Source organism: Mustelus asterias, chromosome 9 (genome assembly GCF_964213995.1).
Source record: "Mustelus asterias chromosome 9, sMusAst1.hap1.1, whole genome shotgun sequence".
NCBI lineage: Eukaryota > Metazoa > Chordata > Chondrichthyes > Carcharhiniformes > Triakidae > Mustelus > Mustelus asterias.
Window position 1 is genome coordinate 74027329 of NC_135809.1, and position 72089 is coordinate 74099417.

The 72089-nt window shown below is 48.4% G+C and overlaps 1 protein-coding gene across 2 annotated transcripts; it reads left to right on the top strand.

Moving 5' to 3' along the window:
• Nucleotides 1–16501: 16501 nt before the first annotated feature.
• c1qtnf4 (C1q and TNF related 4) lies at nt 16502–57732 on the top strand. Of its 2 annotated transcripts, none has more exons than XM_078220369.1 (2): nt 16502–16664; nt 56385–57732. In XM_078220369.1, exon 2 carries the CDS (start codon nt 56388–56390, stop codon nt 57561–57563), a length of 1176 nt encoding a protein of 391 aa, XP_078076495.1. In that variant the 5' UTR covers nt 16502–16664; nt 56385–56387; the 3' UTR covers nt 57564–57732. The 2 variants fall into 2 exon arrangements, with proteins under 2 accessions (XP_078076495.1, XP_078076496.1); XM_078220370.1 differs by lacking the exon at nt 16502–16664 and adding an exon at nt 36205–36279 and having other exon boundaries at nt 56385–57726.
• The last annotated feature ends 14357 nt before the right edge of the window (nt 57733–72089 follow it).

The window sequence follows — 72089 nt, forward strand, 5'->3', positions numbered from 1 at the left end:
ATGTGAAATCTGAACACAAACTGCCTCAACATCTTCCAGTTTTCATGCAGCTGGAACAGGGAATGGGGGGAGTTGGTGGGGGGGCGGGTGGGGGGGGGGGGGCGGCGGGGGTGGGGGGGGGCGGCGGGGGGGGCGGCGGGGGGGGGCGGCGGGGGGGGGCAGCGGGGGGGGGGGGGCGGGGGGGGGGGCGGCGGGGGGGGGGGGCGGGGGGGGCGGGGGGGGCGGCGGCAGTGGTGGGGGTTTAGGCCATTTCAGATTTGTGGCAACTTTCTCAAATGACAAACAGCGTTTCTATTCCCTCCTCACTGAATTCAGATGAATACTCCTTGCCAAATCTGAAACAAAAGTTTCCTCAATATTCCCCTCGTCTATCACCTCAAATTCAAATTTGAATCTCTGAGCTTTTCTATTTCCAATTCTAGAACATAGAACATAGAACAGTACAGCAACAGTGGGGGTGTGGGGATGGCCTTGGCGAGATGTTCGTCTTCATCACCACTTCATGCCTTCAAACAACCACGCAACCTTAAACAGACCATTGTCCGCAGCAAACTACCCAGCCTTCAGGAGAACAGTGACCACAACACCACACAACCCTGCCACAGCAACCTCTGCAAGACGTGCCGGATCATCGACACGGATGCCATCATCTCACGTGAGAACACCATCTACCAGGTACACGGTACCTACTCTTGCAACTCGGCCAACGTTGTCTACCTGATACGCTGCAAGAAAGGATGTCCCGAGGCATGGTACATTGGGGAAACCATGCAGACGCTACGACAACGGATGAATGAACACCGCTCAACAATCACCAGGCAAGACTGTTCTCTTCCTGTGGGGGAGCACTTCAGCAGTCACGGACATTCAGCCTTGGATCTTCAAGTAAGTGTTCTCCAAGGCGGCCTTCACGACACACGACAGCGCAGAGTCGCTGAGCAGAAACTGATAGCCAAGTTCCGCACACATGAGGACGGCCTAAACCGGGATGTTGGATTTATGTCACATTATCAGTAACCCCCACAGCTTGCCTCCTGGACTTGCAGAATTTCACTAGCTGTTCTGTCTGGAGACAATACACATCTCTTTAACCTGTGTTGAATGCTCCCTCCACCCACATTGTCTGTACATTTAAGACCTGGCTGGCTGTAGAGATTTGCATTCTAATCAGTATTCTGTAATTTGATTTCTGTGTCTGTGCCCTGTTTGAGAACAAATATCCACTCCATCTGACGAAGGAGCTGTGCTCCGAAAGCTTATGGTATTTGCTACCAAATAAACCTGTTGGACTTTAACCTGGTGTTGTGAGACTTCTTACTGTTCTATGAGATAGCCAGTTACTTATCCAATCGGCCAAATTTCCCTCTATCCCACACCTTCTTACTTTTTTCATGAGCTGACCATGGGGGACCTTATCAAACGCCTTACTAAAATCCATGTATATGACATCAACTGCTCTACCTTAACCTACACACTTAGTTACCTCCTCAAATTCTCTGCCACTTTCTATCTTCTCCCTTTCAAATTCACGCTTTCCAATTTCTCTTTTGAATTCAAAATTTTTAAATTTCTCTTTCTGACATTTTCTCCTTCTAACTCCAGTTTTCGTTCTTTGGATTGAATGTTAATATTCTCATTAGGTCTATCTGAGCACTATCAGAACCATCCTTTCTCCAGCTTCAAGTGATGAGCCAATTCTTCCACTGGGTCGTTCTTCTTGACTCCTCATTTTGAGCTGATGTCCCGTTTCTGACAGATAAAGACTTCTCTCTTCACAAAGACCCGCGCATTCTTACAGCTGTACTGGAGTGACGATGCTGTAAATCTCAAAGCTATAATTTTTAAAGGCTAAATCACAGAGAGGAAGAAAGATTGTAAGAGGGGGATAAATATTCCATGGCTAAGCAAGGAAGTTAAAGACAACATAAGCCAAAAACTAAGGCATACCAAATTGCAAAGGCCAGTAATAGGAAAATTGGGAAACTTTTAATAAAGAGAGCAAAGGTAAATTACAAAAGAAAACTAGCACATAATATAAAAAAGGATAACAAAAACTTCTATAAATATATAAAAGGGAAAAGAATAGCTAAAGTGAATGTTGATCCCTTGGAGGATGAATCCGGGGAGTTAATAGTAGGGATTATGGCAGAGATGTTAAATCAATATCTTGTGTCAGTTTTCACAGTGGGGGACACTTGTACCATCGCAATAGCAACAGGTAATACAGAGGTAATAGAATGGGAGAAACTTGGAACAATCATCATCAATAGGGAAATAGTACTCACAAACCATTGAGATTGAAGGCAGACAGGTCCCCAGAGCCTGATGGTTACATCCCAGGGTAGTAAAAGAAGTGGCAGTGGAAATAGTGGATCCATTGGTTATAATATTCCAAAATTCCCTGGATGTAGGAAAGGTTCCAGTGGATTGCAAAGTTGCTAATGTAATGCCTTTTTCAAAAATGTGGAGGTACCAGCATTGGACTGGGGTGGGCACAGTAAGAAGTCTCACAACACCAGGTTAAATTCCAACAGTTTTATTTAGAATCACAAGCTTTCGGAGTGCTGCTCCTTCAACAGGGGAGTGGCCACTCACCTGATGAAGGAGTAGTGCTCCGAAAGCTTGTGATTCTAAATAAACCTGTTGGAATTTAACCTGGTGTTGTGAGACTTCTTACATTATTTAGAAAGGGAGGGAAGCAGAATGTTGGAAATATGGACCAGTTAGTTTAACATCTGTCATTGGGAAATTGTTAGAATCCATTATTCGTGAAGTAATAACAGGACATTTGGAAAGTCAAAATGCAATCCATCAGAGTCAGCATAGTTTTAGGAAGGGTAAATTATGTTTGGTTAGTTTGTGAGAGTTCTTCAAAGATGTAACAAACCACTGGATAAGGGGGATTCTGTAGATGTAGTACATCTGGCCTTCCAGAAGGTGTTTTATAAGGTGCCGCACAGAAGATAAGATCACATGGGGTTATTAGGGGTAATTTATTAGCTTGGGTAGAAGACTGGCTAACTGACAGAATGTGGAGATGCCGGCGTTGGACTGGGGTAAACACAGTAAGAGTCTCACAACACCAGGTTAAAGTACCAAATAAACCTGTTGGCCTTTAACCTAGTGTTGTGAGACTTCTAACTGACAGAAAGCAGAGAGTCAGGATAAATGGCTATTTTTCTGGTTGGCAAGATGTAACTAGTGGGGTGTCACAGGGTTCGGTCCTTGGGCTCCAACTATTTACAATCTATATTAATGACTTGGATACAGGAATAGAAGGTATTATAGCCAGATTTGGAGATGACACCAAAATATGTGGGATAGTAAGTTGCAATGAGGAAAAAGGAAATTTACAAATAGATGTAGATAGGTTAGGTTAGTGGGTCAAAATGTGGCAGATGGAGTTTAACGTGGATAAGTATGAGGTTATCCATTCTGGTCGGAAAAATGGAAAGGCAACTTATTATCTAAATGGAGATATTGATGTACAGTGTATTAATGTAATGTCAGGGTGCTTCGGTGCAGAGGGATCTGGGTGCCCTCATGCATGATCACAGAAAATTGGTTTGCAGGTGCAGCAGGTATAAGAAAGACAAATGGAATTTTGGCATTTATAGCTAAAGGAATAAAAGGAGTATAAAAGTAAGAAGGGTTGCTGCAACTATACAAGGCATTAGTGAGACTGCACCTGGAGTACTGTGTACAGTTTTGGTCCCCTTATTTGAGGAAGGATGTAGTGACATTTGAGGCAGTTTAGAGGATGTTCATTGATTCCAGAGATGAGGGTTTGTCTTATGAAGAGAGGTTGAGCAGTTTAGGCCCATACTCTCCAGAGTTTAGAAGAATGAGAGGAAGTCTAATTGAGATATATTAGGGTGGTACGATAGCACAGTGGTTAGCACTGCTGTCTCACAGCGCCAGGGACCAGGGTTTGATTTCAACCTTAGGTGACTGTCGGTGTGGAGTTTGCACGTTCTCCTCGAGTCTGCATGGGTTTCCTCTGGGTGCTCCGGTTTCCTCCCACAATCCAAAGATGTGCTGGTTAGGTGGATTGACTGTGCTAAATTTCTTCTTAGTGTCCAAAGATTAGGGGGATTGGTAGGATAAATGTGTGGGGTTACAAGGATAGGGCGGGGAGTGGACCTCGATAAAATGCTCTGTTGCTAGTTGGTGCAGACCCGATGGGCCAAATGGTCTTCTTCTGTACTTTAGGGACTCTATGATTCTATTCTATGATTCTATGATAAAAGGTATTGACAAAGTAGACATAGGGCAGGTGCTTCCTTTCGTGAGGCAATGTAAGGCAAGAGGTTATAGTTTTAGGATAAGACGTAGCAGATTTAACACAGAGATGAGGAGAAACTACTTCTGTCAAAGGGTCGTGAACCTGTGGAATTCATTACCCCAGAGTGCAGTGGATGCTGGGACAGAGTAAATTTCAGGACGAGGTAGACAGATTTTTAATTAGTAATGGGTTGAAAGGTTATGGAGAACGGGCACTTAGTGGCCTCATCTCACCCAGCCTCAATTTTTGGACTGGTGGGAGGGGTGTGGATAGGATGGGAAACTAACAAAAAAGGCAGGCAACAGACATGTGGGAACAAAAGAAGCCCTAGTGTTACCTTTGGCATCAAGATGTTTCATCAATACATTTACGGGAGACATTTTACTATCAGAACAGAACATAAGTCATTTTTAGAACAAAGCAATTCCACCAGTTGCTTCTGCTAGAATACAGCAATGGGCACTGTCCTTGTCGGCTTACGAATATACCTTTGAACATCAGCCCGGGGCTCACATGGCCAATGCAGACACCTTAAATCAGCACCCATTACCTGAAAGCACATCACTCTCTCTAGTCCCGCAAGAGATTGTAATGGCTTTAAACTTTCTGGACTCATTACCTGTAATAAAGATTTAAGTACTGGGTTAATCGAGACCCACCGTTATTGAAGGCGAAGCACATGATACTGTATGGATGGCAGAATAAAAGTACTTCGGAGGAGATGAGCCTTATCAGCTCAGGAAGCATGAGCTCAGTGGTGAGGATGGTGTTATCCTTTGGCCATACCAGGGAGAGAGTTATTGCTCAAGGAATTGCCTAGTACCCAGCTGAGCATGTCAAAGATGAAATGCTAGCAGGAAGCTATATTTGCTGTTGTTGCATCAATGCTGATATAGAAGGTGTGACCAGTGCCAGTTCCAGCAAAAGCTACCAGCTACAGCACCCCTGCACTTGAGAGAATGGCCAGATCGGCCTTAGGTAAGAGTTTATGTGGATTACGTTGGGCGTGATGTTTCTTTTGTTAGTGGAGGCCCATTCAAAATGGATGAAGATATTCAAAATAAAGTCCACAACTTCATAGGCCACGGTCAAGAAACTGCGCCAATCCTTCTCCACCCCACTGTACCTGAGGGACTTGTCTCAGACAATGGAATAGTGTTCACATGTACCGAATCCTGAAGTTCATGACATCTAATGGTATAAAACATATCCAAACTGCACCATGTCACGCCTCTTCAAATGGATTGACTTTCAAGACTGGTATTGGGGGGACAGCACGGTGGCACAGTGGTTAGCACTGCTGCCTCACAACACCAGGGACCTGGGTTTGATTCTCGGTTTAGGTCATTGTCTGTGTGGAGTTTGCAAGTTCGCCCCGTGTCTGTCTGGGTTTCCCCCCACAATCTGAATGACATGCTAGTTAGGCCATTGGCCATGCTAAATTCTCTCTCAGTGTACCCGAGCAGGCGCTGGAGTGTGGCAACTAGGGGCTTTTCACAGTAACATCTTTGTAGTGTTAATGTAAGCCTACTTGTGACACTAATAAATAATCTAAAAAAAAAGAAGCATCTGCATCATTAGAAACTAAGATAGCATGGTTCCTGTTAGCCTATAGAACCACCCTGCATACCACTACCGGAATAGCTCCAGCTGAGCAGCTGATGGGTTGATGCTTGAGAACCAGGTTGAGCCTGGTAGTACCAGATTTGGTGGGAAGAGTGGAGATAAAGCAGAGTTGTCAGAAAAGGAACCAGAAAGCGAGGAAGTCTCCTGACACACTGAGTTTCTGATAAACTGTGTTAAAAATGTTCATTATTGCCATTGTTTTGTAAATTGGATAAGTTATGTATGTATTATATTGTAAGGGTCTTCAAGGAGGAGGGATATAGTAGCTGGCCCCTTTAAAGGATGTACATCGGGAGGGTCATGTGACCCGATCACCTGATTGGGAGCGAGCACAGGAATCTTGAGGGAGAGCATGGGCTTTTGCCTCAGAATAGATCTTAGAGCTGGAAGTATTAACATTGTGGAAGTGCTCTGTATATTTATCTGCCTGTAAATAAAGCGTTGTAATTCATTACTATTAACTGATAGTTGCCAATCCTTGCAACGACTACACAATTAGTGTTTTTTTATTCGTTCAGAGAATGTGGGTGATGCAGGCTGGGCCAGCATTGCCCATCTCTAATTGCCCCTAAACTGAGTGGCTTACATGGCCACTTGAGAGGGCATTTAAGAGCCGACCACATTTTCTGAAAATAATTTTAGTTCAAGTCTGCATGATGCATGTTGATGATTTCTTCTGTGGTGGTGCTGTGGAGTTTGAGAAATGTGAGAAATTAAATTGGGAGTCAGTTTTATAGGAATTTTCAATGTAAAGGTTCTGATATGAAGTGGAGTAGTTCTGGTATAAATATAAATGAATAATTTTATTTAGAGTGCTTTCTTCCCAAAACAGTTACTCAGAGTGGAAATTCACAAAAAAGATATCATCATATCTAACATAAATACAGAGAAATTGTAAATCTTGATTTGCCAGTTGGACTGTTTAGACATTTGAGACTAGACCAGATGTTAATTTTGATGTGTTGGAGTTAAGCAGACAACGAACTATCCTAAAACAGAGAGTGTTTTAAGGGCAAATTAAGTATTAAAATGATTTAATATGGTGAAATGCATCCTTAACTTTCCATTCTTGGTGATGAAGATAATGATTTTTACTGATGCTTTCCACATGAATCTTCCCAATGAATATTCTACAGCAGCGGCTTTCTAACATTTCCTCTGAGTAAGAATGGGAAATGCTGTTCCTTACCTTGAGAAGCTAAGGAAAAAGAAAGGATTGTTAAAAGTACTTAAGCTGCTGAAACATTGTTTTTTTCTTGGAGACAGTGGATGTGAGATTGTATTTGTCAAATGCTTTAAATGAGATTCTGTATTGAAGATGTTAGCCACTTTGACCAATGAAATAACTCCTCCAAGGCTGGTGTCCCTTCACCAACCTAGGTTTATTTACATAATCAGCAACACTCAAACAGGTGCTTCCTCATACAGAGTATAAACCCAGAGTGCCAGTAACCCTGACACTCCTCATTATATACACAGACAGGGCTCCCTGATTGGTCAAACCATGACGGCCTTAATCAGGGAGCTCATATTCTAAGAAGTCCACATTGTGGGCCTCATTAAAGTGATTAAAACTGGTGTGTAAATGATCATTCACTGTGTGATAACGTGCTAAATCTTACCAAAAAATGGCAGAGTTCTTCCCAGCGAGTAAACTTGCAGGTTTCTCTCCAGGGAAACAAGTTGGTTTTCTCTCCAGATCTTACTACAACCGGCCAAAAAAAATCAACGGGGCATGTTTCACATCATCATATAGGGGGGTTGGTGTTGGGGGGGAGGCTTCAACTTGCTGGCAAAATGCAGCTACACAGAGATAGGCCCACCATCTTTAAAGGGTGCCCCTATCTGAACCTGTGAAAACCTCCCGCCCAGCCCGCCACAAAGGTCTCAAGGGCTCCCCTTCCCATCACCAATCGGAGTTGGCCCCACCCCATCCTGATCATTAACCCCTTCTCCCCCCACCCCTCCCCAACAGTCTGAGCCAGCACCCACGCCTACCTCTTTGCCTCCACCCCCTCCCCACCCTCACCCTTTCCTAATGGCCACTGTCGGCATCCCCTGCTCCTCCATTCGCTCCCAATCACCACCACATCTAAATTAATCCCTGCCTCACCCCATGAGACTCCACAGGGGCCCACCTCTTGGCATAGGTTGCCACTGCCAAGTTGCCACTGGTGCCAACCTGTGCCAATGGGCGGTGCCAGACAACTCTCTGGCCATGTCTGTCTCCCCTGAGGACTGTACTTACCTTTGCTCCCTCTTGGAAGACTCCCTCAACAGGTTCATGTTTAGGTGAACCTGTTGTAAATATATGGCAGGGGATCAATGGGGGGATTCTATGAATCCATAAAATCCTGCCCAAGAGCAACAGACGTTTCCATGGCCCTCCCCTTGCCTGTTCCGATTCCCATTGCAGGGGAGGGGAGAAACGGTAAAATTCTGGCCCATATCTAGTGAGGGGCCAGGTTAATAATATTTAAATCTATTCAAAAGCATGTAAGGAAGGTTCAATGCCGATCATGGATGTGAATCTGATGGCGACGCAGGGGGTGAGGGGGTTGGGGGGGTGGGGGGTGGGGAAGATCTGAACTCATCAGCGAGAACTTTGACTTCCAGATGTTGAGTCCCCACTGGCATTCGCATGGATAGCGAATCTGGGTTCAAGATCGCCCCCTACATATTTCCTACAGAATGTTCGAGTGAGTAAGGGTAATTGGTTGACGTTGTTGGCTTGAGATAAATGCTGGAGAAAAAATAAATCTCTAAAAATTCGGAAAATAAATCTATAAAATGAAATTGGTGAATGCAAGTCATCAAGTGTCGAGTGGATTTACTGGAAGAGATGCCTGTATAAGAAATGATCAAAGATCTTAGAGCAGTGACGTCTCACAATGGAACGCTTTGTACAGAAGCTTTGTACAGAATTCAGAGTTAACTTGTTTTGAAATCATGATTGCAAATATAAATTCATTGTTTTATGTAAATGAAGAGAAGACAATCTGTTTAATCAATATTAATTGTGTTCAACTTTAGGCAAGTGTTGGACACTGCCTGGGGATTAACTTGAGGCCCAAGAAATAGTCAGAGATAAATTGAAATTTAATGCTGTAAATACATGTACAAGTGTGTAAAGATTAGCTCCAGGTTTATCCTTCACAAACTGCCTCATTCATAGGAACATCGGAATTAGAAGCAGATGTAGGTAAATTCAGCCCTTTGAGCCTTCTCCACCATTCCATCAGGTCATGGCTGATCTCCCTCTGGTCTCAAATCCACCTCCCCACCTGTTCCCCATATCCCTTTAACCCTTTTTTATTAGAAATATATCTATCTCCTTTTTGAAACCATCCAACATTTCAGGCTCAACCATGCTATGGGACAGCAAGTTCCACAAATTCGTTACCCTCTGCGAGAGCTAGTTCCTCCTTAACTCAGTTTTAAATCTACCACCTCTCAACCTATACCTGTGACCTCTTGTTCTCAATTGCCCCACAAGAGGAAACATTTGGTCTACATTTACTTTATCAATTCCTTTTAAAATTTTATATACCTCGATCAGATCCCATTTCATTCATGAATAGGAAACTCTGGTGTAGTATGTCTACTGAACAGACAGTTTAGTCTCTGAATGTTTGCTGTAAGGCCTGACTTAACAATGGTGAGGTTTTGTTGGCTTTTTTCTTCATTAGAGGAGATGGTGATAATTGGAGCTTAATCAACATGGTATGGATTCGCTGTGAGAAAAGAGTTATAACAATCTCTCAGTTCCTTCTTCATCACAGGATTTCTTCACTAATTAAATTGACTTCTTAATCCCAAAGATCTTTGAGATGGTCTTTGGAGAATCTATTCTTCTTTTATTCAGACACAGTCGAATTAGCAGGAGCACTAATCCTACACAGCAGCAATAAAAGGATCATATTACTGACACCAAGCTTATCAGTCTACCCTGGCAGAGCTAAGCTTTCCAATACAATGTTAAATGGTGTTTGAATATAATAAGGTGCAAACTGCCTGAGAGTCATCTCAGTGTTACATTGCAGTCTGAATGTAGGATATTAAAACCCCTATTAGTGCACACAGAACAGTATAAAACTGTTCCGATAAGAATAGAGAACACGTACATATAGGGCACAACTGTTCAAGGCAGATTGAGAGGAAATGGGCATGTTTAACCCATTTCCTCATGACCCATACACTCGCTTTTGCAACATGTTCCTGGCTGGTCTCCAAAATTCTGCCCTCTGTAAACATGAGGTCACCTAAACCTCTTCTACCTGTGTCCCTGGTGTTTCACAGGAGTGTTATAAAGCTGCTGAAGATGCAGCCAGCAATTGTGTAGCAATATAAACTGGGGAGAGAGACCAGAATTAGAGCAGCACAGATACTTCGGAGGGATGTGGAGTTGGAGCAACTGACAGAGATAGGGAGGGGTGAGTTCATGGAGGGATTTGAAATGAGATGAAGTTATTAAAATCAAGGAAGCCAACATCAGTCTGAGAAATCAGGAGTGGTAGAGGAATGGGATGTGCTGAGAGTTAAGACACAGGCCAGAAACTGATGAGGATAGCCCAGGCCCTAGGTTTTTACATTTGAATTTGGCACAGGTGAGCATAAGGGGTTTTACTCCAGGTATAGTTCAAGTGACCCACGAGGAAGCTTTTATCAAACAAAGTTTGATAACACAGTTACAATATAGAAAAAATATATAACTTTTACCAATTACAAGATTCAAACATGATACAGTATAAATCTTAACAGCTAGCTATCTATGTTGTTCCAAGTCCAACACCATCCCACTGACATACACCCCTCTTCAGACTTGGCACAAAAACAAGTATGCTCATGTGATGCTGGATTTGCAGCTTTAACCACCTATGTGAATTGATCCTTTGAATGTTGGATCAAATCTCCGAGGCTCCCCAGTCTTTGAACTTTCAGAAAGTCTCTGGAGAGAGAGAGAGAGACAGAGAGACACCTTCTTCCACCAGTTCCTGGCAGCAACTGAGAAAATGAAACTAAAATTTGGACTTTTCTGTAGAAAAAAACTGTCCCATCATATCATCCAACTTCTCCATCATCCCCAAATCAAGCAATCCCCAAAGGATCATTAAAACCCCAGAACACTGCATTAGTCCAGATTAAAATCAACATAGCAATTATACTGCCTCAGCAGCAATAAAGGACACCAGTTGCAGACATCAGATTGCAACATAGATAGCTGCAGAATCCCAAGGCATTTTATTCATACGTTAGGAACAAAAGGGTTGTCAGGGAAAAAATCGGACCTCTCAGGGACAAAAGTGGGGAATTATGCTTGGAGCCCAAAGAAGGAGGGGAGATCCTAAATGAATACTTTGCGTCGGTATTCACAAAGGAGAGGGATGTGTTGACTGGGAGTGTCTCGGAGGGGAGTGTTGAACCGTTGGAGAAAATCTCCATTACAAAGGAGGAAGTGATAGGTTTGTTAGAGAATTTAAAGACTGATGGAATCTATCCAAGGCTGCTCAGGGAGACGAGAGATGAAATCGCTGGGCCTCTGACGCAAATCTTTGTCTCGTCACTGGACGCAGGTGAGGTCCCAGAGGATTGGAGGATAGCTAATGTGGTCCCGTTATTTAAGAAGGGTAGGAAGGATAACCTGGGTAATTATAGGCTGGTGAGCTTGACATCCGTAGTGGGGAAGTTGTTGGAGAAGATTCTTAGAGATAGGATGTATGCGCATTTAGAAAGGAATAAACTCATTAACGATAGTCAGCATGGTTTTGTGAGAGAGAGGTCATGCCTCACTAACCTGGTGGAGTTTTTTGAAGAAGTGACCAAAATGGTTGACGAGGGAAGGGCCGTGGATGTCGTCTATATGGACTTTAGTAAAGCGTTTGACAAAGTCCCTCATGGTAGGCTGGTGAAAAAGGTTGGATCTCATGGGATAAAGGGGGAGGTGGCTGGATGGGTGGAGAACTGGCTTGGTCACAGAAGACAGAGGGTGGTAGTGGAAGGGTCTTTTTCCGGCTGGAGGCCTGTGACTAGTGGTGTTCCGCAGGGCTCTGTATTGGGACCTCTGCTGTTTGTGATTTATATAAATGATCTGGAAGAAGGTGTAACTGGGCTGATCAGTAAGTTTGCGGACGAATCAAAATTGGCAGGACTTGCAGATAGTGAGGAGCATTGTCAGAAGCTACAGAAGGATATAGATAGGCTGGAAATTTGGGCAAAGAAATGGCAGATGGAGTTCAATCCTGATAAATGCGAAGTGATGCATTTTGGTAGAAATAATGTAGGGAGGAGCTATATGATAAATGGCAGAACCATAAAGGGTGTAGATACGCAGAGGGACCTGGGTGTGCAAGTCCACAGATCCTTGAAAGTGACGTCACAGGTGGAGAAGGTGGTGAAGAAGGCATATGGCATGCTTGCCTTTATAGGACGGGGCATAGAGTATAAAAGTTGGGGTCTGATGTTGCAGATGTATAGAACGTTGGTTCGGCCGCATCTGGAATGCTGCGTCCAGTTCTGGTCGCCACACTACCAGAAGGACGTGGAGGCTTTGGAGAGAGTACAGAGGAGGTTTATCAGGATGTTACCTGGTATGGAAGGGCTTAGTTATGAGGAGAGATTGGGTAAACTGGGGTTGTTCTCCCTGGAAAGACGGAGGATGAGGGGAGACTTAATAGAGGTGTATAAAATTATGAAAGGCATAGATAGGGTGAACGGTGGGAAGCTTTTCCCCAGGTCGGTGGTGACGTTCGCGAGGGGTCATAGGTTCAAGGTGAAGGGGGGGAGGTTTAACACAGATATCAGACGGACATATTTTACACAGAGGGTGGTGGGGGCCTGGAATGCGCTGCCAGGCAAGGTGGTGGAGGCGGACACACTGGGAACGTTTAAGACTTATCTAGACAGCCATATGAATGGAGTGGGAATGGAGGGATCCAAAAGAATGGTCTAGTTTGGACCAGGGAGCGGCGCGGGCTTGGAGGGCCGAAGGGCCTGTTCCTGTGCTGTATTGTTCTTTGTTCTTTGTATCACGGTGCTGACAACTTCCAGGTCTGCAAGAAACATCCTACAAAGGAACATAATTAAGATACATTTCGTAAAGGCACAGCATTGTCACAAGGCAGCCGAGATTGAAAACACCTATTGTTTACTAAGGGGAGAATGTTGGAGGCTGGCCGGGATTGCATTGTACAACTTGCTAATATACACATTTCTTCAAATTCTAAAATTGAAATGGGAAATGCTTCCAGAGATCTTGCCCATTGAAAGGCTGTGAGGTGAATCAGACACTGGTAAAGGCTGTACTGAAGGACAACATTGCAGCCTCATCATCCGTGCAGACCACCAGCTCCCTATAGGCAGCCTCAATGCAATAGGCCAGGAGACCATTCATCAACTAGTGATGTGGCCATGTGCAGGATAGGCTGGCCCTAGGGTGGATTCCACTCTCCAAGCAGACTGCAGTTCTGGTATATTAGTACTTGACCTGCAGTGTAGCATCTTACATTATGCACAGCTGTGAGATATCTTACCCCAGTGGTTCCCAAAGGGTGCGGCGCGCCACACTGGTGCAGAGAGAGAGGATGGCAAGTGTGGCAGGAAGATTCAAGGACAATCAAAGAAACATTTAAACATGGTTTAAACAAGCATTGTTTTATACTTTCTGGATGTCCCATGATCATATTATAAAGTAGTTGTGTTCTATGTTATGAATCAAGCACTGCTAGGAGTTGGTTTTTTTTGTTTTTAAATGTATTTCTTATCAATAAAAAATTCAGTGTTGCGCGAGCAAATTTTTATTCTGAAAGTGTGGCCCAGTGAAAAAAGTTTGGGAACCAATATTATGCAGCAGTCTTATCCTCTGTACAGCAGCGAGATATTTTACCCAGTGTAAAGCACTGTGATAACTTACCCTGTATACAGCAGTGGGATATCTTACCCTGTATACAGCAGTGTGATATCTTACCCTGTATACAGCAGTGCGATATTTTACCTTGTATACAGCAGTGTGATATCTTACCTTGTATACAGCAGTGTGATATCTTACCTTGTATACAGCAGTGTGATATTTTACCCTGTATACAGCAGTGTGATATCTTACCTTGTGTACAGCGTGTGATATCTTACCTTGTATACAGCAGTGTGATATCTTACCTTGTATACAGCAGTGTGATATCTTACCTTGTATACAGCAGTGTGATATCTTACCCTGTATACAGCAGTGTGATATCTGACCCTGTTTACAGCAGTGTGATATCTTACCCTGTATACAGCAGTGTGATATCTGACCCTGTATACAGCAGTGTGATATCTTACCCTGTATACAGCAGTGTGATATCTTACCCTGTATACAGCAGTGTGATATCTTACCTTGTATACAGCAGTGTGATATCTGACCCTGTATACAGCAGTGTGATATCTTACCCTGTATACAGCAGTGTGATATCTTACCTCGTGTACAGCAGTGTGATATCTTACCTTGTATACAGCAGTGTGATATCTTACCCTGTATACAGCAGTGTGATATCTTACCCTGTATACAGCAGTGTGATATCTTACCTTGTGTACAGCAGTGTGATATCTTACCTTGTATACAGCAGTGTGATATCTTACCTTGTATACAGCAGTGAGATATTTTACTCTGTATACAGCAGTGTGATATTTTACTCTGTATACAGCAGTGTGATATCGTACCCTGTATACAGCAGTGTGATATCGTACCCTGTATACAGCAGTGTGATATTTTACTCTGTATACAGCAGTGTGATATCGTACCCTGTATACAGCAGTGTGATATCTTACCTTGTATACAGCAGTGTGATATCTTACCCTGTATACAGCACTGTGATATCTTACCCTGTATACAGCACTGTGATATCTTACCCTGTATACAGCAGTGTGATATCTTACCTTGTATACAGCAGTGTGATATCTTACCCTGTATACAGCAGTGTGATATCTTACCCTGTATACAGCAGTGTGATATCTTACCCTGTATACAGCAGTGTGATATCTTACCTTGTATACAGCAGTGTGATATCTTACCCTGTATACAGCAGTGTGATATCTTACCCTGTATACAGCAGTGTGATATCTTACCCTGTATACAGCAGTGTGATATCTTACCCTGTATACAGCAGTGTGATATCTTACCCTGTATACAGCAGTGCGATATCTTACCCTGTGTCCAGCATATGGAAACCGATATTTTCATATGGTAAAGAAAAAAACAACGGTTTTGCTTAAAGAAGGGTGAATATGGGATCTATAGGTTGTACTAAAATATGAGACATAGATGATAACAAATATATAAGGGGAGATTCTCCGAAAAAAAATTCTAAGTGCCGAATTCATGTAAAAACTGGAGTAAATTCCGTTGTTTTTTTCAGTGGGATTTTCAAAATGAATCTTCCACACTCTGTGCATCACAGCGCAAATCACACTGAAAATCACTGGGCGGGGCCTATTCCCGCCTGGGAGACAGGCAGCATAGCACTGAGCGAGCCACTGCGCATGCGCCTATCTGTTAGTGCTGAGATCGACACATGCACAGTGGCCCTGCCGGCCTCTCGATTGCTGGCCTGCCCTGCAATCCCGCATTGCTGCATCTCCGACCCCCCCTACCCCCGATCACTGCCTCCTGGACTTCTGTGGGCCAGCACCAATGTTTCCCCCCACCCCCCACCACCCACCACCCGCAGCCCATCCCGATCTGCCCGAACCTCCTACCCTCCCCATAGCTCTGACCCTTCCACCCTCCACAGCCCCAACCCTCCCCACAGCCCCGACCCTCCCACCCCCAACAGTCCTGGCCCTCCCTCGCAGTCCCAACCCTCGCCGACCTGGATGGCCAGCCCCGATCACCCTCTGCCCTCCCTCTGCCACCAATCCCAATGCAGAGTGGCAGCGAGACCCCCAACCCCACCGATCACCCCCAAAAGCCCTGCCCCCAATAGGCCCTGCCCCCTCTGGCCGCACCCCCTTAGCACTGCCTGATGCCTGGTGGCAATGTCAAGGCGCCCCTTGGGCATTGGCAGTTTGCCCCTAGGGCAGTGGCACTGTCCCGTGCCCGTAAATGGAATTGAAACTCGAATTTCAATATTTAAATTAGCTCCACGCTGGAAATCCACTTCTCCATCTCTCCATCTCTCCACTTCTCCATCTCTCCACCTCTCCATCTCTCCATCTTTCCACCTCTTCATCTCTCCATCTCTCCACCTCTCCATCTCTCCAACACTCTTTGCTCCTTTAAGACACTTCTTAAAATCTACTTCTCTGAGCAAGTTTTTAGTACGTGTTGTTGATATTGCTGCTGCCATGCAGATACTACACTCAATACAGTATGTTGCTGTTATCTATTTCACAGGTAAGTTGTCTACCAAACCATCAGTCACCCTGAGCCAGTATAAAGTCTATATTCCAGCTACAACACACTGCAGTTTCTCATTGCTGTTTTTATAGGGAATGTGCAGCCTGATTAAGAAAAGCAATGGAAATACTGTGCAGCATTGTCACTGATTTTGTCGCAATTGTTGTCCCTCACAGTTCCCCTTCTTTAATGGTAGCGCCCCCTCTGCTCCGTGCTGGCTCCACACACACAGCAGTGACAGTACAGTCTGCACGGTGTACAGCAGCACCGACTGCATGTGTAAGGGTGAGCCTCACTCTCCCTCTTCTCGCACAACGGGGATCTTGAGAGAGATTTAACACCAACCTCAAAGTAATTCTGAAACGCCGCGGACGCACAGTCCCCGAGGTAAGAGAACAGAAACAAGTAAGGCACATAGAGCAGCTTTTGGGCATCTTCAGGTAATAATTCTGCCCACAGCAGTTAGATCTCTTTATAGATCCATCAATGTCAATCCGAGGCAGGTGGGAACAGAATGCTGAATGGCAGTTCAGGGAACAATCAACTGTCTTTTTAGATATTGAATAAAATAAGATTTCTTTCTGCATCCTCCTCAATGTGTGTATAATGCAGGGCAATGTAGGAATACAGTCATCAGAGAGACTGAGCGTGTCTGTGATCACTGGATACAGAATCAGAGAGACTGAGTCTGTGATCACTGGATACAGAATCAGAGAGGCTGAGACTGTGATCACTGGATACAGAATCAGAGAGACTGAGACTGTGATCACTGGATACAGAATCAGAGAGGCTGAGACTGTGATCACTGGATACAGAATCAGAGAGACTGAGACTGTGATCACTGGATACAGAATCAGAGAGGCTGAGACTGTGATCATTGGGAGTGTGGGGAGGGTATCAGTAAAGCATTCTGTAATCCTGGCAGATATCAATGAGAAGGCACCAGTGTTGTTTAACAAGGACTCCAGTGTGCTGCAAAGAGTTCATATTACAGTTTAGTTTAGAAACTGGTTCTATTAATTGGAACAAAAGTGAAGGGTTTCCTCCTCCAGCCCTCTCTCTGACCCTTTCTTATTCTCTGTCACTTGCTTTTGCCGCTCACATTTTCTCCTTTCTCTCAACCAGTCTGTGTTCTTTGTTCCCCTGAACCTCAATCTAGCTCTTCAGACAGCAGTGTGGATTTATCAATAATGCAGGAAAACATCCTGGGAGAGGCGGAGGCTGCTAAATGTGGAGGAGACAAATCTTTTTCTTTTCATCTCTGTCCTCTTCAGTCTCAATCCACCTTTCCCTCTCCGCCTCTTCCTGTTCTCTCTGCATTCTTCTTTCCATTCACTCTTTCTCTTCCTTTATTTGTATCCTCTCGTCCCCTGTTCCCTCAGTACTCTCACTCCTCTACCCCCACCCCTCCTATCCTTCCTCTCTCCTTTATCTCTTGTTTCTCCCTTTCCCGTTTCCTTCACATTCAGTTCCACCTTCCAGCTCTTTTATCTTTTGATTGGATTCCCATCCTGTATTTTATGTTGATATTATTGATGACCTTTGATCAATGCTGAGCTTGTGTGAGTCAGAGCATCTATCACTCTGATGGGCTTTGGAAAAGAGTCAAGATTTCTGTGGAAAATGTGAAACAAGAAGCTGAAAGTGAATGTGATGAAGATGCTCTTTAATCTCAGCAGCCCCAGCTCGACAGATAACTAGCGACATGATGCTGTTCAGATGAAGGTTTATTGTGTGTTAAAATGGGGGTGGGGATGATGATTCTCTATTGATTAATACAGCTCGTGACTATAAATGAAACGGAATATCTGGAGCCTTTGATCTGTTAGTACTGCCTGTATTTGTAGTGAACTATCTAGAGTCATAGAGTCACAGAGGTTTACAGCATGGAAACAGGCCCTTCGACCCAACTTGTCCATGCCGCCCTTTTTTTTAAAACCACTAAGCTAATCCCAATTGCCTGCATTTGGCCCATATCCCTCTATACCCATCGTACCCATGCAACTATCTAAATGCTTTTTAAAAGACAAAATTGTACCCGCCTCTACTACTACCTCTGGCAGCTTGTTCCAGACACTCACCACCCTCTGTGGTTCAGTGTCTCTGTATCCAGGTGTATCCCATTGATCTCTCTCTATCGCTGTCTACAGCTCAATCTTCACTGATCTGTTTTGCTCTGTTTGGAATGAGTTTTAAAGTTTTCTCATTTTTCTGTGTGAATGGCACTCATCCATCAAGCTGTCAGCACAATCTGCACCTTTCCCTTCCCAATCCTGTCCCAGAAATACGCCAATCCCACCCAATTGAAAGCAGCCAATTGGTGTGTAACTGTGCCCACCGACTCCCTTTCTCACCTCCCTCCAACAGTTTAGGGGCCATTAGTCACCAGTACCGCACAACACGCCCTAACTATAGCAACGCAGTGACAGTGTGTCTGCTCACAGCCTTGTCAAAGCCCTGGAATAATCACCTCGCTGGCACACTGGGAAGTCCACAACCAGGCGACTACCCCCTCGCCAGGCGACTACCCCCTCGCCAGGCGACTACCCCCTCACCAGGCGACTACCCCCTCACCAGGCGACTACCCCTCACCAGGCGACTACCCCCTCACCAGGCGACTACCCCCTCACCAGGCGACTACCCCCTCACCAGGCGACTACCCCCTCACCAGGCGACTACCCCCTCACCAGGCAACTACCCCCTCGCCAGGCGACTACCCCCTCACCAGGCGACTACCCCCTCACCAGGCAACTACCCCCTCACCAGGCGACTACCCCCTCACCAGGCAACTACCCCCTCACCAGCTTTAGGGACAGTTTGCCCTTTGACATCTCAGCAATCCAAAGAATAGGAGGAAACACTGCCATCGCCCGAGAACAGTGACTGTGGCAATGGAAATGCGACCCAACCCAGTCACAGCATTGACCGAGAAACAGGAGGTGGGACAGGGATAGACGCGATTCTCCCATCCCAACCCACAACGTTTCTGGCGGGTCGGGGTGGGAGATGAGCGTCGCTGGCCTTGTTCCGGGATTTGCGCATGTGCCGGGAACGCATGCGCATCTCCCAGAGCCGGAGAGCAGTCGGAGACCAGACCACGCTGGAAACCGGCGGGAAGGCAGGTCAGTAATTTGAATCTGTTTTTAATGTATTTTAAATATATTTTCAATGTAATTATCGGGAACTTATCGGTCCCAATTGAATCTCCCACCCCCGCCAGGAGTGCTTCATTCCAGCAGCGTTCAGACTAGCTCCCCACGTTCGGGGAGCTACCGGGAGACCCTGCCGGAAGAATGGGGCAATCAGGGGGTTGGGTGGCGGGGGGCTTGTGCCCCTGGGCACAGGCACTCTGGCCGTGCCAGCATGTGCCCCTGCACTGCCCAAGGGGCAAAGTGCCCATGTCCGGGGGCACCTTGGCACTGCCCATGATTCATCGGGCAATGCCGAGGAGGGGTAGGGCCTATTGTGGGTGGGGCCTAGGTACAATCGGTGGGGATGGGGGGGTCCCACTGCCACTCTGCATGGCAATCGGTCTGGGATGGAGGGAGGGCAGTGATTGGGGAGGGCTGGGGGGGGGTGGTCTGCCGGGGGAGGGGGCGCTGCCTCTGGGAGGGGGTCTGACCCCAGGGAGGTGGTCAGCGGGAGCAGGATCTGCTGGTGTGAGGGGGGTAGGGGGATCGCCACTGCTGGGGGTGGGGAGGGGGGGGCTGTGCATTGAGGGTGCTCTGGGCGGGAGGGGGAGTCAGGGCTGGCCCACGAATTGTTGTGGGGGTCGCGATCGGGCCATGGGGAGGCTGGAGGGGCAGCATTGCGGGGGTCCCGGGTTGGCCAACAAACGGGGAGACTGACAGATCGGAGCCATTGTGCATGCGCAGTGTTCCGGAACTGTCCATCTCCGGCATGAACAGGCTCCGCCCCCCTGGGTTTTTAATGAGATTCTTGACTGGGACCTCGGCAGTGCAGAGTGCGGAGATTCAGGTGAGAAGCTGCACTGACAGAACAGTCGGGATTTAGAACAGTTTTCCCGCCAATTCAGCACTTTTGGGAGAATCACAGCCTTAGTTTCATTTCACTAAATCTATAGATTTGAGGGGCAGCTCCGTGAGGAGATCAACACTGACACACAGAAAGGAAATAATTCAAACATCATGGATGATAAATTGGCCAAGTGATGGAAAGTTCTTGAATATGTACACACTATAGAATCCAGCCCAGCCCGGCCCAACCCAGCCCAGCCCGGCCTAGCTCAACCCAGCCCAGCCCGGCCCAGCCCAGCCCAGCCCAGCCCTGTCAACTCAGCTCAGCCCAGCCCAGCCCAGCCCAGCCCATCTTGGCCCAGCCCAGCCCAGCCCAGCCCAACTCGTCCCAGCCCAGCCCAGCCCATCTTGGCCCAGCCCAGCCCAGTCAACTCAGCTCAGCCCAGCCCAGCACAGCCCAGCCCATCTTGGCCCAGCCCAGCCCAGCCCAGCCCAGTCAACTCAGCTCAGCCCAGCCCAGCACAGCCCAGCCCATCTTGGCCCAGCCCAGCACAGCCCAGCCCAACTTGTCCCAGCCCAGCCCAGCCCAGCCCAGTCAACTCAGCTCAGCCCAGCCCAGCCTAGCCCAGCCCATCTTGGCCCAGCCCAGCCCAGCCCAACTCGTCCCAGCCCATCTTGGCCCAGCCCAGCCCAGTCAACTCAGCTCAGCCCAGCCCAGCCCAGCCCAGCCCAACTCGTCCCAGCCCAGCCCAGCCCAGCCCAGCCCAACCCAGCCCGGTCCAGCCCAGCTCAGCTCAGCCCAGCCCAGCCCAACCCAACACAGCCCAGCCCAGCCCAGCCCAGCCCAGCCCAGCCCAGCCCAGCCCAGCCCAGTCCAGCCCAGCCCAACCCAACACAGCCCATCCAGCCCAGCCCGGCCCAGCCCGGCCCAGCCCAGCCCAACCCAACACAGCCCAGCCCAGCCCAGCCCAGCCCAGCCCAGCCCAGCCCAGCCTGGCCCAGCCCAGCCCAACCCAACACAGCCCAGCCCAGCCCAGCCCAACCTAGCCCGGCCCAGCCCAGCCCAGCCCAGCTCAACCCAGCCCAGCCCAGCCCAGCCCAGCTCAACCCAGCCCAGCCCAGCCCAGCCCAGCCCAGTCCAACCCAGCTCAGCTCGTCCGAGCTCAGCTTGTCCCAGCCCAGCCCAGCCCAATCCAGCCCAGTCCAGCCAAGTCCAGCTCAGCCCAGCCCAGCACGGTCCAACCCAGCCCAGCCCAGCTCAAACCAGCCCATCCCAGCCCAGATCGGTCCAGCCCAGTCCAGCCCAGCCCAGCCCAGCCCAGCCCAGCCTAGCCTGGCCCAGCCCGGCTCCGCATAGTTCATCCCAGTCCAGTCCAGCCCAGCTGAGTCCAGTCCAGCCTAGCCCAGCCCAGCCTGGCCCAGCCCAGCTTAGCCCGTGTTCCCTGTCAATTGGGCATTGCCTCTGGCACTGCTCTGGGGACAATGCCAGGGGTGTCCTCTGTGGAACTCCATGGGGGAGGTCCCCATTATTTGTGGGATGGGGGGTTGCCCATGTCCATGGGGTGGGGTTCCCATGTCCATATTGGGGGATGGGGTCTCTGTGTTTGTGTTTGGGGGGGGTTCCTGTTTTTTCTATTGGAGTTCGGGACCCCAATCTCAGGATTCCTGGCATTGCTGTATTTTTCCTGGCTCCGTCCTGCCGTGGTGTGGGCTGTGCTGTAGATTATTTTGCATAGAGTGGGAGAAAGGCTGGCTTTGCATGTGGCCTGCAATACGCTGGTTTTCTCACCTCAGCCAACACTCTGTGCAGTAAATAGAACATTCCAGCAAACATATTTTATTCATTCATGAGGGGTGGGCATCTCTGACTCGGCCAGCATTTATTGCCCATCTCCACTTGCCCTTGCTGGGCCATTTCAGAGGCAGTTAAGAGTCAACCACATTACTGTGGAGTTACATGTCGGCCAGACCAGGTAAGGGTGACAGATTTCCTTTCCTAAAGGACATTAGTGAATCAGATGGGTTTTTATGACAATCAACAAGTTTTTGTAGTCATAAGTAGATTTTTAAATCCCAGATTTTTATTGAATTTAAATTTTACCATCTGCCGTGGTGGGAATCGAACCTGGATTCCCAGAGCATTACCATGGATTATTAGTTCAGTGACAAAACCACTACGTCATCACCTCCTCACTCTAAATGGGCTCACATGAGAACCATAGATGAGTGTAAAGCTTAAAGACCCATCTATCCGCAGCAGAGCTGTGTGTGTGTGTTGTGCTCAAAAGCAAAAGTGAAATGAAAACAGGATCACATGACACATCTCTTTTTGAGTGAAGTCATGCTGCAATCCCAGAGGCATAGCCAAGGTATATTAGAGCAGTTGATTCTTGCTGTAATCTAGCTAATTACAGCTTGCCAACTCAAAAATGCCCCATTTATTCCTTCTTTCTGTTCAATGTTTACTGACCTCTCTTCAATCCATGCTAATATATGCCCTCCCCCGAAACAATGTTCCTAATTTTGAGTAACAACATTTTTGAAAATCCAAACACACGACATTGACTGGTTCCCCTTTAGCTATCTTACTAGTTACATAGAACATAGAACATAGAACAGTACAGCACAGAACAGGCCCTTCGGCCCACGTTGTTGTGCCGAGCTTCGTCTGAAACCCAGATCAAGCTATTTCCTCCCTATCATCCCGAAGTACTCCATGTGCCTATCCAATAGCTTCTTAAATGTTCCTAAACTTTCTGACTCCACTATCACTGCAGGCAGACCATTCCACACCCCAACCACTCTCTGAGTAAAAAACCTACCTCGGACATCCTTCCTATATCTCCCACCATGAACCGTATAGTTATGCCCCCTAGTTACCACTCCATTCACCCGAGGAAATAGTCTTTGAACGTTCACTCTATCTATCCCCCTCATCATCTTATAAACCTCTATCAAGTCTCCTCTCAACCTCCTCCGCTCCAAAGAGAAAAGCCCAAGTTCCCTCAACCTTTCCTCATAAGACCTACCCTCCAAACCAGGCAGCATCCTGGTAAATCTCCTTTGCACTCTTTCCAGTGTCTCCACATCCTTTTTATAGTGAGGTGACCAGAACTGCACACAATATTCCAAATGTGGTCTCACCAAGGTCCTGTACAGTTGCAGCATAACCTCACGGCTCTTAAACTCAAACCCCCTGTTAATGAACGCCAACACATTATAGGCCTTCTTCACGGCTCTATCCACTTGAGTGGCAACCTTCAGAGATCTATGGATATGAACCCCAAGATCTCTCTGTTCCTCCACATTCTTCAGAACCCTACCTTTGACCCTGTAATCCACATTTAAATTTGTCCTACCAAAATGAATCACCTCGCATTTGTCAGGGTTAAACTCCATTTGCCATTTTTCAGCCCAGCTCTGCATCCTATCTATATCTCTTTGCAGCCTACAACAGCCCTCCACCTCATCCACTACTCCACCAATCTTGGTGTCATCAGCAAATTTACTGATCCACCCTTCAGCCCCCTCCTCCAAGTCATTTATAAAAATGACAAATAGCAGAGGACCAAGCACTGATCCCTGTGGCACTCCGCTGGTAACCGGTTTCCAGTCTGAAAATTTTCCATCCACCACCACCCTCTGTCTTCTGTTAGATAGCCAGTTACCTATCCAATCGGCCAAACTTCCCCCTATCCCACACATCCTTACTTTCTTCATAAGCCGACCATGGGGGACTTTATCAAACGCCTTACTAAAATCCATGTATATGACATCAACTGCACTATCTTCATCAACACACTTAGTTACCTCCTCAAAAAATTCCATCAAATTTGTGAGGCAAGACTTGCCCTTCACGAATCCGTGCTGACTATCCCGGATTAAGCTGCATCTTTCTAAATGGTCGTAAATCCTATCCCTGAGGACCTTTTCCATCAACTTACTGACCACCGAAGTAAGACTAACCGGCCTATAATTACCAGGGTCATTTCTATTCCCTTTCTTAAACAGAGGAACCACATTCGCCACTCTCCAGTCCTCTGGCACCACCCCCGTGGACAGTGAGGACGCAAAGATCAATGCCAAAGGCTCTGCTATCTCATCCCTTGCCTCCCAAAGACTCCCAGGATATATTTCATCAGGCCCAGGGGACTTATCAACTTTCAGTTTATTCAAAATTGCTAGTACATCTTCCCTCCGAACATCTACTTCCTCCAGCCTATCAGCCTGTGACACCCTCTCTTCCTCAAAAACATGGCCCCTCTCCTTGGTGAACACCGAAGAAAAGTATTCATTCATCACCTCTCCTACCTCTTCTGACTCCATGCACAAATTCCCACTGCCGCCCTTGACCGGCCCCAACCTCACCCTGGTCATTCTTTTATTCCTCACATAAGAGTAAAAAGCCTTGGGGTTTTCCTTGATCCGACCCGCCAAGGACTTCTCATGCCCCCTCCTAGCTCTCCTAAGCCCCTTTTTCAGCTCATTTCTTGCTAACTTGTAACCCTCAATCGAGCCAACTGAACCTTGTTTTCTCAACGTTACATATGTTTCCTTCTTCCTCTTGACAAGACATTCCACCTCTTTTGTGAACCATGGTTCCCTCACTCGGCCATTTCCTCTCTGCCTGGCAGGGACATACATATCAAGGACACGCAGTATTTGTTCCTTGAAAAAGTTCCACTTTTCATTAGTGCCTTTCCCTGACAATTTTTGTTCCCATCCTATGCTTCCTAATTCCCGCCTGATTGCATCATAATTACCTCTCCCCCAATTGTAAACCTTGCCCTGCCGTACGGCCCTCTCCCTCTCCATTGCAATAACAAAATACACCAAATTGTGGTCACTATCTCCAAAGTGCTCTCCCACAATTACATTTTCAAAAAAACTCTAAGAGATTTGTCAAACAGGACCTGCTTTGTATCAATCTATGTTGACACTGTTTAATCTTGTAATGATTTTCTAAGTGCCGTGTTATCACATTCCTAATAATGGATTCTAGCATTTTGCCTATTATGAATGTCAGTCTTACCGTCCTATAGCTTGCCACTTTCTCTTTTATCTGTCTTGAATAGTGAGATTATCTTTTCCACTTTGCAATCCATGGAAACTCCTCTCAAATCCAGGGAGTTCTAAAAGATCAAAGCCACCAAATCCACTATCCCTGTAGCTACCCCTTGTAAAACCCTAGGTTAAAGGTTTTCAGCTCTGGAGGGTTTGGCGTCACTTAGTCCATTCATTCCTCCAGTACTATTCCCTGACATATCCGGATTTCTTTAAGTTCCTCAGTGTAGTTAGACTCTTCCTTATTATTTCCAAAATACTTTTCTGACTTCTACCATGAAGACACAGACAGTCTTGCTCTGCCATTTCATTATTTCTATTTGAATTATATTCATCTCTGCTTCTAATGGGCCCATGTTTACTTTCACTCATCTCTTCCTGTTTACATTATTATAGAAATATTGAGGGAGGTGGTGGCATAGTGGTATTGTCACTGGACTAATATCCAAAATCCCTGGGGACTCGGGTTCAAATCTCACCAGGGCAGATGTTGAAAGTTGAATTCAATAAAAGAAATCTGAGCTGAAAAGTCTAATGATGGCCATGAAATCATTATTGATTGTTGTAAAAACCCATCACGGTGGCACAGTAGTCTCAGGGACCCGGGTTCGATTCCCGATTTGATTCATGGTCTGTGTGGAGTTTGCATGTTCTCCCCGTGTCTGCGTGGGTTTCCTCCGGGTGTTCCGGTTTCCTCCCACAGTCCAAAGACGTGCTGGTTAGGTGCATTGGCCATGCTAAATTCTCCCTCAGTGTACCCGAACAGGCGCCGGAGTGTGGTGACTAGGGGATTTTCACAGTAACTTCAATGCGGTGTTAATGTAAGCGTACTTGTGACAATAATAAATAAACTTTAAACTAATGTCCTTTAGTGAAAGAAATCTGCTGTCCCTACCTGATCTGGTCTACGTGTAACTCCAGACTCACAGCAATGTGGTTGACTCTTAACTGCCCCCTCAAGGGCAATTTGGGATGGACAATTAACACTGGCCCAGCCAATGATACCCATATTCCATGAATTAATAATAAAAAATATCAGAATTTGTGTCTTTTGCTCTGTTGTTGAATTCTAAAATCCTCCCTATCCTCTTGCTTAATAATCTATTGGCAAGATTATAAACTGCCTCTATTATCTTCATCTTACTTCAACTGCTCTTGTTAACCCAATGGCACGGGATGGGGGGTGATGGAGCATTATTTTTTCTGTAGGGTTGTTGGGACTTAAAGGAATGCACATTTGTTGCACAATGTTTTTTGCATTTTCAGCTATTCAGCAAGTGATAGACAAAGCTAAGCCATCCCACAACCAATGGAGCAGATCTAAGCTCTGCAATCCTTCCACATCCAGTCGTGAATGGTGGTGGACAATTAAACAACTCATTGGAGGAGGAGACAAATATCTCCATCCTAAATGATGAAGGAGCCTAGCACATCAGTGCAAAAGATAAGGCAATAATCTTCAGTCAGAAGTGTCAAGTGGATGATCCATCTCGGCCTCCTCCAGTGTCCCCAGCGTCTTTGATGCCAGTCTCCAGCCAATTCGATTCACTCCACATGATATCATGAAACGGTTGGAGGCACTGGATACTGCAAAGGCAATGGGCCCTGATAACATTCCGGCAATAGTACGGAAGGCTTGTGCTCCAGAACTTGCCGCTCCCTTAGCCAAGCTCTTCCAGTACAGTTACAACACTGGCATCTACTCAACAATGTGGAAAATTGCCCAGGTATGTCCTGTACACAAAAAGCAGGACAAATCCAACTCGGCCAATTATCGCCCAATCAGTCTACTCTCGATCATCAGTAAAGTGATGGAAGGGGGTCATCAACAGAGCTATCAAGCAGCACCGGCTCAGCAATAACCTGCTCAGTGATGCCCAGTTTGGGTTTCACCAGGGCCACTCAGCTCCTGACCTCATTACAGCCTTGGTTCAAACATGGACAGAAGAGCTGAATTACAGAGGTGAGGTGAGAGTGACAGATCTTGACATCAAGGTTGCATTTGACCGGGTGTGGCATCAAGGAGCCCGAACGAAACTAGAATCAATGAGTATCGGGGGCAAACCCTCCGCTGGTTGGAGTCATACCTGGTACGTAGGAAGATGGTTGTGGTTGTGGAGGGTCAGTCATCTCAGTTCCAGGACATCTCTGCAGGAGTCCCTCAGGATAGTGTCCGAGGCCCAACAATCTTCAGCTGCTCCATCAATGATCTTCCCTCCATCATAAGGTCAGAAATGGGGATGTTCGCCGATGATTGCACAGTATTCAGCACCATTCGCGACTCCTCAGATACTGAAGCAGTCCATGTTCAAATGCAACAAGACCTGGACAATATCCAGGCTTGGGCTGACAAGTGGCAAATAACATTTGTGCCACACAAATGCCAGGCAATGACCATCACCGATAAGAGACACTCTAACCACCGCCCTTTGACATTCAATGCTGTAATCATCACTGAATCCCCCACTGTCAACATCCTTGGAGTTACCATTGACCAGAAAATCAATTGGATTCGCAACATAAACACAGTGGCTACAAGAATAGGTCAGAGGCTAGGAATACTGCGGCGAGTAACTCACCCCCTGACTCCCCAAAGCCTATCCACCATCTACAAGGCACAAGTCAGAAGTGTGATGGAATACTCCCCACTTGCCTGGATGGGTGCAACTCCAACAACACTCCAGAAGCTTAGCACCATCCAGGATAAAGCAGCCCGCTTGATTGGCACCACATCTACAAACATCCATTCCCTCCACCACCGACACTCAGTAGCAGCAGTGTGTACTATCTACAAGATGCATTGTAACAATTCACCAAAGATCCTTAGACAGCATCTTCCAAACCTACAAACACTTCTATCTAGAAGAACAAGGGCAGCAGATAAATGGGAATACCACCACCAGCAAGTTCCCCTCCAAGCCACTCACCATCCTGACTTGGAAATATATCGCTGTTCCTTCGCAGTCGCTGGGTCAAAATCCTGGAATTCCCTCCCTCACGGCATTGTGGGTAACCCACAGAACATGGACTGCAGAGATTCAAGGCAGCAGCTCACCACCACCTTCTCAAGGGCAACTAGGGATGGGCAATAAATGCTGGGCAGCCAGTGACGCCCATGCCCCACGAATGAATTTAAAAAAATTCAGGGCATTGCCTGGCCGTGTCCCATTCTCCTGAGGGTTATGCTTATCTTTACGACCCTCCCAGTTGTAAACTGCGGCAACGTGATGTCACAACGGCAAGGCATCGACATATGGGGGGGTTCAATATTTGGCAAAGTGACGGGGTAATAAAATTTTACATTCAAATTCATGCAAAGCAGGTTCATGCCCATTATGGACGGCAAACCCAGGCTCAAGATCCGACCCACTATCTTTGTATGTGCATTGATGTCATATTTTTCTCTACGGTATCACAGTGGAATAGTTTGAGATAGAATCCATAGAATCCATAGAATCCCTACAGTGCAGGAGGAGGCCACTCAGCCCATCGAGTCTGCACCAACCACAGTCCAGCTCAGGCCCTATTCCCCATAACCCCATGCATTTACCCTAACTCGACCCCCTGACACTAAGGAGCAATTTAGCATGGCCAATCCACCTAACCCACACATCTTTGGACTGTGGGAAGAAACCAGAGCACCTGGAGAAAACCCACGCAGACACAGGGAGAATGTGTAAATTCTACACAGACAGTGACCCAAGCTGGGAATAGAACCTGGATCCCTGGGGCTGTGAGGTAGCAATGCTAACCACTGTGCCACCGTGCCACCCAAAAATATTGTATGAGGAGACACAAAGCTGTCGAAATGTTGCTGCTTATTGATTATGTCAAAAACATTTATCAATAAATGATTACCTACTGCATCCAAAACAATATGATTTGATTTTGATTTGATTTATTATTGTCACATGTATTAGCATACAGTGAAAAGTATTGTTTCTTGCGCTCTGTACAGACAAAGCTTACCATTCATAAAGAAAGAAATGAGAGAGTGCAGAATGTAGTGTTAGTCAAAGAAAGATCAACTTAATGCAAGGTAGGACCATTCAAAAGTCTGACAGCATCAGGGAAGCAGCTGTTCTTGAGTTGGTTGGTACGTGACCTCAGACTTTTGTATCTTTTTCCCGACGGAAGAAGATGGAAGAGAGAATGTCCAGGGTGTGTAGGGTCCTTAATTATACTGGCTGCTTTGCCGAGGCAGCGGGAAGTGTAGACAGAGTCAATGGATGGGAGGCTGGTTTGTGTGATGGATTGGGCGACATTCACGAACTTTTGTTTCTTGCAGTCTTGGGCAGGGCAAGAGCCATACCAAGCTGTGATGCAACCAGAAAGAATGCTTTCTACGGTGCATCTGTAAAAGTTGGTGAGAGTCGTAGCTGACATGCCAAATTTACTTAGTCTTCTGAGAAAGTAGAGGCATTGGTGGGCTTTCTTAACTATAGTGTCAGCATGGGGGAACCAGGACAGGTTGTTGGTGATCTGGATACCTAAAAACCTGAAGCTCTCGACCCTTTCTACTTCGTCCCCGTTAATATAGACAGGGGCATGTTCTCCTTTACGCTTCCTGAAGTCAATGACAATCTCCTTTGTTTTGTTGACATTGAGGGAGAGATTATTGTCACAGCACCAGTTCAACAGATTGTCTATCTCATTCCTGTACTCTGTCTCGTCATTGTTTGAGATCCGACCCACTACGGTGGTGTTGTCAGCAAATTTGAAAATCGAATTAGAGGGGAATTTGGCCACACAGTCAAAAGTGTATAAGGAATATAGTAGGGGACTGAGAACACAGCCTTGTGGGGCACTGGTGTTGAGGATGATTGTGGAGGAGGTGTTGTTGCCTATCCTTACTGATTGTGGTCCGTGAGTTAGGATGTTCATAGAACATAGAACATAGAAAGCCACAGCACAAACAGGCCCTTCGGCCCACAAGTTGCGCCGATCACATCCCCACCTCTAGGCCTATCTATAGCCCTCAATCCCATTAAATCCCATGTACTCATCCAGAAGTCTCTTAAAAGACCCCAACGAGTTTGCCTCCACCACCACCGACGTCAGCCGATTCCACTCACCCACCACCCTCTGAGTGAAAAACTTACCCCTGACATCCCCCCTGTACCTACCCCCCAGCACCTTAAACCTGTGTCCTCTCGTAGCAACCATTTCAGCCCTTGGAAATAGCCTCTGAGAGTCCACCCTATCCAGACCCCTCAACATCTTGTAAACCTCTATCAGGTCACCTCTCATCCTTCGTCTCTCCAGGGAGAAGAGACCAAGCTCCCTCAACCTATCCTCATAAGGCATGCCCCCCAATCCAGGCAACATCCTTGTAAATCTCCTCTGCACCCTTTCAATGGCTTCAACATCTTTCCTGTAATGAGGTGACCAGAACTGCGCGCAGTACTCCAAGTGGGGTCTAACCAGGGTCCTATAAAGCTGCAGCATTATCTCCCGACTCCTAAACTCAATCCCTCGATTAATGAAGGCTAGTACGCCATACGCCTTCTTGACCGCATCCTCCACCTGCGAGGCCGATTTAAGAGTCCTATGGACCCGGACCCCAAGGTCCTTCTGATCCTCTACACTGCTAAGAATGGTACCCTTCATTTTATACTGCTGCTCCATCCCATTGGATCTGCCAAAATGGATCACCACACACTTATCCGGGTTGAAGTCCATCTGCCACTTCTCCGCCCAGTCTTGCATTCTATCTATGTCTCGCTGCAACTTCTGACATCCCTCCAAACTATCCACAACACCACCTACCTTGGTGTCGTCAGCAAACTTACCAACCCATCCCTCCACTTCCTCATCCAGGTCATTTATGAAAATGACAAACAGCAAGGGTCCCAGAACAGATCCCTGGGGCACTCCACTGGTCACTGACCTCCATGCAGAGAAAGACCCCTCCACAGCCACTCTCTGCCTTCTGCAGGCAAGCCAGTTCTGGATCCACAAGGCAACAGCCCCTTGGATCCCATGCCCTCTCACTTTCTCAAGAAGTCTTGCATGGGGGACCTTATCGAACGCTTTGCTGAAGTCCATATAGACCACATCCACCGCTCTTCCTTCGTCAATGTGCTTGGTCACATTTTCAAAGAACTCAACCAGGCTCGTAAGGCACGACCTGCCCCTGACAAAGCCGTGCTGACTACTTTTGATCATACTAAACTTCTCTAGATGATCATAAATCCTGTCTCTCAGGATCCTCTCCATCAACTTACCAACCACTGAGGTTAGACTCACCGGTCGGTAATTTCCCGGGCTGTCCCTGTTCCCTTTCTTGAATATAGGGACCACATCCGCAATCCTCCAATCCTCCGGAACCTCTCCCGTCTCCATCGACGATGCAAAGATCATCGCCAAAGGCTCCGCAATCTCCTCCCTCGCCTCCCACAGTAACCTGGGGTACATCCCATCCGGTCCCGGCGACTTACCAACCTTGATGCCATTCAATAGTTCCAACACATCCTCTTTCTTTATGTCCACATGCTCGATCCTTTCTGTCCTCCGCAATCCAGCAGTACAACCACCCAGATCCCTTTCCACCGTGAATACCGAGGTAAAGTATTCATTAAGCAGCTCCGCCATTTCTAACGGTTCCGCACAAACTTTTCCCCCTTCACCTTTTAAGGGTCCTATGCCTTCACATCTCATCCTTTTACTCTTGACATATTTGTAGAAAGCCTTGGGATTCTCCTTAATCTTACCCGCCAAGGTCTTCTCATGACCCCTTCTCGCTCTCCTAATTTCCTTCTTAAGCTCCTTCCTACATCGCGTATACTCCTCTAAATCCTTAACACCTCCTAGCTCTCTGAACCTTCTGTACGCCTCTCTTTTCTTATTCACCAGGTTCATCACAACCTTCGTGCACCACGGTTCCCGTACCCTACCAACACCCCCCTGTCTCATCGGAACGTTGTCATGCAGAGCTCCAGACAAACATTCCTTGAAAATCCTCCACTTTCCTTCGGTACTTTTCCCCAAGAATGCCTCCTTCCAATTTACCCGTCTAATTTCCTCCCTGATGACACTGTATTTCCCTTTACTCCAGAGAAACACTTTCCTAGCCTGCCTGACCCTATCTCTTTCCAATGCTATCGTGAAGGAGATAGAATTATGATCGCTATCCCCAAGATGCTCACCCACCGAGAGATCCTCCACCTGTCCAGGTTCATTAGCCAGCACCAGATCAAGAACAGCCTCTCCTCTAGTAGGCTTATCCACATACTGTGTCAGGAAACTCTCCTGGACACACCTAACAAACTCCTCTCCATCCAAACCCCTAGCCCTAGGGATATTCCAATCTATGTTTGGGAAATTAAAATCTCCCATCACGACAACTCTGTTATTCCTACATCTCTCCAGGATCTGTTTCCCCATCTGCTCCTCAACATCTCTGTTACTATTGGGCGGCCTATAGAAAACACCCAGCAAAGTTACCGACCCCTTCCTGTTCCTAACCTCCACCCACAGAGATTCCGTAGTCAGTCCCTCCACGGCGTCCACCTTCTCTACAGCCGTGACACTATCCCTGATCAACAGTGCCACTCCCCCCCCTCTCTTGCCTCCCTCCCTGTCCTTCCTGAAACATCTAAAACCCGGCACCTGAAGCACCCAGTCCTGTCCCTGATCCAGTCAGGATCCAGTCACAGAGGGAGGAGCCGAGGCCCAGGCCACGGAGTTTGGAACTGAGTTTCATAGGAATAATGGTGTTGACGGCTGAGCTGTGGTCAATAAATAGGAGTCTGACATAGGTGTCTTTGTTATCTAGGTGTTCTAGAGTTGAATGCAGGGCCAGGGAGATGGCGTCTGCTGTGGACCTGTTGTGGCAGTCGGCAAACTGTAGTGGATCCAGGAAATCCGGGAGGCAGGAATTGATTCGTGCTATGACTAGCCTTTCGAAGCATTTCATAATGATGGATGTCAGAGCCACTGGACGATAGTCAATAAGGCACACTGCTTGGCTTTTCTTTGGTACTGGGATGATGGTCGTCTTCTTGAAGCAGATAGGGACCTCAGATTGTTGTAAAGAGAGGTTGAAGATGTCTACGAATATCCCCGCCAGCTGATCCGCACAGTATCTGAATGCTCCTCTGGGTACCCCATCCGGGCCAGTCGCTTTCCGTGGGTTGACCTTCGAGAAAGCTGCTCTGACATCTGTAACGGTGACCTCAGATACAGGTTCATCCAGAGCTTCCAGTGTGGAGGGTGCGCTCTCACTGACCTCTTGCTCAAAACGGGCATAGAATGCATTGAGCTCATCAGGGAGGGGTGCCTTGGAGCCGGCGATTTTACATGCCTTCATCTTGTAGCCTGTTATGTCTTGCAGACCTTGCCATGCTCGGCAGGGGTCTGTGTGGCTAGCCTGGGACTCCAGCTTGGTCTGGTAATTATCACTTGATAATCACTGAGGCACAATTGTCTTGAGTGACTTGGAGGAGAACATCCTGGTGGTGGCGTGCTCATGTGTTTGCTGAGCTGTCCTTCTAGATGGGAGTGGTTGTGGGTTTGGAAAGTGCAGTCAAAAGAGCCTTGGTGAGTTTCTGCAGTGCATCTTGTAGATGGAACACACGGCTGCCACTGTTGACTGGTGATGGAGGGATTGAATATTGAAGGTATTGGATGGGGTGCCAATCAAGCAGGTTGTTTTGTTCTCATTGGCATCAAGCTTCTTCAGTGTCGGAGCTGCACTCATCCATGGAGTGGAGAGTATTCCATCGCAGTCCTTGATAGTGGACAGACTTTGCAGAGCCAGGAGGTGAATTACTCATTGCAGGATTCCCAGCTTTTGACCTGTTCTGGTAGCCGCAATATTTATATGACTAGTCCAGTTCAGTTTCTGGTCAATGGTAACCCCCAGGATGTTGATAAGGGGGGAGGAATTCAGTGATGGTAATGCCATTGAATGTCTTATTGGTGATGATCTCTCTTATTGGTGATGATCATTGCCTGACACTTGTGGCACGAGTGTAACTTGCCACTTGTCAGCCCAAGCCTGGATATTATCCACATCTTGCTGCATTTGGACATGAATTGCTTCAGTATCTGAGGAGTTGTGAATGGTGCTGAACATTGTGCAATCATCAGCGAACATCCCCACTTCTGATCTTATGACGGAGGGAAGGTCATTGATGAAGCAGCTGAAGACAGTTGGGCCTAGGACACTACCCAGAGGAACTCTTGCAGAGATGTCCTGGAGCTGAGATGATTGACCTCCAATCATCACAACCATCTTCCCTTGTGTTAGGTATGACTCCAACCAGCAGAGAGTTTTCCCCTGATTCCCATTAACTCCTGTTTTGCTAGGGCTCCTTGATGCCACACTTGGTCAAATGTTGCTAAGGGCAGTCTCTCTCACTTCTCTCTACCTGGTTTTTTCATTGTCCGAGGATTGTTAAACATGCTTTATCCCATTATATCATTCCAGGACAAGCAGAAGGAGAGCGGCTCCAAGAAGTACCTCAGCTGGTACAGGGTGGTTCCACACTGTTGCTGCTACAAAACACCGTGCTCTCGGCAACTCAACTCCCCACAGTGTCCTCAGCTCTGGAGTTCATGATTGAACCATGGCTGAAATTAGTCTTGGAGCTTTAGAACACAGAAAGAGACCCTTCAGCCAGGTCAAGAGCTGGGTGACCTTGGTGGAAGCCAAGCTGAGTATCAGTGAGCAGGTTATTGCTGAGTAATGTGTTGTTTGATAGCACTGTTTGAGACTCTAGATGGCTTCTCACTGGTACAATCTGTCATCAATACTCTAGCGGTGATTCACGTACTTTTCCTTATTTGTTTATGGGATATGGGCTTGGCCAGCTGGGTCAGTATTCATTGCCCATCCATAATTACCCTTGAGAAAGTGGTGTAGGTCACCCACAGTGATTGTTCTTCTTGGGTTTGGGGGGTGCTGATGAAGGAGATGGGGATTGCTGTGGAACCAGTCAGGAATCAATTGTCTCCTGGCTCCAGGGTCAGTGTTTTTGTAAATTATTGAAGTCCACTGGTTTCTCGATAGTTTCCAAATCATGTTTGCTGGAGGGTGTCTCCAACTTTAATCATACAAACTACAGCATAGAAACAGCCCAACTGGTTTGTGTCACAGTTTGTGGCCCACACTATCTTTTCCTCCCCTACTTTACCTTCACCTCAACATCATCTCTCTCTTTTCTCTACTCCCTCACCTGGTTGCCTTTCTTGCCCTTAAGCACACTTGACTCCTCATCTCGACTCATTTACATTTATGATCTAATGCTTTGGAACACCCCCTTACTCGAAACATCTTTTCCACATCTACCCCACTGAACCTCTTCATAATTTAAAAAACTTCTATTTGACCACCCCTTAGAATTTTACCCAGAGAAAGAGAGGCCCAACTTTCTAGAATATTCCACACTTTCTGTTCTGGATTTACAATTATTATAATATGATTTCTACTAATCATTCTCTATATCCTCAACGTCACTCACAATCTCCCCAGGAGCAGGTTCTGTATCTACACCCAATTCTAATGTCTGTTCATTCTCGGAATATTTCCTCCACTATCTCTGTTGTAGCTCTCTTCACTGTCAGTAGTTACAGTGTTTGCTGAAACATTCACAATTTTGCGAGCGTCTGCATTCCAAGTTCTTTCTCCTTCAGCTAAAATGAGGAGATTTGTTGATCGTCTCTCTCAGCTGTGATGTATGTTAAGAAGTGTTTTGACTTGGTTACTGTCCCCATCAGAATATGATGTGGAGAACACCATCCACCAGGTACACGGTACATACACTTGCAACTCGGCCAACGTTGTCTACCTGATACGCTGCATGAAAGGATGTCCCGAGGCATGGTACATTGGGGAGACCTTGCAGACACTACGACAATGGATGAATGAACTCCGCTCGACAATCACCAGGCAGGAGTGTTCTCTTTCTGTGGGGGAGCACTTCAGCGGTCACAGGCATTCAGCGTTGGATCTTCGGGTAAGCGTTCTCCAAGGCGGCCTTCACGACACACGACAATGCAGAATCGCTGAGCAGAGACTGATAGCCAAGTTCCGCACACATGAGGACGGCCTTAACCGGGATCTTGGGTTCATGTCACACTATCTGTAACCCCCATGACTTGCCTAGGCTTGCAAAATCTCACTAACTGTCCTTGCTGGAGACAATACACATCCCTTTAACCTGTGCTTAACCCTCTTGCCACTCTCATTGTCTGTACCTTTAAGACTTGATTACCTATAAAGACTCACATTCCAACCATTATTTTGTAAATTGAGTTTGTGTCTTTATATGCCCTGTTTGTGAACAGAACTCCCACTCACCTGATGAAGGGGCAGCGCTCCGAAAGCTAGTGGCTTGTGCTACCAAATAAACCTGTTGGACTTTAACCTGGTGTTGTGAGACCTCTTACTGTGCCCATCAGAATATTCAGTGGGTCAGGTAGCTTCGTGAAAAGTGTAACTCTATCAGTTACACAAGACACTAAAGAAAGCTTTTCATTTGAGTTACAGACTGGGCAGCATGGTAGCACAGTGGTTAGCACTGCTGCTTCACAGCTCCAGGGACCTGGGTTCGATTCCCGGCTCGGGTCACTGTCTGTGTGGAGTTTGCACATTCTCCTCGTGTCTGCGTGGATTTCCTCCGGGTGCTCCGGTTTCCTCCCACAGTCCAAAGATGTGCGGGTTAGGTTGATTGGCCATGCTAAAATTGCCCCTTAGTGTCCTGGGATGCGTAGATTAGCGGGTAAAATATGTAGGGATATGGTCGTAGGGCCTGGGTGGGATTGTGGTCGGTGCAGACTCGATGGGCCGAATGGCCTCTTTCTGTACTGTAGGATTTCTATGATTTTTCCACACAACATTCACTAACCACTGATCAACTGTCAATATGATTTTCTAGCTCCATCTACTTATGGTGTGCTGGTTCTACTTGCATTCTCTCACCTTCTATCAACTTCTTGCTTTTCACTCTAACCTCTTCATTGTCACCGGGTCTGGTGACACTTGTCATCCTCCCTTACCAAGTAATAACCTCGAGTCAGACCTTACCTCAACAGAGAAAATGAGAAAAAAACTCATGATTCCCCTCATGGATTCATGAGGGGAAAGTCGTGCTTGACGAACATGTTGGATTTTTATGAAGATGTGACTAGGGCGGTTGATGGAGGAGAACCGGTGGATGCGGTGTTTTTGGATTTCCAAAAGGCGTTTGATAAGGTGCCCCATAAAAGGCTGCTGAAGAAGATTAGGGCGCACGGAGTTGGGGGTAGTGTGTTAAAGTGGATTGGGGACTGGCTATCCGACAGGAAGCAAAGAGTCGGAATAAATGGGTGTTTTTCCGGTTGGAGGAAGGTAACTAGTGGCGTGCCGCAGGGATCGGTACTCGGGCCGCAACTGTTTACCATTTATATAGATGATCTGGAGGAGGGGACGGAGTGTAGGGTAACGAAGTTTGCAGACGACACAAAGATAAGTGGAAAAGTGAATCGTGTGGAGGACGGAGAAGATCTGCAGAGAGATTTGGACAGGCTGAGTGAGTGGGCGAGGATATGGCAAATGGAGTATAACGTTGAGAAATGCGAGGTTATACACTTTGGAGGAAATAATAACAAATGGGATTACTATCTCAATGGAAACAAATTAAAACATGCTACCGTGCAAAGGGACCTGGGGGTCCTTGTGCATGAGACGCAAAAGCCCAGTCTGCAGGTACAACAGGTGATCAAGAAGGCAAATGGGATGTTGGCCTATATTGCGAAGGGGATAGAATATAAAAGCAGGGATGTCTTGATGCACCTGTACAGGGCATTGGTGAGGCCGCAGCTGGAATACTGTGTGCAGTATTGGTCCCCTTATATGAGGAAGGATATATTGGCATTGGAGGGAGTGCAGAGAAGGTTCACCAGGTTGATACCGGAGATGAGGGGTTTGGATTATGAGGAGAGGCTGAGGAGATTGGGTTTGTACTCGTTGGAGTTTAGAAGGATGAGGGGGGATCTTATGGAGACTTATAAGATAATGCGGGGGCTGGATAGGGTGGAGGCGGAGAGATTCTTTCCACTTAGTAAGGAAGTTAAAACTAGAGGACACAGCCTCAAAATAAAGGGGGGTCGGTTTAAGGCAGAGTTGAGGAGGAACTTCTTCTCCCAGAGGGTGGTGAATCTCTGGAATTCTCTGCCCACTGAGGTGGTGGAGGCTACCTCGCTGAATATGTTTAAAGCGCGGATGGATGGATTCCTGATCGGTAAGGGAATTAAGGGTTATGGGGATCAGGCGGGTAAGTGGTACTGATCCACGTCAGATCAGCCATGATCTTATTGAATGGCGGGGCAGGCTCGAGGGGCTAGATGGCCTACTCCTGCTCCTATTTCTTATGTTCTTATGTTCTTATGAAATGTGAAGAAATGACAGGGATTTATGACATGAATTGTTTCTTGGAATGTATGGAGAAGTTGGTTAAAACATGCCTGAGAGAATCAACAGGCACACGGTACAGGCACGGCCATGGAAAACCCTGCCAGGAGACCAAAGGCCCCAACTTGGGCTGATTAGATATCAACTCCCCTACAACACTATTCTTTCATCCAAATATAATCCCAACAAGGTTAGTTCAGATATAGAATAACAGATAGCTGGGAGTGAGTTACAGACTGGAATCTAACCGAGGGTTTCAGGATGGTTTATATATAGAATAGCAGATACCCGGAGGTGAGATACAGACTGGAATTTAATCAATGTGTCCAGGTGCTTTATATATAGAATATCAGATACCCAGGAGTGAGTTACAGACTGGAATCTAATCGATGTGTCCGGATGATTTATATATGGAATAACAGATACCCGGGAGTGAGTTACAGACTGTAATCTAATTGATGTATCTGGGTGATTTATATATAGAATATCAGATACCCGGGAGTGAGTTACAGACTGGAATCTAATCGATGTGTCTGGATGATTTATATATAGAATATCAGATACCCGGGAGTGAGTTACAGACTGGAATCTAATCGTGGTGTCTGGGGGTTTATATATAGAATAACAGATACACGGGAGTGAGTTACAGACTGGAATCTAATCGAGGGGTCCAGGGGGTTTATATATGGAATAACAGATACATGGGAGTTGGTTACAGACTGGAATCTAATCGATGTGTCCAGGTGATTTATATATAGAATATCAGATACCCGATGGTGAGTTACAGACTGGAAACTAACTGAGGGTTTCATGTGGTTTATATTTACAATAAGAGATATCCGGGAGTGAGTTACAGACTGGAATTTAACCAAACGTTTCAGTGTGGTTTATATATAGAATAGCAGATACCCGGAGGTGAGTTACAGACAGGAATCTAACCAATGTCTGGGTGCTTTATATATAGAATAACAGATACCCAAGAATGAGTTACAGACTGGAATCTAAATGAGTGGTTCAGGTGATTTATGTATTGAATAACAAAAACCCAGGAGTGAGTTACAGGCTGGAATCTAATCAAGATGTTCAGGTGGTTTATATATAGAATACCATACCCGGAAGTGAGTTACAGATTGGAATCTAATAGAGGGGTGCAGTTTTAAGTTTTAAAGTTTATTTATTATTGTCACAACTGGGCTTACATTATCACTGCAATGAAGTTACTGTGAAAATCCCCTAGTCGCCACACTCCGGCGCCTGTTCAGATACACTGGGGGAGAATTTACAATGGCTAATGCACCTAACCTGTACATCTTTGGACTGTGGGAAGAAACCAGAGCACCCGGAGGAAACCCACGCAGACACAGGAGAATGTGCAGATTCCACACAGTCATCCAAGCTGGGATTCAAACCTGGGCCCCTAGCACTGTGTTAATCACTGTGCCACCATGCAGTGGGTTTTTATTTAGAGAAATGGATAGCTGGGATTGAGTTACAGGCTGGAATCTAATCGAGGTGTTTGGGTGGTTTATATATAGAATATTTAGTTATTTTGTTGCAGAGGAAGATGCAGTTATCTTTTTAATTTCTTCTGATATCTTGTCCAATCCACTATCATCAGGTTTATATTCAACCAGATTCCGTGAATTGCTGCCACCTTCTGGACATTAAAAGCAAGGCAAGAATACTGGATAAACGTTTCAGTTGTGTTTGTGTGTGTAGGTGTGTTTGTGTGTGTAGGTGTGTTTGTGTGTGTAGGTGTGTTTGTGTGTGTAGGTGTGTTTGTGTGTGTAGGTGTGTTTGTGTGAGCGTGTGTGAATGTGTTTTTGTCTGTGTGTGTGTGGATGTGTATTTGTGTTTGTCTGTCTGAGTGTCAAGCTGTGTGTTTGTGGGTTTGTGTGGGTGTTTATGTGTCTGTGTGTATGTATTTGTGTCTGGCTATCTGTGGCTCTCTGTGTGTCTGCCTCTGTGTGGCTCTGTGTTTGTGTGTCCATTTCCGTGTGTCTGTATGTGTGTCTGTTTTGGTGTGTCTGTCCCTGTGTGTTAGTATCTATGTGTGCGTGTCTGTGAGCAAGTCTATTTCTGTGTGTACCTATCCATGTCTCTGTGTGTCTGTGTGTGTCTATTTCTGTGTGTGTGTATCTGAGTTGTTAAGGTACTGATCAGAAACCCCAAGGTTATATTATGAAACCTGACTAGACCCCAACAGTTTTTCTATTTCAGCACTAATGTGAGGATAAGATGTTGCACTCCGGGTGTGATTCTATTGACAGAATAGAAAGCATTTATCAAAATAAACTTTATTTAACAATACAATTCAACTATAACAAATGAAAGAAATATATCTCTACATCTCTAGCTGAAATCAGTCATTATCCTGCATTCACAACATGTGAGCTGCCCAGGCAAATCAGTACAAGAAACATGATAAAAATAAATTTCTTAAAGACACAGGATCATCACAGTGTAATCACTGTGTCTGGTGTGTGTGTGCCTATCTATGTGGCTGTGTGTGTGTCTGTCCCTGTGTGTGTATGTGTGTGTGTTTGTGTCTGGGTGTGTATGTGCCTATCTATGTGGCTGTGTGTGTGTCTGTCCCTGTGTGTCTATGTGTGTGTGTTTGTGTCTGGGTGTGTATGTGCCTATCTATGTGTCTGTGTGTGTGTTTGTCCCTGTGTGTGTATGTGGGTGTGTATGTGTGTGTGTGTGTGCCTATCTATATGTCTGTGTGTGTGTCTGTCCCTGTGTGTGTGTGCATGTGTGTGTGTGTGCGCGCATGTGTCTGTCCTGTGTGTCTATATTTGTGTGTCTGTGTGTGTGGTTCTGTGTGTGTGTGTCTATTTGTGTGTGTGCGTGTCTGTCACTGTGTCCATGTGTGTGTTTGTGTCGTTACGACCCAGTCCCCAGGTGATGGTCCCTAAATTCATTACCCTGAACGAGATTCCTCAATTTGTTACCCTCTGTCTCCTCAGTGGGAACTATCTTCGCACCCACCCACAATCTGTTAACTACCAGGGTGAGTGCCCCAGTTTGTTAATGTCTGGATGGGGTACCCTCTAATTGTAATGTTCCTGTAATCCCCCTCTGTTGATCACAAGATTAAATCTAAAAAGAATCCCTTCCTTGCCCTGCTCCCAATATTTATGTTTTAAATTGAGCCAAATTTGTTGGGCTGTCGAGAATTAGATACACACACACACACACACACACACACACACACACACACACAGACACTGAGACACAGACAGACACAGATACACACACACACACACACACACGCAGACACTGAGACACATACAGACACAGATACACACATGCGCACACATGGATACATACATACAGATATACACAGACACGTACACAGGCACTCACATACACAGACACAAACACACAGATATACACACACACAGATACGGACACACACACACTCATAGACATACACACACAAGCAGACACCTTTATATACAGATACACTGAGACACATCCACAGAAAACAATAAATGGACACATACACATACACACGCATACACACAGATACACTGAGACACACAAATACACAGATACATATATATATATATATATACAGACACACACATAGGTACACACATGCATGCACATGGATACATCCATACAGGTATACACAGACATGTACACAGGCACTCATATACACACACAGATACACGTAGGGGTGAATTTTACCGGCCACAGGAATTGTAGTGAGCGAGGGGTGGACCATGGAAAGATCCGTTGACCTCGGGTGGGATTTTCTGGTTTTGGGGCGAGTGAGCCAGAAAATCCCGCCCACAGTGTGAAAGTGTGTGTGTCCCTGTGTTGTTGGGAGACCAACCATGTGTGTGCATGCGTGTATCTGTGTCTGTATGTGTATCTTCATGAACTGCATTTTTGGAAGGTGTGGTGAACCATAGATGGTCAGCACTATGGGTACTTGTACATATGTTACTGTTGTCACTGTTGGGGTTAGGGTTGGGGTGTTCTACCTGTTGGTATTGTTCTGTGGTACACTCCAGTTGGCTCCGCCTACCTGTAGGAGTATAAAGGTCACTGCACTGCCTGGTGACCCTTTAGTCTGGGATTGTATTGTTAAGCAGTATGCTCCATTCTTGTTACTAATAAAAGCCTTTATTTCCCGGGTACGATCCAGCCTCCCGAGTGATTTAATCGCGCATCAGAAGGGCTATGAATTATTGGGACAGTTGGATTTAAAGAGAGTTGCTGTTATAAGTTATATTGGACTGTCAGCTACCCAATCAGCATGGAATGTAAGAAGGAGAACTCTTTGTTTGAACTGCAATGATTTACTTGTGAGGAAGAAACTGGTTCAAAGGCCTTACAGGAAATCACCTGACAGAGGACCTTTAAGATTTGAAAATCATTTTGGGGAATGAGCTGAGAAGGAACGCTATCCTAACTCACTCACTCTCCCTGGCTTGCCTGAAATTCCACATGTGATTATTAACCTGAAGCCAGAGATTGCTCATCTGAGTTTAACTTTCTGTATTTAAGAATTGCAAAGCTGAGCCAGGAACACATGCTGAGGGAGGGGGCGGAGCCAGGAATACAGGCTGAGGGAGGGGGCGGAGCCAGGAATACAGGCTGAGGGAAGGGCGGAACCAGGAACACAGGCTGAGGGAGGGGCGGAGCCAGGAACACAGGCTGAGGGAGGGGTGGAGCCAGGAACACAGGCTGAGGGAGGGGTGGAGCCAGGAACACAGGCTGAGGGAGGGGTGGAGCCAGGAACACAGGCTGAGGGAGGGGTGGAGCCAGGAACACAGGTTGAGGGAGAGGCGGAGCCAGGACGACAGGCTGAGGGAGGGGTGGAGCCAGGACGACAGGCTGAGGGAGGGGTGGAGCCAGGAACACAGGTTGAGGGAGAGGCGGAGCCAGGACGACAGGCTGAGGGAGGGGTGGAGCCAGGACGACAGGCTGAGGGAGGGGTGGAGCCAGGAACACAGGCTGAGGGAGGGGTGGAGCCAGGACGACAGGCTGAGGGAGGGGTGGAGCCAGGAACACAGGCTGAGGGAGGGGTGGAGCCAGGAACACAGGCTGAGGGAGGGGTGGAGCCAGGAACACAGGTTGAGGGAGAGGCGGAGCCAGGACGACAGGCTGAGGGAGGGGTGGAGCCAGGACGACAGGCTGAGGGAGGGGTGGAGCCAGGAACACAGGCTGAGGGAGGGGTGGAGCCAGGACGACAGGCTGAGGGAGGGGTGGAGCCAGGAACACAGGCTGAGGGAGGGGTGGAGCCAGGAACACAGGCTGAGGGAGGGGTGGAGCCAGGACGACAGGCTGACGGAGGGGTGGAGTCGGGTGCATTTGGGAGCGGGGGAGAGAGCAGGACAGCAGCAAGGGACTGGAGCTGAAATCCCAGATGCTGAGGCCTCAGGTTGAGGAGTGGCAGCCACAAATAGGGCTGTCCCAGGTGACTGGAGAGCTGGTGAGCAGAGTGGAGTTCATTACCTCTGCGCTAAACACAACTTCTCGGCCTTTTGGCTAGGATCAAGTGTAGTATGGTCGGCAGCCCATGGTCGGCCGCACTTGGTCGAGGTCATTGGGTTACACTGAAGCTTCATATGTTTCATATGAAGCAATTTTTAAAAGCGGCATCTCGGCCTTTTGGCTAAGATGCAAATGAGCTCAAGTCTTGGTGGAGGATCCTCCCCCTTCTCCAATCAGCTTGGCTCATGTAGATCAGGCCCAGGACAGGGTGGTTTGGTCGCTCGCCCTGTCTTGTCAGCCTGGATCTGGAATGTCTCAACTTGTTGAGACTCTGAATGGGATTTGATTTGATTGAATTGGAAAAGTATTTTTTTTAAAATCTATTAATGTTTCTAAAGACCTGATGGCAGTGGAATAAAGAAACCCTGTTTCATATGTGGTGGAATCTGACATTACAGTTAGCTAACATCATCACTGTAACATTCCCGCTCGATAGTATCGGAGCTATCAGAGTTTCGGATTGATTGCAGCCTGCAGTCCATTGATGTGCTCTCATCCTGCGGGAAGCTTCAGTCAATCCCATCCTTGGTGAATGCTGAGAGATGTCGAGCTTGTGGTGGTGCAGGTAAAAGAGAATTGTGACAATGAGAGTCAGTGGGGCCTGTGTTCACTCTCTGCTGGGAAGCACTCGAGTGCTGGGAGCTCCTTTGTGACCAGTCTGTGTGCTCTGTGTAATCTGTTACACTAATGTCAGCAAGATTGTAAAGCACCAGCTGTGAGAAATAAAACATGACAACTTCAAACAGAATCAGAGAAGTGGGAACAGCAGCATCCTGACATGACACATTTTCCAAAAATTCAACTGCAGACTGGAAGAAAGGCCAACTCTGTATCTCGAGCTTTGGACTGTAGTTTGTGTTGAGTAGACGATAAATATAGGTTCTTAAAAATGAGATGACCAAATCTAGAGAATGTCCTGTTAAAAGATACAATTGATAAGTTATTACCCAATATAATTGTCGTGATTGGACATTCGCTCTGTCTGAGTGAGGCAGCTGGAGGTGAGTATGGGAAGCTGGGGGAGATTTTTGTCCATTGCTGAGTTCATTGTTTGAATGTCAGAGTTCAGAGTGAATGTTCCCCCTGGGGACGGGGCTGCTGAGTGTATCCGCAACATTCCAATTTCTAAACGGGGTTAGGACTGCCATTGTGGATATCCCTTCAGTTACACTAACTCCCTGGTTTGTAGTGACAGTTTGACAGTGGAGTGAATTTAACAAATCAACTCCCTTGTGTCTAAAAATATTAAAAAACAGAAAATGTTTCAGTAGCAGAACGAGGGGGTTTGAGGAGGAAGGGGTTTGAGGAGGAGGGGATTTGGGGATGAGGAGGTTTGAGGGTGAGGGGGTTTGGGATGAGGGGGTTTGAGGGTGAGGGGGTTTGAGGGTGAGGGGGTTTGGGGATGAGGGGGTTTGGGGAGAGGGTTTGAGGATGAGGGGGTTTGAGGGTGAGGGGGTTTGGGGATGAGGGGGTTTGGGGATGAGGGGGTTTGGGGAGGGGGTTTGAGGATGAGGGGGTTTGAGGATGAGGGGGTTTGGGGATGAGGGGGTTTGGGGATGAGGGGGTTTGGGGAGAGGGTTTGAGGATGAGGGGGTTTGAGGATGAGGGGGTTTGGGGAGAGGGTTTGAGGATGAGGGGGTTTGAGGATGAGGGGGTTTGGGGATGAGGGGGTTTGGGGATGAGGGTGTTTTGGGGGTGAGGGGGTTTGTGGATGAGGGGGTTTGGGGATGAGGATGTTTGAGAATGAGGGGGATTGGGGATGAGGGGGTTTGAAGATGAGGGGGTTTTGGGGATGAGGGGATTCGGGGGTTTGAGGATGATGGGGTTTGAGGATGAGGGGGTTTGAAGATGAGGGGGTTTGGGGATGAGGGGGTTTGGGGATGAGGTGGTTTGGGGAGGGGGTTTGAGGATGAGAGGGTTTGGGGATGAGGGGGTTTGAGGATGAAGGGGTTTGGGGATAAGGAGATTTGGGGATGAGGGGGTTTAGGGGATGTGGGGGTTTGGGGCTGAGGGGGTTTGAGGGTGAGGGGGTTTGGGGATGAGGGGGTTTGAGGATGAGGGGGTTTGGGGATGAGGGGGTTTGGGGAGGTGGTTTGGGGAGGGGGGTTTGAGGATGAGGGGGTTTGGGGATGAGGGGGTTTGGGGATGAGGGGGTTTGGGGATGAGGGGGTTTCGGGGATGAGGGGGTTTGTGGATGAGGGGGTTTGGGGATGAGGGGGTTTGAGAATGAGGGGGTTTGGGGATGAGGGGGTTTGAAGATGAGGGGGCCTTGGGAATGAGGGGATGAGGGGATTTGGGGATGAGGGGATTTGGGGATGAGGGGGTTTGAGAATGAGGGGGTTTGGGGATGAGGGGGTTTGAGGATGAGCGGGTTTGCGGGTGAGGTGGTTTGAGGATGAGGGGGTTTTGGGGATGAGAGAGTTTGGGGATGAGGGGATTTGGGGATGAGGGGGTTTGGGGATGAGGGGGTTTGGGGATGAGGGGGTTTGGGGATGAGGGGGTTGAGGGGATGAGGGGGTTTGGGGATGAGGGGGTTTGAGGGTGAGGGGGTTTGGGAATGGGGTTTGAGGGTGAGGGGTTTTGGGGTGAGGGGGTTTGAGGATGAGAGGGTTTGAAGATGAGGGGCTTTGAGGATGAGGGGATTTTTTTGAAAATTCATTCACAGGATGTTGCAGTGTGAGTGTCGGGCAGCATTTATTGCCCATCCCTAGTTGCCCTTCAGTCGGTGGTGGTGAACTGACTCCTTGAATCATTGCAGTCCCTGTGGTGTAGGTACATCCACAGTGCTGTTAGGGAGGGAGTTCCTGGATTTTGACTGAGGAACAGTGAAGGAATGCCACGTTAGCACAGTGGTTAGCACTGCTGCCTCACAACGCTAAGGACCCAGGTTCAATTCCGGCCTTGGGTTACTGTCTGTGTGGAGTCTGCACGTTCTCCCCGTGTCTGCGTGGGTTTCCTCCGGGCACTCCAATTTCCTCCCACACTCCAAAGATGTGTGGGTTAGGTTGATTGGCCATGCTATATTGCCCCTTAGTGTCAGGGGGACTAGCAGGGTGAATGTGTAGGGTTACAGGATAGGGCCTGGGTGGGATTGTTGTGGGTACAGGCTCAATGGGCTGAATAGCCTCCTTCTGCATTGTAGGAATTCTAAGAAAAAACGAGGATATGTTTCCAAGTCAGGATGGTGAGTGATTTGGGGGGGAAACTCTATTTTGGGGCTGTTCCTGGGTATAATGTGCTCTTGTCCTTCTACATGGTAGTGATCGTGGGTTTGAAAGATGCAGCGTAAGGAACCTTGTGAGCTCCTGCAGTGCATCTTGTAGATGATACACATGGCTGCCACTGTGTGTCGGTGGCGGAGGGATTGAATGTTTGTGGAAGGGGTGCCAATCAAGCGGCTGCTCGTCCTGGATGGTGTCAAGCTTCTTGAGTGTTGCTGGAGCTGCAGTCATCCAGGCAAGTGGGGAGTATTCCATCATGCTCCTGACTTCATATAGAAAGACAGAAACTTGGAACAGGCCATTCACCCCATTGAGTCTGCTCTGTCATTCAGTATGATCATGTCTGACCCTTTATCTCAACACCATATTCTCCCCATATTCCCTGACACCTTTAGAGTCTAGACTTGTGCCTTGTAGATGGTGGACAGGCTTTGGGGAATCAGGAGGTGAGTTACTTGCCACAGAATTCCCAGCCTTTGACCTGCCCTGGTAGCCACGGTATTTATATGGCTAGTCCAGTTCAGTTTCTGGTCAATGGTAACCCCCAGGGAGGTGTGGTACAGTGATATTGTTGCTTTACTAGTATTCCAGAGACCCAGGGTAAAGCTCTGGAGACTCGGGTTCGAATCCCACCACAGAAATGGTGGAACTTAAAAAATTCAATAGAAATTCTGGAATTAAAAGTCTAACAAAGACAACTGTCTTGCTGGGGACCGCCGGAGGAGGCCGAGAGGGAACATCCACTTGGCACATCTGGCTGAAGATTGTTGCAAGTTCTTCAGCCTTATCGTCTGCACAGATGTTCTGGGCTCCTCCATCATTGAGGATGGGGATATTTGTGGAGCCGCCTCCTCCAGTGAGTTAATAAATTGTCCACCATCGTTCACAGCTGGATATGACAGGACTGCAGAGATTAGATCTGATCTGTTGGTTGTGGGGTTGCTTAGCTCAGTCTATCACTTGCTGCTTCTGCTCTATGGCTCTATTCGACCCAGTCCTGTTGGTAGCTTCACCTCATTTTTAGGTGTGCTTGGTGCTGCTCCTGGCACACCCTCCAACACTCTCCATTGAACCAGGGCTGATCCCCTGGTTTGGTGGTAATGGTAGAGTGGGGGATACGCTGGGCCATGAGGTTACAGATTGTGGTTGAGTACAATTCTCTGCTGCTGATGATGACCCACAGCACCTCATCGATGCCCAGTTTTGAGCTGCTAGATCTGTTTGACGTCTATCACAGTTAACATGGTGGTAGTGCCACAGCACACAGTGAAGCGTATCCTCAGTGTAAAGACAGGACTTTGTCTCCGTAAGGGCCGATACTGTCATGGACAGATGTATCTGCAGCAAACAGGTTGGTGAGGATGAGCCATGTATGTTTTTCCCTCTTGTTGGTTCCCTCACCACCCACCTCAGACCCAGTCTAGCAGCGATGTCCTTTAGGATCCGGCCAGCTCAGTCAGTGGTGCTACCGAGACACTCTTGGCGATTGAAGTCCCCCACCCAGAGGACATTCTGTGCCCTTGCTGCCCTCAAGTAGTGTTCAACATGGAAGAGTTACTGATACTGATAGATAGGGGGCAGCACATGGCAATCATCAGGCGGTTTCCTTGCCCGTTTTTGACCTGGTGCCATGAGACTTCATGGGGTCCAGAGTTGATGTTAATGACTCCCAGGGCAACTCGCTCCTGACTGTATAGCACTGTGCCGCCATTCCGCTGGGTCTGTCCTGCCGGTGACGCAGGACATACCCAGGGATGGTGATGCTGGTATCTGGGATATTTTCTGTAAGGTATGATTCAGTTGGTGTGTCTAGGTCAGGCTGTTGTTGTCCAGTCTGTGAGACAACTCTCCCAATTTCAGCACAAACCCCCATGTGTTAGTGAGGAGGACTTTGCAGAGTCGACAGGGCAGGGTTTATTGTTGTCGTTTTTGGTGTTGCTGCCGGGCGGTCCGTCCAGTTTCATTCCTTTCTCTTCCGTTTGTAACAATTTGATATAACGGAGTGGCTTGCTGGGCCTTTTCAGAGACATTGCTGTCACATGTAGACCACACCAGGTGAAGACGGCAGATTTCCTTTCCTAAAGGACATGAGTAAACCAGATGGGTTTTTACGACAATCGACAATGGTTTCATGGTCATCATCAGACTTTTAATTCCAGATTTTTATTGAGTTTTAAAATTTCACCTTCTACCGTGAAGGGATTCGAACCTGGCTCCCCAGAGCATTACCCAGAGTCTCTGGATTACTAGTCCAGTGACAATACCACCTCCCCATAATATCAGCTTTGCTCTTGATCTGAAGGTAGCTGGGAAGCTGCCCACATTAACAGAGCAGGGAGCAGACTAGCTTTGGGGAAAGGTGGGAAACAGGGGAAGCAGGTCACCTTCCTCCCCGCCAGCCAGCTCCACCACCCATAACCGCCAGCTCCACCACCCATAACCGCCAGCTCCACCACCCATAACCGCCAGCTCCACCACCCATAACCGCCAGCTCCACCACCCATAACATCCAGCTCCACCACCCATAACCACCAGCCTCCCTTACCCTTCTCAAATCAAAACCTGACGCAGGAAGCAGCAATCGCTGGAACTCTCTTTCAGCAGGTTGCTGAATGCTGGTCTAACTGAGTGACTCCATGTGTTTCAAAGTCAAACAAATCTAATATTAGCACAGAAACGACTGTACATAACAAAGCAGCCCTGATCATGTAGACTTACCGAGCCACTCAGAATCAATGCGTTAAACAAAATGGTGGAGAAAGTCTCTGTGTAAACCCCCACTCATTTTAAATAGTCATCAACTCATTCCTCAGATCAGTAATTCCAGACACAGTTAGTGTGTCCACAGATGACGGGCTCATTATTTCAATCTAACATCAGGAAGCTGAATCTTACACCCACTCCATTCTCCAGCATCAAACTGAAAGGAATAATCAGGCAGAAGGTGGGACATGGAGAAAGTTTTATCTACACAGGGACCACTCAGCTCAAAGAATTAACCCTCTGTAACAAGCATTTCCTCAGTGTAACAGCGCACTGAGCCACAATCAACAGGTTCCATTGTAAAGAGGACATTATTTTTCCCAATGCCACACAGTTCCACGTTTTGAGGAATTACAGTTATTCCATGAAATGGAACCCAAATAGGATATAATGAAAGGGCTATCTATCTGTGACAATACTCCATACATATCCTCCACAAAGCCCAAAATAATTCCGAGCCAACAAATGATATTGAAGTGAACTAACTGCTCGTCTCTGGACAACAGCAGGAACCAATCAACAGATGGACAAACAGTGTGCGGATTTATCATGGTTAGGACAAGGTCACTTTACAATTTGTGTCATGCAACACCTGAGAGAGAATAATCATTTCAAAATACAACATCTGACAGTGCAGCACTCCCTCAGTACTGACCCTGTGACAGTGCAGCACTCCCTCAGCACTGACCCTCTGACAGTGCGGCACTCCCTCAGTACTGACCCTGTGACAGTGCAGCACTCCCTCAGTACTGACCCTCTGACAGTGCGGCACTCCCTCAGTATTGACCCTCTGACAGTACAGCACTCCCTCTGTACTGACCCTCTGACAGTGCAGCACTCCCTCAGCACTGACCCTGTGACAGTGCAGCACTCCCTCAGTACTGACCCTGTGACAGTGCCGCACTCCCTCAGTACTGACCCTCTGACAGTGCAGCACTCCCTCAGCACTGATCCTCTGACAGTGCAGCACTCCCTCAGTACTGACCCTCTGACAGTGCAGCGTTCCCTCAGTACTGACCCTCTGACAGTGCAGCACTCCCTCAGCACTGATCCTCTGACAGTGCAGCACTCCCTCAGAAGTGACCCTCTGACAGTGCAGCACTCCCTCAGTACTGACCCTCTGACAGTGCAGCACTCCCTCAGTACTGACCCTGTGACAGTGCAGCACTCCCTCAGTACTGACCCTGTGACAGTGCAGCACTCCCTCAGAACTGACCCTCTGACAGTGCAGCACTCCCTCAGTACTGACCCTCTGACAGTGCAGCACTCCCTCAGTACTGACCCTGTGACAGTGCAGCACTCCCTCAGTACTGACCCTGTGACAGTGCAGCACTCCCTCTGTACTGACAAGCTGACAGTGCCACACTCTCTCAGCACTGACCCTCTGACAGTGCAGCGCTCCCTCAGTACTGACCCTCTGACAGTGCAGCACTCCCTCAGTACTGACCCTGTGACAGTGCAGCGCTCCCTCAGTACTGACCCTGTGACAGTGCAGCTCTTCCCTGGTAACTGACCCTCTGACAATGCAACATGCCCTCAGTACTGATCCTGTGACAGTGCAGCACACGTTTAATACTGACCCTCTGACAGTGCAGCACACCCTCAGCACTGCCCCTCTGACAGTGCAGCACTCCCTCAGCACTGACCCTCTGACAGTGCGGCACTCCCTCAGTACTGACCCTGTGACAGTGCAGCACTCCCTCAGTACTGACCCTCTGACAGTGCGGCACTCCCTCAGTATTGACCCTCTGACAGTACAGCACTCCCTCTGTACTGACCCTCTGACAGTGCAGCACTCCCTCAGCACTGACCCTGTGACAGTGCAGCACTCCCTCAGTACTGACCCTGTGACAGTGCCGCACTCCCTCAGTACTGACCCTCTGACAGTGCAGCACTCCCTCAGCACTGATCCTCTGACAGTGCAGCACTCCCTCAGTACTGACCCTCTGACAGTGCAGCGCTCCCTCAGTACTGACCCTCTGACAGTGCAGCACTCCCTCAGCACTGATCCTCTGACAGTGCAGCACTCCCTCAGAAGTGACCCTCTGACAGTGCAGCACTCCCTCAGTACTGACCCTCTAACAGTGCAGCACTCCCTCAGTACTGACCCTGTGACAGTGCAGCACTCCCTCAGTACTGACCCTGTGACAGTGCAGCACTCCCTCAGAACTGACCCTCTGACAGTGCAGCACTCCCTCAGTACTGACCCTCTGACAGTGCAGCACTCCCTCAGTACTGACCCTGTGACAGTGCAGCACTCCCTCAGTACTGACCCTGTGACAGTGCAGCACTCCCTCTGTACTGACAAGCTGACAGTGCCACACTCTCTCAGCACTGACCCTCTGACAGTGCAGCGCTCCCTCAGTACTGACCCTCTGACAGTGCAGCACTCCCTCAGTACTGACCCTGTGACAGTGCAGCTCTTCCCTGGTAACTGACCCTCTGACAATGCAACATGCCCTCAGTACTGATCCTGTGACAGTGCAGCACACGTTTAATACTGACCCTCTGACAGTGCAGCACACCCTCAGCACTGCCCCTCTGACAGTGCAGCACTCCCTCAGTACGGATCCTCTGACAGTGCAGCGCTGCCTCAGTACTGCCCCTCTGACGGTGCAGCACTCACTCAGTACTGACCCTCTGACAGTGCTGCACTCCATCAGTACTGACCCTCTGACAATGCAGCACTCCCACAGTACTGATCTGTGACAGTGCAGCACTCCCTCACTACTGACCCTGTGACAGTGCAGCACTCCCACAGTACTGATCTGTGACAGTGCAGCACTCCCTCACTACTGACCCTGTGACAGTGCAGCACTCCCTCAGTACTGACCCTCTGACAGTGCTGCACTCCATCAGTACTGACCCTGTGACAGTGCAGCACTCCCTCAGTACTGACCTTCTGGCAGTGCAGCATTCCATAAGTACTGACCCTCTGACAGTGCGGCACTCTCTCAGTACTGACCCTCTGACAGTGCAGCGCTCCCTCAGTACTGACCCTCTGACAGTGCGACACTCCCTCAGTACTGACCCTCTGACAGTGCCGCACTCCCTCAGTACTGACCCTCTGACAGTGCGGCACTCCCTCAGTACTGACCCTCTGACAGTGCCGCACTCCCTCAGTACTGACCCTCTGACACTGCGGCACTCCCTCAGTACTGACTCTGACAGTGCGGCACTCCCTCAGTACTGACCCTCTGACAGTGCAGCACTCCCTCAGTACTGACCCTCTGACAGTGCAGCACTCCCTCAGTACTGACCCTCTGACAGTGCGGCACTCCCTCAGTACTGACCCTCTGACAGTGCCGCACTCCCTCAGTACTGACCCTCTGACAGTGCAGCACTCCCTCAGTACTGACCCTGTGACAGTGCGGCACTCCCTCAGTACTGACCCTCTGACAGTGCAGCGCACCCTCAGTACTGACCCTCTGACAGTGCAGCGCTCCCTCAGTACTGACCCTCTGACAGTGCGGCACTCCCTCAGTATTGACCCTCTGACAGTGCAGCACTCCCTCAGTACTGACTCTGACAGTGCCGCACTCCCTCAGTACTGACCCTCTGACAGTGCAGCGCTCCCTCAGTACTGACTCTGACAGTGCAGCGCTCCCTCAGTACTGACCCTCTGACAGTGCAGCACTCCCTCAGTACTGACCCTCTGACAGTGCGGCACTCCCTCAGTACTGACCCTCTGACAGTGCAGCACTCCCTCAGTACTGACTCTGACAGTGCGGCACTCCCTCAGTACTGACCCTCTGACAGTGCAGCACTCCCTCAGTACTGACCCTCTGACAGTGCAGCACTCCCTCAGTACTGACCCTCTGACAGTGCAGCACTCTCTCAGTACTGATCCTCTGACAGTGCAGCACTCCCTCAGTACTGACCCTCTGACAGTGCGGCACTTTCTCAGTACTGACTCTGACAGTGCAGTGCTCCCTCAGTACTGACCCTCTGACAGTGCGGCACTTTCTCAGTACTGACTCTGACAGTGCGGCACTCCCTCAGTACTGACCCTCTGACAGTGCAGCACTCCCTCAGTACTGACCCTCTGACAGTGCCGCACTCCCTCAGTACTGACCCTCTGACAGTGCTGCACTCCATCAGTACTGACCCTGTGACAGTGCAGCACTCCCTCAGTACTGACCTTCTGGCAGTGCAGCATTCCATAAGTACTGACCCTCTGACAGTGCGGCACTCTCTCAGTACTGACCCTCTGACAGTGCAGCGCTCCCTCAGTACTGACCCTCTGACAGTGCCGCACTCCCTCAGTACTGACCCTCTGACAGTGCGGCACTCCCTCAGTACTGACCCTCTGACAGTGCCGCACTCCCTCAGTACTGACCCTCTGACAGTGCGGCACTCCCTCAGTACTGACTCTGACAGTGCGGCACTCCCTCAGTACTGACCCTCTGACAGTGCAGCACTCCCTCAGTACTGACCCTCTGACAGTGCAGCACTCCCTCAGTACTGACCCTCTGACAGTGCGGCACTCCCTCAGTACTGACCCTCTGACAGTGCCGCACTCCCTCAGTACTGACCCTCTGACAGTGCAGCACTCCCTCAGTACTGACCCTGTGACAGTGCGGCACTCCCTCAGTACTGACCCTCTGACAGTGCAGCGCTCCCTCAGTACTGACCCTCTGACAGTGCAGCGCTCCCTCAGTACTGACCCTCTGACAGTGCGGCACTCCTTCAGTATTGACCCTCTGACAGTGCAGCACTCCCTCAGTACTGACTCTGACAGTGCCGCACTCCCTCAGTACTGACCCTCTGACAGTGCAGCGCTCCCTCAGTACTGACTCTGACAGTGCAGCGCTCCCTCAGTACTGACCCTCTGACAGTGCAGCACTCCCTCAGTACTGACCCTCTGACAGTGCCGCACTCCCTCAGTACTGACCCTCTGACAGTGCAGCACTCCCTCAGTACTGACTCTGACAGTGCGGCACTCCCTCAGTACTGACCCTCTGACAGTGCAGCGCTCCCTCAGTACTGACTCTGACAGTGCAGCGCTCCCTCAGTACTGACCCTCTGACAGTGCAGCACTCCCTCAGTACTGACCCTCTGACAGTGCCGCACTCCCTCAGTACTGACCCTCTGACAGTGCAGCACTCCCTCAGTACTGACTCTGACAGTGCGGCACTCCCTCAGTACTGACCCTCTGACAGTGCAGCACTCCCTCAGTACTGACCCTCTGACAGTGCAGCACTCCCTCAGTACTGACCCTCTGACAGTGCAGCACTCTCTCAGTACTGATCCTCTGACAGTGCAGCACTCCCTCAGTACTGACCCTCTGACAGTGCGGCACTTTCTCAGTACTGACTCTGACAGTGCAGTGCTCCCTCAGTACTGACCCTCTGACAGTGCGGCACTTTCTCAGTACTGACTCTGACAGTGCGGCACTCCCTCAGTACTGACCCTCTGACAGTGCAGCACTCCCTCAGTACTGACCCTCTGACAGTGCCGCACTCCCTCAGTACTGACCCTCTGACAGTGCAGCACTCCCTCAGTACTGACCCTCTGACAGTGCAGCACTCCCTCAGTACTGACCCTCTGACAGTGCAGCACTCCCTCAGTACTGACCTTCTGACAGTGCAGCACCCCTCATTAATGACCTTCTGACAGTGCAGTACTCCATCAGTAGTGATCCTTTGACAGCGCAGCACTCCCTCAGTACTGACCCTCTGACAGTGCCGCACTCCCTCAGTGATGACCCTCTGACAGTGCAACGCTCGCTCAGTACTGCAGTATCTCTATCATTGTGGATTATGAACTGTGGTGTCTAGCGTAAGGTTTGAACGCAGATGTGTGTCTCTGAGATGAGGGTGCTGTGGCTGCAGCTCTATACCGCTCTGAGCAAGCTCAATAAAGAGCACAAAAACAGGCAATGCTGGGAAATCTCCACTGATCTGCCTGTCTCTATGGATAGAGAAGCCTGCTCTGCTGAAGTCATCCAGACTCGAAACGTTGGTTCTATTCTCTCTCCAAAGACGCTGCCAGACCTGCTGAGATTTTCCAGCTTTTTCTGTTTCCGTTTCAGATTCCAGCATCCACAGTATTTTGCTTTTGAATAAAGAGGAAGTGTGTTATTGTGCCTGGCAAGGCTAGTATTGCGGCTCCCTGCTCAAGGCCCAATCCTTCCCATCCCTGAGATCTCATGTGAATTATATGTATTTTACAGGAAATGATGCTGCTGGGAGCACAGCTGCTGCTTGGTTTACTGTGGCGTGTGGAGTGTGGTGAGGTGCTGACTGTGCCAAAGGAGCCAGTGGCAGAGACCAGATCAGCTTTCTCCGCAGCCAGGACCAACAGCATGGTGGGAGGAGCCCAGATGGTGGTGACCTTTGACAAGGTGTATGTGAATATTGGGCACGATTTTGACCCCCACACGGGTATCTTCAGCTGCCGTGTGCCTGGAGCCTATTACTTCTCCTTCACTGTGGGTAAGTTTCCCAGGAAGAGCCTCTCTGTGATGTTAATGAAGAACCGGAAAGAGGTCCAGGTCATTGTGTATGACGAACACCATCGGCAGGAGCGGAAGGTGCAGAGTCAGAGTGCCATGCTGCAGTTAGATCGTGGAGACACCGTGTGGCTGCGCCTGCACGGTGACCCCAAGTATGCACTGTACAGCAACATGGGCCCTTACACCACCTTCAATGGCTACCTGATCTATCCTGACAGCGAGCCCTCCAACTCCCAGGACAGTGACAGCTCCTGGCACACCGAGGCCCCTCGCCAACTGGAGCCTTGGCACAAGAGCGAGGAAAAGAACGGCATTGAGCCCGCCAGGAGCCACCCCCAGGAGGATGTGCAGCAAGCCCTGGACAATGAGCCAGCCCCTCTGGGAGAGGAACAACCCGCTACTGAAGAGCTCACACTGAGCCAGCAGCAGGCTCCACGTTCGGCCTTCTCTGTCGCTAGGACCGAGAGCCTCCTGGGAGATGATGGTGACCGGTACAAGCACGAGCCCATGCCCTTTGACACAGAGTTTGTCAACATTGGCGGTGATTTTAAACCCTCCCTCGGGGTGTTCACATGTCGTATACCTGGGGCCTATTACTTCTCCTTTAATATCGGTAAGCTGCCTTACAAAACCATGTCTGTCAAACTGATGAAGAATGAGGATGAGGTACAGGCCATGATCTATGATGACAGCCATTCCAAACGGAGAGAGATGCAGAGTCAGAGCCTGATGCTATCACTGCAGAAAGGAGACCGGGTTTGGCTCTACAGTTACCAGCACGATGGTTACGGAGCTTACAGCAACCATGGCAAATACATCACCTTCACTGGCTTCCTCATCTACCCCGAGCTCCAATCACTAAACTGCCAGTCAGAGAGGAAGACTAACAGACTGTGACTGTGACAACACCACCCTATCAGCTTCATCGTTACATAGTGAGAATATAAACTGTCATCATGTACAACACTTGTGAGGTTTTGTGTGCAATTATGTCATTGTATAAATATCTGGTATTAATTCAAACTGTTGGAAACACAACGGCCAAAATGTCATTAATATTTTATTGAAACAAACAGCTTCGTTGTGTCTGCTTTCATCTGTGCTAAGAGCTGTGCTGTGATTGGTCAATGAATTGGGGGTGGTAACAATTAGGGCTGTGATTGAATGATGAGCTTGGGGAGGTAACATTCAGGGCTGTGATTGGATGGTGAACTTGAGGAGGCAACATTCAGATGAACAAGTTAAAGGGACCCACAGTCACTGACAAATCAGGACAGTGAGTGCACTTCATCAGAGAAACAAATTAATCCAGAAAAATGGACATTTAACAGAGGCACAATACATGGCTGACTTAGAGCAGAGGTGGGCCAGAATTGGAGATCAGCAAGGTCAGTAACGTCGGCAAGGTTGGCAAGGTGAGCAAGATCAGCCAGGTCAGTAAGGTCATCGAGGTCAGGAGGATCATAGAATCATAGAAACACTACAGTACAGAAAGAGGCCATTCGGCCCATCGAGTCTGCACCGACCACAATCCCACCCAGGCCCTCCCCCCATATCCCTACACATTTACCCACAAATCCCTCTAACCTATGCATCTCAGGACACTAAGGGCAATTTTAGCATGGCCAATCAACCTAACCCGCACATCTTTGGACTAGCAAGGTGAGCAAGACCAGCAAGGTCAGTAAGGTCGGCAAGGTCATCGAGGTCAGTAAAGTCAATAAGGTCGGCAAGGTGAGCAAGACCGGCAAGGTCAGCAAGGTCATCAAGGTCAGCCAGATCAGTCAGGTCAGCCAGGTCAGTCAGGTCACCGAGGTCAGTCAGGTCAGCAAGGTCAGTCAGGTCACCGAGGTCAGTCAGGTCAGCAAGGTCATTGAGGTCAGTAAGGTCAGCCAGGTCAGCATGACCAGCAAAGTCAGCATGGTCAGCAAGGTCAGCATTTGGACCTTCAGCGTTTATTGGTGATTACCCACGGGCCTTTGTTCTTGCTTGAAACGTTTAGCAGGTACACGAGGTGCATATAGGGCACTACAGTACCCTGTTTCACCCAAACAGCCAAATCTGAATTCCTTCCTGATGCAGACAATCCCATGCTAACTCTGATTTGTTGATTGGATAACAACTGTCTGTGCACAATATTCTCAATGGCTGGCCCAATTCAGTGTGCACGATGAAGAGCCTCTTCTGATTGGTCCACTTGGAGCTCCTCCCAGTAAATGCTGTACTCTACTTGCTCAATATAAATGTCAGCAATCCCACAGGGTCAGACCTTTCCCCCGTGCCCCTGGCTGTGACAGATCAGAGTGTCTGCATCACTCATCAGCATCACTCGCGTTTCAAACATTCAGCTCCAGTCTCCAAGCTGCAGGTATGGAGCAGCTCCCAAACATGAGGCTTCACGCCACAGCGCCTCTTCCATCTGCACCGTTCAGATTTCCAGCTCACTGGCTTCTAGGATCTTCATCACAGTCACTAAACTAACTGGGCACATTAGTTCTGTCTGCTTGCTGTTCAAACCCCAAACGGGCTGTAAAACATACAAACCAATGGCTTGTCTGACACATTTCCCAGAGTGATGCACAGGGGAGGCAGTGGCGTAGTGCACTTGTCACTAAACTGCTAATTCAGAGAACCAGGGTAATTCTCTGGAGGCCCGGGTTCAAATCCCACCACAGCAGATAGTGACATTTAAAAACTCAATAAAATAAATATAATAAAATTGAAAGTCTAAAGTTAAATGATGACCATGAAACTGATGCGCTATCAATAAGGCGAAAGACTACCGGTGTGCCAATACAAGTGTAGGCTTTTATTCACAACAGAATCAGGAGCAGATCCCAACAAATAACCGACCTGGACTGAACAAGGGGGAGGAGACAGCCACCTTTATACTAGGTGCCGAGGGGAGGAACCAAACCGGAAGGGGAGGTGTCCAGGTGTGACAAACACACACAACGGTGGTCCAAATAGGACAAAGGCACAACTGAGGTCCACCACAGAAACCGTTGTTGCTTGTTGGAAAATGCCTATTAGGGAAGGAAATCTGCTGTTGTTGCCCTGTCTGGCCTACATGTGATTCCAGAGCCACAGCAATGTGACTGCCCTCAGGGATGGGTGCAGCCAGTGATGCCCACATCCCATCCAGTCAGTAAACAGCCTGCAGTCTCAATCATTCATGACCATGATGCCCCTGAGCTGGCTACACCTTTTAAATAGCAGACACAATGATTCATTTAAACAAATAACATCATATGTTAACTTCCAATAGTATCTGCTACTTCACCACATCTCACACACAGCACAGAAACAAAATCAAGTCACATGACAGACCTGCCGATGATGATGACTCCCAGCCAACATGTGGGATCTTTCCCTTCAACAGGATCCGCTGTCAACCCAAAGTTAAAACAAAAAAGCACTGATAAAGTGTTGCTGCCATACTGCCATTCAGCAAAATGTGGAACACATGATCACAAACATCGGAATAATAAATAATCTTTCCACTGAGGTGGAAGCTGCTACTGTCAGCCGCTGCCATGGTATGGGGTGGGTTGGGGGACCCCCCTCCCTCCCATGGGCACAGAGGCTGGGGATCGAAGGTTGGGGGTTGCCGCTGGGTTAGGGTTCGTGTGGCGAGCATTCTCCCAGGAGATTTTCACAGTAACTTCATTGCAGAGTTAATGTAAGCCTACTTGTGACACTAATAAATAAACTTAAACTGCTTCCTGAAAGATCTTCAAGGGGTTCGATATAAGGGTGAGTTTAAGTCCCACTAATATTACACTCGTAACTCTACTACCCGTCTGCTGGGCAGGCTCTGTGATTTATTGCGGTATCTTCCATCCGCGGTCCCACTAACAGTAACAAGCACTAGGCCTGGCAGCTGTTGCCCAATCAAGGGAGCTCGGCAGGTGTTAACATGGCTCTGCACATTGCATCGACTCTGCAGAGCTCCCTACAATGGGCACCTGTCGCATGGAAGTCAGGAGGCTGCTTCCCCACCATCTGTCTGAACTGCCACCATGTCTGGAAGCCAGTTTGCACCATGCTTCTAGGTGGGTGTACACAGGTTTACACTGCAAAGGTTCCTCGATGAGGACTGTCTCACAGCCACCCTAATGCACTACCTGAGGGCCACATGCCACATGCTGTCGCCACTGTCCCGTGGTATCCCATCATAGAATCCCTACAGAGCAGAAGGGGCAATTTGGCCTATCGAGTCTGCACCAACCCTCTAAAAGAGCACTCTAGCTCAGCCCAATACCCCACCCTAAACCCACAACCCACCTATTGATCATGACCAATCAAACCACAGATGCCCTAATACACTACCTGAGTGTCAGTGTACCAAGCCCATTGATCATGGCCGATCCACCCAATCCTAAGGGGCAATTAACCATGGTATCAGGGGTCTGTATCTGAGAGGGGGATGGGCAGCCATCCAGAGGGGCAGCTTCAAGCCTCACACCAGCGACCACACAATTGCACTGGGGTGCAAAAGGCATCGTGTGAAGGGAGGGTACAACTGTGTGGGATGCCATTGGTGACCATGCGGGGGCATAGGTAGTGCCTATAGTCGCTGAGGTGATGATGTGGTAGAGGTCAGCAGCAGTGCCCCCCACCTCATCCCCCGAGCAACCATGAATGTTAGAATAGAACCAGCAGAGCTGGCAGTGATCATTGTTGCTGCTGAAGCAGGGCCAATCCAGGCTGGAGGCCACACCAGAACATCGCTGTCAGGTTCAAGACACGGTCGCCCATTGGTCGAAGATGGGGACAGAGACGTTGGCTGTACAGGAGACATATAACCTACAGTGAGCTGCCAGACACCATGTGGCACCGAAGACTCCGGCTGAGAGCCGAGACAGTGTGACACCTGTGCCACATCCTTGGATCCTGGCACCTTGCAGGGGGAGAGGATACCTGCTCCTAGTGGCAGTGAAAGTTACGGCAGCCCTGAACTTCTACACCACTGATTTGATGATTTATTATTGTCACATCTATTAGTGTGCAGTAAAAAGTATTGTTTCTTGCTTGCTATACAGATAAAGCATACCGTACATAGAGAAGGAAAGGAGAGTGCAGAATGTAGTGTTACAGTGTAGAGAAAGATCAACTTGATATGAAAAGAGTTAGAATAGAGTTTTAAAAGCATAGAACGAGAGTAAAAGGTAGAATTAGAGGCTATGCTGGGCACATCTTGCAAGAAGTTGCCACGATCCGACGCCATCTTGGATTGAACTGGGTCATTCCAGGGCTTGAGCGGGAACCTATGTGGCAATGCTCTGTCATCGGCCCACAGATCCATCTGGGAGGCTACGGATGCCCTGTACGCCCGGGCAGGTGACTACATCCGCTTTGACCCGGGCCAGGCCCAACAAGCTGCTCGAGCTGCAGGCTTCGCTGCATTTGCTGGAACATCTCAAATGCAGATGGCTATAGACGACATGCGAGCCCTGTGGAATCAGGGAGTGCCCTACATCAACCACAAGGGATTCCACTCCCTGAATGTCAGATTGTGTGCGACCATCTGCTCAATATCATGCAGGTGTGTACGCTACCCGGGGAGTGTGCACAAAGTCTACATCCTGAGACATTCCGATATGCCCAGGGTTTTCGAGGACCACCTCAAGCTGCCAGGTTGGCTTGTGGGGGACAAGGCCGCTGCGGTCATGGATGATGATATCAGTGCGGAGGCCTGAGATGGAGGCAGAGACCTGATACAATGAAGCCCACACTGCCACCTGATTCATCATCGAGCGGTGCATTGGTCTGCTGAAGATGGGCTGCTCTGGTGGTGCTCTGCAATACAGCCCCACAGAGGGTCCCTGTGTCGTGGTGGTCTGCTCTGTGCTCCACAACCTGGTGCAACAGAGGGGTAACACTCTGAAGGAGGAAGACAAGATGAATTGCTTTGAGGAGGTGGTGGACCAAGAGGAGGATGAGCCAAGCGGACCCGGAGGATGGACAACCAGTGGCAGCAAGGTCCTCAGTGCTGCAAGTTTCACCAATTAGGAGGCGTGGTGTCCGACAGCTTCAATACCCCCTCCAGAACCCATGTCCACACTCCGTGACATAGCGCACTTCTTTTTGTCCCTCCGAAGGTCCCATTGACATCACAACAGGATGATGGGCCTGATGGGCGGCACGGTAGCACAGTGGTTAGCACTGGTGCTTCACAGCTCCAGGGTCCCGGGTTCGATTCCCGGCTTGGGTCACTGTCTGTGTGGAGTTTGCACATTCTCCTTGTGTCTGCGTGGGTTTCCTCCGGGTGCTCCGGTTTCCTCCCACAGTCCAAAGATGTGCGGGTTAGGTTGATTGGCCAGGTTAAAAATTGTCCCTTAGAGTCCTGGGATGCGTAGGTTAGAGGGATTAGCGGGTAAAATATGTGGGGGTAGGGCCTGGGTGGGATTGTGGTCGGTGCAGACTCGATGGGCCGAATGGCCTCCTTCTGCACTGTAGGGTTTCTATGTTTCTGAGTTGGCCGTGCCAGCGAGTGACTTGTCCAGGCAGGAAGGAGATAACGACTCGCTGTTGAGGCAAGCTGTGATGCTGCCCTGCTGCCGAAGTCTGACTCCTATTTGTCTTCTGACTGTACAGTTGCTGGAATGTTGCTGATACCCTGTCCTGCAGTCCCAGCTCTGCTTCTGCATCTCCAGCAGCTTTGTGTAAACTGTTTCCAGCGGCTCGGAATCTGGCTGGGGGCCAGTTGTTTCCTGGGATCTGGCAGTGCTCCACCTCCCTGATTCCTTGGACGTTCCCACCTCCACCCAATGTGTATCTGCAGCTGTGTGGCACTCACCAGAAAATGAGCCCGAAGCCTGTCACAACCCCTACCCGCTGAGGGGCGGAGCTGACATACGCCACCTGTTCCCCCCCATCCCCCTCTCTGGGCCTGCTGGCCATCAAGCTCTCAATCATCCCCTTTTGTCTCCACAGGAGAAAATGGCCCATAACCAAAGGGAGCAGGAGAAGACAGATGGGAGATTTCCCGAATTGCATCTCCTACCCCTTTTCAAGGAATGTGCGATGGAGCTCTGAGGGGAGGCACCCGAGTGAGCTATGAGTGACTGATGTCAATATGTGCCACAGAAGTGAGGATCCACAAACCTTTATCTGTATGACCTTCCTCAAGCAAGTTCCAAGCTGCCCAGATACCTGTCCCTCTCTTACACTGAACCGTGTGTCATCCCTTGGAGGAGCAAAACCTGACAAGGCCCTCAGGAGTTGACAGCCCCCCCCCCCCCCGCCCCACAACAATCCCCACCACCTCGAAGGAAAGCACCCACCAGGCATCAGAATTGTGCGTTAGTTTTTCGCCTCTTGCGATGTTACCGGCACTGATTTGCCGGTGAAATCACTTGTGCTCAGAAAGGGTGTGGTCTAGTTCAATATTCATGACACGCTTTGCACGTATGATAAGAATGTGTTCATAAAATTTAGGTTGATCCACGGACTGAGTACTGTCCTTTGTCCATCTCGTGTGTAAGGGCATTTAGGTAAAATGTTTTAACACAAATTGGTCAAAGTATCTGTCCGCTTTCAGACAACACCATCAAGGCAGATGGTGACATTTGAATTCAATAAAAATCTGGAATTAAGAATCTACTGATGACCATGAAACCATTGTCGATTATCAGAAAAACCCATCTGTTCACTCATGTCCTTTAGGGAAGGAAATCTGCCATCCTTACCCAGTCTGGCCTATCTGTGACTCCAGACCCACAGCAATGTAGTTGATTCTTAAATGCCCTCAGGGATAGGCAATAAATGCTGGCCCAGCCAACGGCACGCACATCCCATGAACGAATAAAAACAATTACTTGGACTGTAAAGTCTCAAAAGTCGAAGAAGGTTTGGAGGCGTTCAGAGACCTTGGACTTGTTCCCAGGCTGAATAATCGAACACAGTTGCTTCTGAACAGACTCCGCCACTGCAGCTGGGTTGAGGAGTTGCCAGTGAGAGTCTCCAACTGGAATCAACTCAGCATGATCAATGTTGTCCCACTCGCTCACAAACAACTTCCCAGATGTGAACATCTGGCAGGTATGCTCCACTCAGTGTATCAGGCAGGACCACCTTCCTTGTACTCTCACTGGACACTTCCAGACAAAATGCTTGGAGCCTTAACATAAATATAAACAGAAAATGCTGGTGATACTCAGCAGGGCTGCCAGATCTGTGGAGAGAGAAAGAGAGGTAATGTTTCAACTCCAAAAGGGTGGAAATATAATGGATTATATAGTTGGAGAGAGGGTTTGAGCAAAATAGAAGATAAGGTGTAGATTGGAGCTAAGGAGAGATTGATAAAGATGTCATGGACTCAGACAAAGGGAGTGTTAATGGTAGCATTAAGGATGAAAGAAGGTATTGATAGTGGCATAAAGGTAAGATAACAGAATATGTTAGTAGGAGAACCAAAGGAGGTGCTCAGTGGAAGCAAAACTAAAGAACAAGTGACAGATGGCCCAATTGGAGAGGGGTGGGTTCTACTGGGGCAAACCAAAGAAACCAGAAAACAAAAAGTGGATAGTAGAGTCTTGACACATTCTTTGAAAGCTCTACGGTGCATTGTTTAGTGACCTGTGAATGATTCACTCGAATGGATGGTGATCTACTTCAATCTTCATGTGTCAGCCATTCATTAATTAGTGTGAACAGCATCAATAGAAGTTCCTGCTTTATCTGTGTTAATCCTATCTCTGCTACTGGCAATGTCCTTTATAAACACACGACTGGATCAATGTTGCTCCAACTCCAGATTGAGATGAATTACATTGTCAAATGCATTTCTTGAAATTATTCTGTCCAAGGACTGGCATGTTGGTGCTCATTTCTCTGAGTCAGTTTGATGCCAATCCTCCTGATTCTCCCAGAACCATCCAGCTTCGTTCTGCATGGCATTTCTAAATGTCTTTGTTACATCTGACAGATGTGGGAGATGCTTATTCAAGACATTGAGTGAATCCAATCAATGGCTGGATGCCTGCTACATCAGTCAGTGTTTGCATTTCCAAAACCACTTTAATATTGGCCAGATCTACGCAAAGGCTTCTTCCCAATGTATCTATCCAATGAGTGGAAATTCCGGACTGCAATGTTTCATTTTGTCAATGTTTAATATCTATCACACCACAATGGCTGCATCAATGTAGAAAGTCTCCTCGGTTTTGATCATGGTCTTGAATCACTATTCATATTCATATAAAACCAACTGCCACGAGACCCATTGGCAATGACTTGTGTCTTTTGCAGTCCTCCCTCTAGCTCATTGCCCTGTGGTTGGTAGAAGTCTGTTGTTGAGTTGATTTTATACACCTCCAGCAGAATTGCCCAGAGGGTGTGTGGGATATGAAGAATATTCATTAAGACTCATACACCTTCTGATTCAATTCATTTCTTCTGCTTGTCCTATCCCATCTCAGAATATTTGTGGATGTCTCAATATCAAACATGCCTTGGTTAATGACTTTGGGTCACTAACTCTATTAGCTCAATCTACTCAGTTCATTGTTATCATTTGAATTGATGTTGTTGAGACCCCGGCAGGCCTTTCTACCCAGAATTCCAATAGTCACCCTATCAATGACCATCTGCATGACAATTATAGTCTGCAAATGAAAGAGAGTGTTTACTTGCTTCCAAACAGGGTGATTAGTTCAAGCGCAAATTCAAACCATAAAATTAAAGTGTTCCACTTTTACAAATGACAAATCTCATGTGTTTTGTATATCTCACATATTTAAATCAGATTGATTTTGGTATGAAATGGAATTATGGTCTGAATGTTATGTTCAGGGTGGGGTGTGAAGTCGGTGAAGATTACCTTATTAGCGTCATATTACACTGGGTGGGGAATTAAGAGTCTCCCAGTTTGAAACATGCCTGGCAGCTGGATTTACCCTGCCTGGGGGTAGAAAAGAGTCAGGCACTGGGTCCAATGGAGATCCGGGGGTGGGGTGGGTGGAAGAGTTCCCTGGAAGCTGCCAGGAGGTGTGTGGGTGGCTGAGGGAACTGTTAGCAGCCATTACAATAACGCTCCTGTTATCTAGCAATGGTGGTCATGGAAGTCAAGAGGGTATGTCGGGTGGGCACTCTGCCCTCGTTTCATCAATGGGTGCCTGGGAGAGTCCTGGTGGAGGGGGTCTGTCTGTGCCAGGTGGCACATTCTCATGTCCAGAGATGACAAGAGAAGGTTGTCCCACCTGATCAAAAAGGCCTGGTCAGAATCCGCCACCCAGGTCAGTGGTTACAATGTGGCAACAGTGCTGCAAAAGGTTCAATGATCTTCTGTGGATGGCAAGGGTAAGTGCAGAGATGGCATAGACCTGTGTGGAGAGATGTAGTTGGGTGTCCATTCCCCTATGCAGTTAGTAGTCTGAGTATATATGCTAACTAGCACTGAAGCCTGCACTGCCAAGGCTAGAATGTCAGCACAATAAGCCACAGTGTAAGTGGAGGGAGAGGTGAGCCACAGACAGTGAACTGTGACAGTCAGACCTCATTGAAGCTCCAATGAAGACAGCACCATGCACCATATCGCCATTGTCTCATCATACCACCCAGCCTCATAGTGATGATGATGATTGAATTTACTGATGTTGTACCTTCCTTCCACAGATGCGCAGGAGTCACAGGCGACCCCAAGAAAGCCCTAGTTAAGCATCCAGAATGGCACAGTGGCACTGTGGTTAACACTGCTGCCTCACAGCACCAGGGACCCGGGTTCGACTCCCGGCTCGGGTCACTGTCTATGTGGAGTTTGCACATTCTCCCCGTGTCTGCGTGGGTTTCCTCGGGTGCTCCAGTTTCCTCCCACATTCTGAAAGACGTGCTGATTAGGTGCATTGACCCGAACAGGTGCGGCGACTAGGGGAATTTCATAGTAATTTCATTGCGGTGTTAATGTAAGCCTTACTTGTGAATAATAAATAAACTTTAACTTTAAAATTTAAGGAAAAAATTGTTCCTGGACCTGCATCACACTGTCTCTCAGAACCAGCTCAGATAATCACACGTTGGCGGGCATTAGGTTATCATCTCTGTGGGTAGCACAGTGGTGAGGGCACATCACATTTCCATGAGGAGGCAGAGTCAGAGAGGTCCCAGGGCACAGAGAGTGGAAGCACTGTGGGCTCCTCTCGGGGGGCTTCAGATGAGGGCACAAGCTCTTCCATCCCTCTGCCAGTGCCCGCTGCATCTGATGAAGCTGTGATGACTGAGGAGTGCCCAGCCTTGAGGCTGGTCTCACCCTCGCACAGTAAGAACTCTCATAACACCAGGTTAAAGTCCAACAGGCTTATTTGGCAGCAGAAGCTTTCGGAGCGCTGCCCCTTCATCAGGTAAGTGAGGACTTGTGTTCACAAGCAGGGCATATACAGACACAAACTCAATTGACAAGATAATGGTTGGAATACGTGTCTACAGGTAATCAAGTCCGAAAGGTACAGACAATGTGAGTGGAGAGATGGTTAAGCACAGGTTAAAGAGATGTGTATTGTCTCCAGCCAGGACAGTTAGTGAGATTTTGCAAGCCCAGGCAAGTTGTGGGGATTACAGATAGTGTGACATGAACCCAAGATCCCGGTTGAGGCTGTCCTCATGTGTGCGGAACTTGGCTATCAGTTTCTGCTCAGCGATTCTGCGTTGTCGTGTGTTGTGAAGGCCGCCTTGGAGAACGCTTACCCGGAGATCCAAAGCTGAATGCCCGTGACTGCTGAAGTGTTCCCCAACAGGAAGAGAACACTCTTGCCTGGTGATTGTCGAGCGGTGTTCATTCATCCGTTGTCATAGTGTCTGCATGGTCTCCCCAATGTACCATGCCTCGGGACATCCTTTCCTGCAGCGTATCAGGTAGACAACGTTGGCCGAGTTGCAAGAGTTTGTACCGTGTACCTGGTGGATGTTTATCTCAAGTGAGATGATGGCATCCGTGTCGATGATCCGGCACGTCTTGCAGAGGTTGCTGTGGCAGGGTTGTGTGGTGTCGTGGTCACTGTTCTCCGGAAGGCTGGGTAGTTTGCTGCGGACAATGGTCTGTTTGAGGTTGTGCGGTTGTTTGAAGGCAAGAAGTGGGGTGTGGGGATGGCCTTGGCGAGATGTTCGTCTTCATCGATGACATGTTGAAGGCTCCAGAGAAGATGTCGTAGCTTCTCCGCTCTGGGGAAGTACTGGACGATGAAGGGTACTCTGTCCGCCGTGTCCCATATTTGTCTTCTGAGGAGGTCGGTGCGGTTTTTCGCTGTGGCGCGTCGGAACTGTCGATCGATAGGTCGAGCGCCATATCCTGTTCTTATGAAGGTGCCTTTCAGCGTCTTGAGGTGTCTGTTGCGATCCTCCTCATCCGAGCAGATCCTGTGTATACGGAGGGCTTGTCCGTAGGGGGTGGCTTCTTTAACGTGTTTAGGGTGGAAGCTGGAGAAGTGGAGCATCGTGAGGTTATCCATGGGTTTGCGGTACAGTGAAGTGCTGAGGTGACAGTCCTTGATGGAGATGCGTGTGTCCAAGAATGCAACCGATTCCGCAGAGTAGTCCATGGTGAGTCTGATGGTGGGATGGAACTTGTTGATGTCATCATATAGTTGTTTCAATGGTTGTTCGCCATGAGTCCAAAGGAAGAAAATATATCCAGTGTATAGCATCGGTTGAAGGTCTTGTGCGGTGAGGAGTTCTTGTTCGAACCTGTGCATGAAGATGTTGGCATATTGAGGTGTGAATTTGGTCCCCATGGCTGTTCCGTGTGTCTGGATGAAGGACTGGTTGTTGAAGGTGAAGACGTTGTGGTCTAGGATGAAGCGGATGAGTTGTAGAATTGCATCTGGAGACTGGCAGTTGTCAGCGTTGAGTACTGAGGCTGTTGCAGCAATGCTGTCATCGTGGGGGATGCTGGTGTAGGGTGCCGAGACATCCATTGTGATGAGGAGTGTTCCTGGTTCAACTGCTCCATGTGTGCTGAGTTTCTGTAGGAAGTCTGTAGTGTCGCGACAGAAGCTGGGGGTTCTTTGTACGATGGGTTTCAGGGTGCCCTTGACGTAGCCGAAGAGGTTCTCACACAGGGTCCTATTGCCTGATACAATGGGACGGCCGGTAATTGTCACCCTCGCAGACAGAGACTGCTCACCCTCTGGCAGCCTACGGACAACCGCCAAGGGCATCACAGCCACTAGGGCAGAAAAGTCAACAGGGCTGCCTCCAATGCTACTGCCAGCAGGGGTGGTGGGCATCAAGACACAACACCACAGACATAAGCTGAAGGCACTTTGAGCACAGGAGGGGTTTGGCACATTATTTATGTCCATTATTTTGCAAATTGTGCTCGGAATGGCAACTGCCATTGGCATGAGGAAGCATCAAGTTCTTGGATACCTGCCTGAGGTTTGCAGGGTCAAAGCATCCCTGGTGTCCCTGCCTCACTGGCCCCACTGACGGTTCCTGTTGCATCCTCACCCTACGCCTCCTCAGGTTCTTCCTCAGGTCCACTGAGTGATCCTCGCTTCTCTGCGGAGCTGTCTCATTTTCCTCAACCTCTGTCAGACTCAGGTTGTATAGGGTGCAACATGCTCTGACTATGAGAGAGACACGCTCTGGATATGGGGGAACCCAGCTATTGCTGTGAAGCTTCGAGCTATCTCCATCTCTGTCTGATAGTGGGTAAATGTCCGGACATCAGTCACCAGCTGATTGAGACAAATTGCACAGATCCCCCACTGAGCCTGAAAACAGCTGGAAGTGTAGATGTGAGCGACACTGCGATCTTCAAAGCAGCTGGCATGGGAAGACCACCCACGCAGTTGGAGGTGATTTCTGGACCAATCATGTGGCACATTGCTGTCACCGTGTCTCTGGAGAGGCGGAGCCTCCTGTGACAATGGCCGCCAGACATTTGGAGGTAGATGGTGCGCTGTTTGTACGCTCTAGTCGCTGGGCAGTTGTGTCGATGGAGGACCTTCCCGTCTTGGCCTCCCTGCTGTCCCTGCACCAACTGAACCCACGCCTTGCCTCTTAAAGGTTTCTCCCTGGGATGCTAGCCATGCTCACCTCCCTCCTCTCCCTCCTGTCCCTCTCCTTCTCTTCAGATCAGGTCCCAGCAGCAGAATACACTCTCCCCATTGGATCAGATGCAGAGTGCCAGTGCTCTGCAAATGAAGGATCACTGTTTAAAGTTTATTTATTATTGTCACAAGTAACCTTACATTAACACTGCAATGAAGTTACTGTGAAAATCCCTTAGTCGCCATACTCCGGCGTCTGTTCAGGTATACTGAGAGGGAATTTAGCATGGCCAATGCACCTAACCAGCACGTCTTTCAGACCGTAGGAGGAAACCGGAGCACCCGGAGGAAACCCACACAGGCACAGGGAGAACGTGCAAATTCCACACAGACAGTGACCCAAGCCGGGAATCAAACCCAGGTCCCTGGCGCTGTGAGGCAGCAGTGCTAACCACTGTGCCACCGTGCCGCCCACTGTTCTCTAATCCTCCTGAAATACAGTGAGGCAGGTTTCAAACACTGCTGAGATCCAAAGAAACTCTGGGACAACTCTTCAGTCACACTTGGCAATGACAGAGAAAATGTCTGTGCTCGGAGGGCCTTTTAATCCTGCCTTTGGATGAGGAAAAGATAAAATTGTGTTTTCTGCCCATCTGTTTTGCCCATGGGATGAAAATCACGTGAGCAGTGTGAAATTGTTGTCTGTTGCCTTCTTGATGGCTTTAATTGGCCCTTTACTTGTTGGTGGGGGTTTGCGCAAATCACCCCCACTGACTGGAAAGTGCAGGCGTGTAGGGTGATGTCGGGAAGCACACTCAACCTCACTTGGTGAAATTTGACATCACCTATTTCCATCAAATTCTTCACTTGTGTCCACATTGCAAACTCAATTAAACCAAGAGGCTGTGTATCTTTCTGCAGACACAGCGCCTTGTCAGGAAATAGTTCTTTCCACATTCTTCTTCTCAAAGCTGGGCCAAGACACTCTCTTTTGAAACAGATGTTCTTTTCCATAATTCAGCCCTCATGGGGATTTTTTAGAGTTGACTTCAGGCTCATCCTCCCTCCCTCTCTCTCTCCCTCTCTCTCTCCCTCTCTCTCTCTCTCTCTCCCTGTCTCTCTCTCTCCCTCTTTCTCTCCCTCTCTCTCTCACTCCCTCTCTCCCTCTCCCTCTCTCTCCCTCTCTCTCTCTTCCTGTCTCTCTCTTTCTCCCTCTTTCTCTCCCTCTCTCTCTCACTCTCTCCCTCTCTCTCACTCTCTCTCTCCCTCTTCCTCCCTCTCCCTCTCTATCTCTCTCCCTGTCTCTCTCTCTCTCCCTCTTTCTCCCTCTCCCCCTCTTTCTCTTTCGTGTCTTGGGGCTCTAAGTATCGTACCCAGGTTTTGTTGCTTCAATTCCACAATGATTTTCGTTCCACTGTACTTCCAACCATGT

Coding starts and splice junctions, on each gene's coding strand:
- c1qtnf4 (XM_078220369.1), top strand. CDS start 56,388: ATGATGCTGCTGGGAGCACAGCTGCTGCTTGGTTTACTGTGGCGTGTG.